The sequence below is a fragment of the Camellia sinensis genome, chromosome 1 (assembly GCF_055761805.1).
Source record: "Camellia sinensis isolate YWXY chromosome 1, ASM5576180v1, whole genome shotgun sequence".
Lineage (NCBI taxonomy): Eukaryota > Viridiplantae > Streptophyta > Magnoliopsida > Ericales > Theaceae > Camellia > Camellia sinensis.
This window is the reverse complement of record NC_138961.1, coordinates 160,775,963-160,848,051: the sequence shown is the minus strand read 5'-3', so window position 1 is coordinate 160,848,051 and position 72,089 is coordinate 160,775,963. Positions and strand designations below refer to the sequence as shown.

At 39.8% G+C, this 72,089-nt stretch overlaps 1 long non-coding RNA gene and 1 pseudogene across 1 annotated transcript; both read right to left on the bottom strand.

The window, feature by feature from the left end:
* Window positions 1–30,540: 30,540 nt before the first annotated feature.
* LOC145790172 (uncharacterized) lies at window positions 30,541–31,727 on the bottom strand. Its single transcript, XR_014328825.1, has 2 exons — window positions 31,573–31,727; window positions 30,541–30,882 (listed from the first exon to the last, which is right to left on the bottom strand). It is a non-coding gene; the product is annotated as an uncharacterized LOC145790172 (long non-coding RNA).
* Window positions 31,728–34,866: 3,139 nt separating this feature from the next.
* Window positions 34,867–48,565, bottom strand: LOC114280927 (putative mannitol dehydrogenase; annotated as a pseudogene).
* Window positions 48,566–72,089: the final 23,524 nt, after the last annotated feature.

Here is a 72,089-nt window from a genome sequence, read left to right as displayed (position 1 = left end):
AGTGTCGATAGACTTTGCAGGACCTGACGCGGAGATGACCTTTTTATCAATCAGATCTTGTATTTCATGGTGAAGACGAAGACACATGTCAGTGTCATAGCCAGCTTGTTGATGAAAGACACAATACTTCGCCGGGTTGTGGGAGAGAGGAAGCTTATTCGGTAATGGCCGTGGCTCTAGGGGCTTCAGATGTCCCTTTTTAGTTAGGATCCTCTGGGCCGTTGATAGAGACATGTCCAGTGGGGTGAACACCCTCTGGCCCCGAGGTGGGTATTTGGTAGGTTGTGAGTTGGTTGTGCTGGATGTACCGGCGAAAGGGTCGGTAGGTGCTCACTTTTGATGATCTCTTCCGAGTGTACGATTGGAGCTGAAAGAGGTGTTTCTGGTACAACATCTCTTGTTTCGGCTTGCCCCTTGATTCAGACTGCCCCCAACTCGAGTGGCAAAAGTATCATCCCCAGTTTTTGCAATCACTGCGAGCACTTGCTGTTTATTCAGTCCCTCAGCTTTCAAAGCCTCAACAGCCCACTGAAGGTGTTCATGGGGACCAATTCCTGCCCCTACCCTGTTCTTACCACTTGCCCCCACTTTGCTAAGAGATTTGCCTTCTTCCAATGCGGCCCGTCGCAAGATTGGGGAGCGTTTTGACATGAACTTCCTGGTAGGCGATATGGTTGATGATGGAGCCAAAACTCCAAAGGCTAAGTCTGCCACTGTTCCCTGAAGATCTTCAATCATGCTTCCCAGCTCAGAAGTAGTGGGTTCACGGGTTTGAGATGATTGGGATTCAAGTGCATCCATCGTGCTTAAGCCCATGCTTTTCGGGATAAACATCTCGGGCTTGAGTATATGGGTCAGGGTGTATATACTGGGGTTGTAGGTGGGTGGTAGTGTATGGCTGAGGTTGAGATGTGGATGAGGTACTTGGTCCTTGGGGTTTTGAGGTGAAACTATTGTCCGGTTGTCAATGAGATTCTGGATCTCATGACGAAGGCGGTAGCAACCATCAGTGCCATGGCCGCGCTGATGATAATATACACAATATTTGCTGGGGTTATGTCTGGCAGGGAGTGGGTTTGGCAAAAGTTGAGGATTAAGGGGTTTGAGATGCCCTCTTTCCATCAGGACTTTTAATGCGCTGGTTAGGCTCATATGGAGGGGGGTGAAAAATCTACCCTGAGCTCGGGCTGGGCTGGCTATTTGTAAGCTGGCCTTGGCAAAAGGGTCGGCTATGGCAACTGTGTTAACTTTAGCGGGTTTGGAAATAGTGCTATCGCCAGCATTGGTACTCCCGACTGGGAGCCTTATGGCAACCTCGGTGGACCCATCCTCAATGTCGTGAATGGAGTTAAGGCCTTGTGCCCTTTTGAATTGCTTCTCAAGGTTCGCAATTTTCACTGCAGTCGGATTGAATTCATTGACATCAGAGGGATGAAGCCTCTCAGTAGGCTGCACCAAGGGTGTGGAAACTCGAGCTTGAGTCAACCTTTCTCGGGGATCTGGACCCTGCAAATCTTCAGCTGGCAGAAGTGGGTCAAAGTTCGGCTGGGGTCCCGAAGCTGGATGTGAGGCAGATGCCCTAGATGGGCGTTGTGTTTCAGCACTGGTCTCGTCCTGCATTGCAGTTCCCTGATTTAACGTTGTTATCATAGCCACAAATTCTTCCGAACCTTGTGCCATCACGGGTCTGCTGATGATGTGACTGGTGACTGTCGGATCAGATGAACAAATGAACCTTGTCTGGCCCTCCTTTGCCTTACCACTGGCGAAGGAAAACTGGTTGCCCTCGAACTGAATATCTAACCTAGCAAAGTCTATCAGCACTAGTCCAATGTACCCGGGGGATATCGGAGCCTTCCGAAGCTATGGTTCTAGGACTACCTAGCAAAAGAGAAAATAGAGAGCATCTCAGCCTGGCTTCACTAGAACAGATATGAGCACAACTGAATGACTGCACTCTTTGCTAAATTCTGCCCCAAAATTCTGCCTGTGAACTGATATCCTTAAGTAAAACTGATTCCCAAAATACTGAACTGGTACCCGCAGACCTGATACCCAAATTTGCAAACTGATGCATGCATTCCTGTAGAGGCACACTCTAAGAGCACATAGCAAGCAAATGAGAGCCAAAACACCCCTATGGAGGGGTAGGGTTTCCCTGTCCTATTTTGTCAGGAGCTAGGGTTTCACTACGCACGCAGCGGTTTCAAACAACCCATGATCGGGTAAGCAACCTGTCATAGCTTGGAATGGTCACTATGGATTCCGAATATGCACTAGGTCGAATGGTCAAAAAGGGTGCCCCGGTAAAATCGGAGTTTGTGTTCTCGTCGTGGCAGAGCCCGCAACCGGTCAGCCTTATGGCACGCTTCTCGAAGCGAGCCTCCAGCAAACCGTTCAGGAATAGCATATGGCAAACACAGTGTCCTAGGCGCACCAATGCAAATGCAATGCAAAGAAACACATAAGTGTAGTCAAAACCAGATATCATGAGTTCGATTCAAGTTCTCTAAGTTCTCAGCAGAGTCGTCAGAAACTGTAGACGTCCCCGAATGTCCCAGGAGGAAATCTCTCGTTCTGTTCGTTTGGGCTCACTACAGTTCAGGCCTCAATGTCACGGTCCTGTATCTAATCTTGCAGAGTGCAATGCAAGACCGATGAAATCATCAAAGAGTCCAAATCTGGCAAATCGTTTTTGAAAACAGATTTTTTGAAAGAAGTGCCAAACATGGACTGCTTTGCCAGATACAGAGTCGCCACCTAAATATTTATTTTGGGAGAATTTAGGAAACCCTAACTCGTTGCCTAAGGTTACGTGTCCGTCATCAGCAAAGTTGCCTCGGCTTGGAAACTTGGGTACGATTGGGGAAGGTCACTTCGTGAGCACCCCCGCTCGCTCGATCAAAGATCAGCCTCTACTAACCATGATATCTAGTTTTGAAAACATTATGCGTTCTTATTCCGGTTATTAGCCTAGATTTACTATGTGATGCGCACAACAAACAAGTATAGACTGGATCGCCTGAATTGGAACAAAACATCTCATGTTTGTTTATTTGTAAATGGTTTGATGGTGCTACTCGTAAGTAGGCTAAGACGTGGATTTGCCACCCTCGGGTGGGCTTAGAAAAAATGATTTTGCCACTCTCAAGTGGGCTTAAAACTCGCATTTAATGAATTGTTTCAATCCAAATAACCCAACCTTCACCCACAGGCATTCAGGTAGTTATATCACATAAGCTATTAGCCTCATGGTAAGCATGCTATCATGGCAGTCACTCACACACATGCAAGGATGCTAAGTATAAACACTTACCGAGTACTCCAAGCCAAAACAGAAGCTATGTTAGAAATCCATGCATGATCCTAACTATACAGAAATGCCTAATGCAACACATGCAAAAGTGCAACTACAATAGGCTCGGCTATTCTAAACATGGAATATGATGATGCTACAGCTAACACGTATTAAATTTGGAATTGAAATACAAATGCAGTTAGTATGATGCGCCGAGCCTAGTGCATGCAATACAGATGAATGAATGCAAACATGCGAGCATAAGTATGCTAATTGAAACATGCCCTAATCTAACCATCATAAGCTGGTAAATAAAAGGAAGAAAGACATGAGGTTGGAAGACATACATCACACACACGGACACTTATTACAACATTGCCCTCGCTCGGAGGGTCCGAATGAATATTACACAACCAAAATAAATAACGAATTATTGCACAACACTAATTACTTAACAAATGAACTAGGTAAGCAAAGTAAACTAGCATGCTATGCTACGTGCAATGGACTGCCTCAGCTTTGCTCGGAATGATGGAGGGTGTATGCATGCTCAATTTGCCTTGTCGGTAAATTCCATCGCGATGCCTTGACTCGTCTTTCTGGGAAGCTACCGACCAGGTATTGGCTTGGAAAACCCTTGCCGACCACCCCTTATGGTGGAAACCAAAAAAGGTGGTCGGCCTACCAGGAAACCTGGTCGGCCGACCACTTTCTGCCCCTGGACTCTGGTTTTTCTGCAACAAAGGCAAGAAGGAGAGAAATCAAGGTATTTTCAACATATGTGTGCGCGACCACTCCTCCTCGTCCTTGCACAAGCTCTAGGGAGTGTGGCCCTCGGTCCTCGGGCCATCAACCACGCATCTCAATGCATGATGGCCGAGGAGTCGAATTGCACGTTTTAATGTGACATGAATGCACAAATACACACTTAAGGCCCAAACTCCATCATGGGAAATCCGAAATGTTGGCGATCGAGAATCGGGGCACGTTTCATCACTTGGAGTATGAAATGTCCCTCGTTTCCCGTGCTTGGACTAAACCCTACTCCAAGCACAATGCAACAAGCAATGCATGGCACGCGTAAATGCGACTAGCATGCAATCCTAAGTGTAATGCAACCAAGTGATGCAAGCATGCAAGGGGTAAAATGCAAACATGCCCCTAGCATATACAATGCTAACACAACATGGCATGTGCAATGCTCGTGAACTAAGGCATACTCAATGCGACTATCAACCTAGCATACACAATGCGAGGAATGACATATCATGGCATGCACAATGCTCCTAACAACCTAGCATACGCAATGCAAAGGCTAAACATGCAACAACATGAACTACATGGCATGCTCGATGCAAGATGGACTTATACCAATGTGAGTGGACCTCAGCCACACTCATATCAGTGGCCATGTGATGAAAATGAGAGAATCGAAATGCATGCACACATGCACGAATGCTAAGGACCGAACCTAAGGCATGAAATACCACTCTACCAAAGCATGGCAAGGGATGAAAGATGGCATACAAACATGCAATTTACAGCTCTGAAATATGATGCTCAATGGTCCCGAATCATGCAAACATGACACACAATGTAAGCTAGGGGGCCCGGGTACCGAAACTAGTGAAGTGCGTTACACTAGAGGTACCCAAAGCAATGCACCAAAGGCAAAAACAACCCCAAACAGACCCTAAGTAGGTCTGAAACAGTGGAAAATTGGCCTAAAATGATGGCTCAACAAGCATGAAAATGAAGCTCATTCAATGGTCGGTAAACAAGGCATTCAAGCCCGACTCTCAAGCACACTTAAAGAGATGAAAACATGGCAATATGGCACTCATATAGGCTCTGAAATGTGATATAAAATGGCCTCAAAACATGAACACACCTCAGCACATGCATGTAATGGACCTCAAATCTCAAAGTTAAGCATGGGTATTGAACTACAAGCATGCAAAAAAAACATCATTCAATCATAAGACCCAAAAACAAAGCTAGGGAAGTCCAAAATAAGCACAATATCAGTTTATAACATGGCCAAAAAGTGCTAAAATCAAGAGCCCACAAAGCATGCAAAGAAAGCTAGTGAACCATGAGTTGTTCTACAACTATATGAAGCATATGAAAGCTCATTAAACCAGCCAAAAAAAGATGTATGTCATGCCAAAATATGTCCAAATAACCACTGAAACTCAGTCAATGCATGCAAAAATGATGAGCTCCTTTGGAAGGCCATGCAAGGGGTTACTCTACACCTATATGATGGACACATAAAAGGTCAAAACTACCTCTGAAAATGAGTTATGACAACCTTAAAACTCACCAAATAGGCCCTAGAATTGGTCTAGGAAGCATGCAATGAAAGGTCCCTTTGAAAGGCCTTGAATAGGATTGCTCTACACATGCATCATAGACATAAAATATGGCAAAATGGGCTCCGGACAGAGCTAATGCAGACCATAAAACTCACAAAATAACTCCTGGAATGTGACTTCACAACATGCAAAATGGAGCTCCTTTCGAAGGCCAACAAAGCTAGTAAAGAGAATGAGGGGTGAGAGGGTCACCCCTCTATGATTTTGGAGCTCAAAGACACATCAAAGCCATTGAAAATCCACTGAATTTCAGTGGCTAAGAGGCCAAAACAAGGCTGGCCAATTCAAATGCTCTAATGCATGGCTCAAAGCATGAAGAAATGAAGCATGCAAGGAAGAAGATGACTCCAAACAGAAAAGTGACCAAATCAAAGTTAAAGAGGAGGTCAAAACAAGACTTTCTTCAGTTTAGGTCGAAGTCCAAAAATGCTCACAAATAGGGCTAAGATTTGAAGCAAAATAAGCCTTAAAAGAGAGATGGAGCAAACAAGGAGGTAGATGGCCTCAAACAGAAAATTGTCCTTAAACACAGTTCAAGAGGGCTCAAAATAAGACACTTTTTAGTTCATGCCAAAGCTCGAAAATGCTTGCAAATGGAGCTAAAGTATAGAGCAAAATAGTGCAAAAAAGGGGTAAATGAAGACTTACCCTTGTAGCACAGCAATGCAGCAACTTCTGGACCAAGAATGTGAGCTCTCAACCTCTGCAAATGACCTCCAAGGTGTTGGAATGGATGGTGGAGGTGGTAGGCTATGAGGTGTAGTGTAAAATGGACAAGAATATTAGGGTTTGGAGGCTTGAAGTATAAAAATAGAGGGAGTTGTATGTATGCTCCAGCCAAAACTTTCTAACCTTGCAAAATGGAGTTGAGAGCTTGTCTTATTGAAGACAAAGGGCCATGGCTTCTCTAAGAAGCCTCAAGTAAAGGGTGCAAGCTTCTAAAGGAAGCTAACCAAAAGGGTCAAGCTTCCTCAAGAAGCTTTGCCAAAGGGTCAAGCTTCTCTTACAAGCTAAGCAAAGGGACCAAAGCTTGCTTAAGATAAGAAACAAAGGGCTCAAATCTCGGATAGTGGGTCAGTTGCTTCACAGCTGGCACAGCTGGGACACATTCAGAGAGACAAAACAGAGGGTAGCTGGCCGACCAGTTCAAGTGGTCGGCCGACCAGGGTTCAAAAGGTTCAAGGCCTAAAGATGGTCAGTCATGAAGCCCTTGAAGTTAGATTTCCAATGCCGCAAACCTTGCAATAAAATTCCTCATATGCAAAAAGTTATGCCTGTTTTGGTGAAGCCGCGCAGATTCAGTCCAACCGGACTTCAACCAACCATATCTCCCCCACCCGGACTTGGCTTTAGGATATTTTTGAGTGAAAAATGAATCCCCAGAAGTCTCCTTTCCAATGGAAATGGCCTCACATCTAAATTCCTCCTGTACAAAGAGTTATGCCCGTTTCGGTGAAGCCGCGCAGTTTTGGTCCTCTCGGATTCATGTCGAACCACTTTTGACCACCTGATTTTTCTGGTCTTCCGTCAGATTTTCTGGTCGGCCATGTGGCTACATTGAAGCCCCAGAAGTTAGCTTTCCAATGGCACCAACCTTGCATCAAAATTCCCCCTGTGCAAAGAGTTATGCCCATTTCGGTGGAGGCGCGCAGTTTCGGTCCTACCTGGATTCATGCCGAACTTCTCCCAAACTAGTTTTCCTCTCTCTTCTCCTCTTTTCTTCAACTCCAAACCCCTAGACAAGGTTTTTTGAAAGTTTTTTCAAAGATTTCATCTCTCTTTCATTAATTTCCACTTTGTCCTTGCTCGGTTTACCGAAAAACGCTACATTTGACACAATGTGAGCCTCGAAATATCGTAAAAACTTTATTTTAGAAACGTTTTGAAAGAGAGGGTTTTAAGGTCTAAAATCTTTTGATCAAGAGTGTTTTGGTCCAAAAAGGGGTATGAAGTTGAGATTTGACTCTCTCATTGCCGAAGAAATTGAACCTTTCCCCTGCACAACTTCCAAAACCACGTAAACCATCAGTCGCGTCCAAGTCTTAAGGGTGGTCAAAAATGGGGTGTCTACAGCTTGTCAAAATCAGGCAAACTATTGACAAAGTGGGAGTCAAAAGAATGAATACAGAGGTAGTAAGTACTATGGTCTTTGTTATGGGAGAAAGTATAGCAGCCTAAGATGTCCCAAACATTCAGGTTCAGGCTTAGCCATCTGTTTAGGGCGGAAATGCCACAAACAATGCAGAATAGATTCATGATAACTTAAATTGGGAAAGGTTGAACTTGGTGCTGAAAACGACGGACCAATGGGTCCAAAGGGAACTGAACCCTTTTTCAACGATGGCAGTGACCGAAAATGCAACAGTATTTCTCGTACCCATACGCTTGGTATCAACCCTAGCCAATGTAAGAGTAACGTCATCCAGAATACCATAGTCCCAATAAAACAGGGCCATCGCCTCAGGGGCATCAACTAAAGCACGAAACTTACCCATGGCCTAGACCAAGAAAGGAAAAGAAAAAACCACACCAGGAGAAGGGCAGAAAAATAGCATGAGTCGCCGGAAACAGTGGTGCAAGGGCCAACAATGGCTACAAAGACTGAAATCGAAAGAAAAGAGGAGGTTCAAAAAAACTTAAAGTGATTTGATGAAAAAAATGATGAGGAAAGAAGGTCATAGAGACTAAAATTGAAGGGAGACGGTGACGTTTGGAACCAACAGCAATGGCGGCAAGTTTCAGTGTGAAACATCGTCGGAACAAAAGAAAGAGAACGAAAAGGTTTTTTGAATTTCAAAACTTTGAAGCAGATGAAGATGGTGAGAAGACAGCCTTAGGGTATATATGACCCTTGATCGACATGATGGTACAAATCACGTCTTTATGCAAGGAAGTGGCGCACTACCTTTGCACACCAACACCACAATGCAACGTGTTACTATGAAATGATACATGTAGAGAGTGTGTGTTAGGACTTGAACCACCACCAAGGCCGAACTAGAGCGGAACCGAAATGACATGAAGGTTTATATTGAGTAGTAGCTCCACCCAAAAGAAACCTTAGCACAAGCTAGGGGGGCAAATGAAAGTGTATAATATAAATGGGTTGGAGCTAAGTCTTGAGCTGGTTTAATCCACTAAGACCAAATCAAAGTGGGCCAGACGAATATGTGGGCCAGCCAACTAAGCCCATCTGCATGAAGAATGATCTTCCCAAGTCCGCAAGCACTTGGGCCTGATACGTAAGTGAAAAGGCCAGTCCAATTGCGATGTTAGGCTGGGTTGGGCCGAGCTGCTGGACCTAATTCATGGACCGAACTAATGGGCTAAACTTATCATTAGAACTAAAGTAGGCTGAGCCCACATATATATATATCCAAATGGACCAGCCCATCTCTACAAGTAATCTAACGAAAGGTCGAACCGAGGCATATCAGTACCGAGTTTAAGGAACCTCTCAGAGAAACGTAAAAGCTATCACTATAACAAAAAGCACATTTGGCGACCAAAAAATTGGTCGCCAAAAGAACGAATTTCGTTGCCAAAAGATTTGGCAACAAGTACTCAATTGGTCGACAAAAGCTTGTCACTAAAAGTATTAGCGACCAAACATAAATTGTCACCGTATGTAGACATTTAGCGACAAGTAAAATTGGTCGCCAAAAATCATATATTTTGTCATTGTAAAATTATAATTTATCGGTAAAAGATTAAGATTTGGATAGGTTATGTAATTTTAGTGACAAATAAATTGGTCGCCAAAAGTAGTATTTAGCAACAAAATTAATTTGGTCGCTAAAAATTAACTTTTTAGCGACGGCTAAGTTTTGGTTGCTAAAAGTTCTTGGAATAGCCACTAACTTTTAGCAACAAAAACAATATCTTGTCACCAAATATATTAAAAGCGACCAAAATATCACATGTCACTAAAAATTCATTGCATAAATTTTGATTTAATTATTTTCCTGTTCAAAATAATCCAAAACACCTGTTTTTGTCTACACAATATATACGCAAATGCAATGTAAATAATAATACACCTGTGAAACATCCCAATAAACATAATTTCAATTCTCTAACAATTCGAAACATTCATACCAAAGTACTCACAAACTATTAACATCAAACTCACAAATCCATTGCCAAATCCTATGTCAAAATATTTTCAAAAACACAAAACCAAATATTGTGATGCTAAACATCTAACCAACAAGTCATTTACCAAAATTCTATGTCAAAATGTTTGCAAAAACACAAAACCAAATATTTTGATGCTAAACATCTAACCTATAAGTCATTTACGAAAATCCTATATCCAAATATTTTAAAAAACACAAAATCAAATCTTCAGATGCAGCTCGAACTATTTTCCACCATTGCCAATCTGTCACATGAAAAAGAAAAAACAATATTAGATTGATCAAAAAAAAAAAAAAACTCGGTATGAATTTCATAATTTTGATTTTAATTTTGTAATGGGAAGTCCAATCGGGGTACTGTTTACTCATATATGTTTATTTAGTCTTGAGCAAGTTGCCCGTGCTAAGTTTTGTCGGTTTCGATGGTCATTTTGCAATTTTGCTCTCGGAACGGGCCTTTTAAATCTTGTGTTTTACAATATTCCTTCTAATTTTCTAACCAAAAATCCAATCGAGCTCCCGTTTGTTCCTACAAGGCTATTTAGGCTTGAGCAAGCTGCCCATGCCAAGTTTCGGCGGTTTCGGTGGTCATTTCGAAATTTCACCCCGTGAATGGGCTATTTAAGTCTTGTGTTTTACATTTTTCCTTCTAATTTTCTAATTGGAAATCCAATCGAGGTCTTGTTTATTCTTACAAGTCTATTTAGCCTTGAGCAAGCTGCCCGTGCCAAGTTTCGGTAGTTTCGGTGGTCATTTCGCAATTTCGCCCACCGAATGAGCCTTTTAAGTCTTTTATTTTACAATTTTCCTTCTAATTTTTAAACTGAAAATCCAATCGAAGTCCCGTTTGTTTCTATAAGTCTATTTAGGCATGAGCAAGCTGCCCGTGCCAAGTTTCGGTAGTTTCGGTGGTCATTTCGCAATTTCGGCCCCTGAACGGTCCTTTTCAGTCTTGTGTTTTATAATTTTCCTTCCAATTTTCTAACCAGAAATCCAATCGAGGTCCCATTTATTTCTACAAGTCTATTTAAGCTTGAGTAAGCTGCCCGTGCCAAGTTTTGGCGGTTTCAGTGGTCATTTTGCAATTTCCCCCCTCCAAATGGGCCTTTTAAGTCTTGTGTTTTACAATTTTCCTTCTAATTTTCTAACCGAAAATCTAATTGAGCTCCCATTTTTCCCTACAAGTCTATTTAGGATTGAGCAAGCTGCCTGTGTGTCACGACCCAAACTCGGCCCTATGGGTTTAGCACCGTAACCGGCCAGTAATCCGAGATTACCGAAGGCCTGCCTAACAGTAATCCAGTAAAACAGAGTACAGGGCCTGGCGGAAGCCAATACAGTAAATAAACAATGTCCAATGAGCTGTGACAGTCTACACATACATGTACAATCATTGAGAACAGGGATCTAATCCCTATTAAACAGTACAGTAACAGTCTATACAGTAAACAAAACAGTTACAGAGATAGACGGGGAATATTAAAACACCCCAAAGCCGAAGCTTGAACGGCTTGGAACCTCACAGTGAGGCACGGTGGTTGGCTGACAAAACAAAAGCTTGCCTGACGCTCCTAGCAGCGGTCCGATACCCGAACACCTACATATATATATGAGCAGTGAGCTAAAGCCCAGTGAATAACATAATACGTAAAGAGGTTTAGGATGAATGTCTTTTCAATATTTAAAACAGGTCATTGATTCAGTATATCGGTCAGTCAGTTTGTGGCTCATATTTGATGCCGTAACAGTCATTTAGAAATCATAGTAATCGTACGTGGCACATCCGTTAGCAGTACCAGTAGCAGTGTCAGTACAGTAGCAGTAACGGTAACAATAAAGTAGCAGTAACAGTAGCAATAACAGTACAGTAGCAGTACAGTAACAGTACAGTAACAGTAACAGTACAGTTCTTATGGATTCAAGAGGTCTCGCATAGATTCTAGAGGTGGCTCACTTTGTAGCACTTAGTTCCGTGCAGCACTTTGCTCCAAGTTTCACAGATTATAACAGTCATATGTGGTACATTCAGTAGCTAAACAGTACAGTAGGTCTTAATAGACCGGGTCTTAATAGACCAAACAGTGAATGATGGCCATCATATCAGTAAACAGTAGTGGTTCCAACATGGGAACCGACAGAGATCTCTGTAACAGTAACAGTAAGCAGTAGTTGCTAAGGATGCCACAATACAGTTCAGAATATAGGTCATACATTCATTCATTCAGTTAACAATAATAGTTCAGAAACAGTTCAGTTTAATTGTTCAGAAGATAATCATTTGAACATATCTTTACACAAATGTTACTCACAGAGTTCTGGGCTATAGTAAGCTAGAGCGTCTCCTCGGAAGTCAACCCTACACAGTTAACAGATTGAACACACGCTAAGCTACACAGTTGGGAAAGATTAACAACTTAATCCCTAATGCCTCGGTGTGTTCTACATCTATATCCTCATTAAGATGTCTTAAACTAGGCCTAAGAATGCCTAGAATGGGATGAGGATGCAAAGATGTACTCAGAAAACATTTTCAGAAAATCAGAGGTCCCGCTCTAGCGTGGGTTTCTCCGCTCGAGCGGACATGCTGACAAAGGTCTCCGCTCGAGCGTACATTACTCCGCTCGAGCGGACTGTAAAACAGTGCAAGATGCTGGGAGCTCGAATTCCCCACTCGAGCGCCACTTTCCCCGCTCGAGCGGGAGACCAAAATCTGGAAAATCCAGATTTGAACTCCAATGCTCAAATCAAGTTCCAATGCATCAAATTCGATCCTTTTGGGCTAATTTTCTGGAAAACACTTCAAAACTCATAATACAACATGTTTCAAAGATCAATTTGAGAAATCAAAGCCCAAGGTAGTTCAATTAAACATGGTTTCAAACCAAGGTTCAAGAACAACAACTCAAATGTGACATGCATGGCTTTAATCAACTTCAAAGCTCCAAAGTAAGTTCAAATGAGTCTAAACTTCCAAAAACATGATGAATTCATGATCTACTCTCAAGACATGAACATGCATGTGAGGAATTATGAACTACAACCTCTAAACTTCAAAATACATACATGCATGCAAGCCCTAAGCTTCAATTCAACATTAAGAGGCCAATTCTTGACTCAACTCTTCAATTAACATGGAGCATGCAAGAACTAGCTTGAATACAAGAATGAAAAGATGAAATTCTTACCTAAGTCTTGTACATCAAGTGTAGAAGCTTAAATATGAAATCTATACTTCAATCCCCTTAATTTCCAAGCAAGACCAAGCAAAATGAGATGAGATCCAACTCTCTCCCTTATCTCTCTCTCTCTCGGCAAGAGCAAGGAATGAGCTGAGCAAAATGTTTGGATTATAATAAAAGGCCCACTAACAATGGCAATAAGGTAAATAAGGCAACTATTGCAATTTAACTCATTTTAATCTAATTTAATCATACCTAATCAGTTTTCAGATAATTACACTATAAAATCACATAAATTATGATGATCATGAAACACTAATCGGTTTCTGGTTCGGCCGCCGATAAGGCCTTCAATTCGCACTTTAAACATTAAAACATGAACAGATAGTTCAACAGTCCAACAGATAGACATGCATTTAAACAGATACCGTCGATCGATCAGTTTCAGAATTCAGTCAGTCTCAGTTTAGCAGTAATCAGTGACAGTATCAGTAATCAATGGTCAATCAGTGATCAGTGATGAGAGTTGTTACACTGTGCCAAGTTTTGGCAGTTTCGGTGGTCATTTCGCAATTTTGGCCCCTGAATGAGCCTTTTAAGTCTTGTGTTTTACTTCCAACTCTTGTCCATATTTAGTCACCTACAAAGCCAAAGTTATGTGAAATTATGTTTTTATTATGTACATTAATATTCAATAGGTAAGTGTAGACACCCCATTTTTGACCGACCTTAAGACTCAGATGTCACCGATTGAGCGCTCGGTGATGTTGCATATTGTGCTCGTTCAGAGGTCGCGGAGTCTCGGTTGCGAGCCTTGCCTCCGGACTTCCAGACTCTTTCATGCTTTGCCTCGGTTTGCGAACCAGGCTCTATTTTCTCTGTTTTCTCTTCCTGATGGGAGAGAGAGGTCTCATAGATCATCTCTCAGTGGCCGTAGGCTACGTTTCGTGGTCGTAGGCCATTTTGCCCGTTTGGAGTCCGGTTTCCGATTTTTCGGAGCCGTTGGCTGTGTGCCTTGGTTCGGGACTGCTTAACCACCTTCGTTTGCTCCGGTTTTTGGCATGCATCTTATTTGCTCCTTTTTGAGGGACACTGTGGCTCGAGAGACCAACTTCATGGTCGAACACCACTTCCGGTGCCTAACAGTCAGTTTTTGGGGCCTCGGGCTGCGCGTTTCGGCCCCCGAACGTCCATTTTGCATCGATTTGAGTTCATTTTTGGCAGGGACCTCTGTTTCATTGTTAGAAAGGTCATAGAAGGGTGGGAGGCCAGTAATTGTTCTGACAACCAGTTTTATTCCACCATCGCCCTCCGTCGCCCGTTTTTCCCACTCGAAGGCCAATGTTGACCATCCTAAAGCCACTTTTTCTTGCCCCAAACCACATATTTGTGTTGTACACACCTGGGAGGCCACCAATATCACATGGCCGGCCAGTAATTCTGTGTGACCCTTTTGAACCCCTCCTAAAAGTGGCCTTTTCTCTCTCCTGGTTCATTCTCTCCAGTTTTTGACCACATGGTTGTGTTGTGCACACATGGGAGACCACCAATCTGGGGTGGCTGGCCACTAATATTGCTTGAACCTTTTGACCCTTGGCCGGCCGGCCATGGGGAGAGCCGGCCGACCACCTGCAACTTCAATAACCAGCCGACCTTGCTCCTCTCTCCTGGTACATCACAAATATGTATTCTGTTTCCCCCCAGATTGTGTATCCGGGGGGCTGCACTTTTGGGGGGAAACTTGAATTCCTTTCCCCCCCCCCATTTTCCCTCCCTTTTTCTCCACTCTTTTGCCTATATAACAGCAGCTCCAACTCCCATCTTGAGGGTTAGAAGGTTTGGTTTAAGCCTCTTGCATTCAATCTCTCTCTCTCTCTATATTCCAACCATCAAAACCCCTCAAGTCCTACACCATTTCTACACCATCTCCAAGCCAACCAATCCACACTCCATTCCAGCAGCTTCAAGGCCATTTCCAGAGGTCAAGGGCTCCCAAACTTGGTCCAAGAGTTGTTGAAGACATAGGCTACAAGGGTAAGTCTCCTTCTCCCTCTTTCTTGCCTATTTTTGCTCAATATATTAGCTCCTCTTGCTTGCATATTTGGGCTCCGACCCTAACTGAAAATAGCATTATTTTGAGCTCCTTTTCATGTTTGTTTAAGGGCCTCTCCCTGTTTGAGGCTTCCTTTTTACACTTGCTTCTTTACCTCTCTTGTATGTCTCTTTCTTGCATAGTATTTTAGGCTCATTTTTAAATTGTTTCGAGTATGGTTATAAACTGTAAAGTGGCTTATTTTAAGCCCTTCTTCAACATTGTTGAAGGGCTCTTCACTGTTTGAGGCTTTCTTTTGTCACTTGCCTCTTTATCCCTTTTTGGCCTTATTTTTGCATGTTTTGTTAGCCCCTTGTGCTTGTATTTTTGGGTTCTGGTCCGAACTGTAAATAGCCTTATTTTGACCCCCTCTTCATGTTTGATCAAGGGACCTTTGCTGTTTGAAGCTCCCTTTTTGCTCTTTGTGTTTAAACCTCTTTTTAGGCCTTATTTTGCATAGTATTTTAGGCCTGCATGTGCACCGTTTTGGGTTTGGTCAGTAACTGTAAAATATCATGTTTTGGGCCTCTCTTCAACTTTTTTTGAAGGGCCCTCCTCTGTTTGAGGCCAGCAACCATCACTTGCTTCTTTGTCTCCCTTTTGGCCCATTTCTTGCACAATGTTTTAGGCCTGTTTGTGTTTAGATCCGTAGCTTGTTGAAAACTGTAAAGTGCTTCATTTTGAGCCCCTCTTCAACTTTGTTGAAGGGCTCTTGGCCATTTAGGGCCACCAGCTGCTACTTGCTTCATTACCTCTCTTACGGGGCCATTTTTGCATGCTAGTTTAGTCCTATTTGTGTCCATTGTTTGGCCTTACTTAAAACTGTAAATATGCTTTTTTGGGACTGTCTTGATTCTTTCTTCACACTTCATGTTCAAATAACGCATGTTTTGTATAGCTATAGGCCAATGCATATGCCTAGTTTTGTATTTCGGGTTCATTCCATGCATCGGGTGCCATGTTTCCATGTTTCGGGGCTGTTTTGCATCATATTTCAGCACTGAAATTTGCATGTTTGCATACCATGTTTCATGCCTTGCCATGCCTTGTTAGAGTGGCATTTGTGCCTTAGGTTCGGTCCTCGGTTTGCGTGCATGTGTGCACGCATTTCGAGTATCTCATTTTCATCTTTTGGCTACCGATGTGAGTGTGGCTGAGGTTCACTCATGTTGGTGTAAGCCCATATTGCATTGTGTATGCCATTTCATTTCATAGCATTGTGTATGCTAGGTTGTATGTTAGCGCATTATGTATGCCATGTTACCTCGTGCATCGTGTATGCCATGTCATAGCATTGTGTATGCTAAGTTGCATGTTAGGATTGCATTCATGCATGTCATGCATATTGCATTGTGCTTGGGATAGGAGTTAGCCCGAGCACGAGAAACGAGGGACGTTTCGTACTTCGAGTGACGGAATGTGTCTCAATTCCCAGTCACCGACACTCCGGATTATCCATTATGGAGTTTAGGTTTTGTTGTGTTTATATGTGCATTCATTTCATATTGAGTTGTGCAATTCGACTCCTCGGCCATCATGCATTGAGATGCGTGATTGGTGGCACGAGGATCGAAGCATGCATACATTTGTGAAAATACATTGCCATGCCCTTTTCCTGCTCTCTGTTGCAGCAAATCAAGAATCAGCAGTCTTCCGGGGCTTGGCGCGCTTTCCAAAAAATTATTGCAAAACAGAGGCTAATTGGGGCATCACAGTGGATTTCCGTGCAAAGGCAACCCGGATATGCATTATTCATCATTCGAAGAAGAGTCAAGGCAGTCCCTAACTTGCATGCCAGTTTATTGTTTTCTTAGTTAATTTGGTAATTAATTAGGATTTTTGTACATATTTGGACTGTATTATTTATTTGGACTGTAATTATTTGGGACTGTATATTATTTATTCGGACCCTTTGCGCGAGGGCAATGTTGTAATAAGTGTGCGTGTGTGTGATGTATGTCTTCCAACCCCACGTCTTTCTCCCTTTTATTTACCCTCTTATGATGGTTAGATTAGGGCATGTTTCAATTAGCATACAGTATGATAGCATGTTTGCATTCATTCATCTGTTTTGCATGCACCGGGCTCGGCGCATCATACTAACTGCATTGAATTTTCAATTCCAAGTTGAATACATGTTAGTTGTAGCATTTCATATGCCATGTCTAGAATAGCCGAGCCTGCTATAGTTGCACTTTTGCATGTGTTGCATTAGGCATTTCTGTATAATTAGGATCATGCATGGATTTCTAATTAGTTTCTGTTTTGGCTTGGAGTACTCGGTAAGTTTTACGCTTTAGCATCTTTGCATGCGTGTGAGTGAATGCCATGATAGCATGCTTACCATGAGGCTATGTGCTTATGTGATATAAACTGCCTGAATGCCTGTGGGTGAAGGTTGGGTTATTTGAATTGGAACAATTCATTAATTGTGAGTTTTAAGCCCACTAGATAGTGGCAAAATCATGTTTTCTAAAGCCCACCTGAGGGTGGCAAATCCACGTCTTAGCCTACTTGCGGGTAGCACCATCAAACCATTTTCAAACAAACAAACATGAAATGTTTTGTTCCAATTTAGGCGATCCAGTCTATACTTGTATGCTGTGCGCATCACATAGTAAATCTAGGTTAATAACCGGAATAAGAACGCATAAAGTTTTCAAAAATAGATATCATGGTTAGTAGAGGCCGATCTTTGATCGGGCGAGCGGGGATGCTCACGAAGTGACCTTCCCCAATCGTACCCAAGTTCCCGAGCCGAGGCAACTTTGGTGATGACGGACACGTGGCCTTAGGCAAACGAGTCAGGGTTTCCTAAATTTCCCTAAAATAAAGTATTTAGGTGGCGACTCTGTATCTGGCAAAGTAGTCCATGTTTGACACTTCTTTTCTAAAAATCTATTTTCTCAAAACGATTTGCCGGATTTGGACTCTTTGGTTCAGATTTAGAACCGTGACAATTTGAGAGTCCGAACTGTAGTGAGCCCAATATCGAACAGAACGAGGGACTCGTTCCTCCCGGGGCGTTCGGGGTCGTCTACAGTAAGTAGTTCTATCCCATTTATGAATGCACAATGAAAAATGTACTAAAATATACCTTTAACTTAATTAGGCATATGTAATTTATTTGTAAGACGAAATTAATTATTTACTTGTTAGAATGACCCACGTGATACGGCAATATATTAATTATAGATTTTACAAGATTATGCTTCCATATCTTTTGCTCCACAGTTTTATCTAATAGTGATTTCCAAGTATCCTACTTTAATAGTTCTAAATCTTGAATTATAAAAGTTGTTTTATGCATTACACCATAAAATAATTTATATTATTAATAAAGTTGTATTAACAATAGTAAATGATAAACAAGAATTAATATTCAAGTAAAATATGCATTCTACAGTAAAGGGTGAAAAAGAATCACATAGGAAGTGATGAAATGGATATATAAATTAGGATTGCTATATAAATTATTGTGTTGAAATTGTTATATTAGTTTAGTTATTCTTTTAAAAACATATTCATCTAAGTTAGCTATTTGACTTATTTATTTGTTGAGTTAGAGTGGAAATTAAGATTTTTGAAACCAAACACAGCAGTCACCCCTAATTCGTGCATTTGGTCTTCTCTTATTTATATGTTAAATAGTTCTTTCGGTCATCTAAGTGTTTGTCATATCATTAATGCTCAAGACATTAGGAAAAAAAATGTGAATTCTCTAACAACTACAAATTTAGTAAAAAAAAGTGCCAAAATTCTATATGTAAATTAAAAATGTCCTAACAAATAGTCAAAGCTTACTCGATGTAGTAATTGCCCCCAACGAATGATTGCAGCTTTTTTTATTTTTATTATCTTTTTGCATTAGCCAATAACCTATAACATTTACAAAGGGAATAAATAAACACTAAAGAGTAGTGATGAGACAACAATGGCTGCTAGAAACAATAGATTAATACTTTTCCATTGCAACGGAAGACTAAGACAGAACATATTTTATCACTAGAGAATTAAAAAAACATAGAAAAACAAACAGTAACACTACATTCTACATTATAACCTTATCAATCGATTGAAAATTTGAACAAACGAAAAAGAATGGATAGCACAAGCTATTGATCAAACGGTCCATGTTTCTGGCTAACACCAACATCTAACTACTTCAAGAATGGGCAAATTTGATTTGGTGAAACTAGGAACCATTCCCGCAAAATACAAGTAAGGCTTTTTTATTTTTTGTTGTTGAAAACACAAGTAATTGAGGCTATCAACTTGACCATGTGGAATAATCAAACTGTTTCTATTAACACAAGCTATTGATCAAACAGTACATGCTTCTAGCCAATGCAACATGTAATTGCTACAAGAATGGGCAAATTTGATTTGGTGAAACTAGGAATGATTCCTGAAAATACAAGTAAACTTTTTTTTGTTTTGTTTTGAAAATACAAGTAGTTGAGGCTATCAACTTGATCACATAATGGGATGATTATAGTAGTAATAAATAGTTAATTCCAAGCATGAGATTCATAAAGAAAATATAATTGATAATAAACGGTGAAAGCACTGGAAAGAGGGTACTCAGTCAGAACTAAATTTCATAGTGTTTCCCAGTTCCATTTAGAAAATATATTTGATAATAAAGTGTTTTTTAATATCCAATAGGTAAGTAGTCCTCTTTGATCTCTCTTTCACATGTGTGCACACACACAAACAGTAACTAAGCATACCAAAATAATGGCAAAAATTACTTTTAACTATGTGAGTGTAGTGCATCTTTATAACACTAGTGATATCTATATATTCTCTGATCCCATGAATAAAATGTCACATCATATCACCAATGAATATTCACATTCTTTTATATATGCTGAGTACAAATCCCTGCAAGTAATTGTACCCTCAAGTAGTGTATCCATGGAAGTTCAATCAGCTGGCACCCAAATCATAAGAAAAGGATAGAAAAACCACACCTAACCCAAAAAAGTAAAAAACAAAATAGTAAAAGCATTATTTAATTTAAACTGAGTTGTCTGTGATTTAAAACATTGATTATGAAACCTGCCCATCGAAAAAACTATTACAAACACATACCAAAGTCCAAAGTATCAATATAGTGATTTCAAAACAAACCAAATAGATCTCTTGGACACAATTATTTCACTCAACACCATCTTTAGAAAATTAAAGTGTATATATATATATATTCTCATTGGCATTTTGTCAAGCAAGTAAAGGTCATTCATCAACCATAAGATGCCCCAAGCCCAAGCATCAAATAAACCCAAACCCTAAGACACAAACATTATAGTAGTCCAGACATACAAAAAATGCTATTCATTCAGAAAACATTATACAGAGTTTGATGTCCACAAAACAACCACCATTCTTCAACCAAAAAACCAATCTAAAGTTTTCCCTAATCTGATAGCAAATAGATTTTGAATATGGAACAGAGGTTCAAATCATAATGAATCTAAAGAAATCATGCAAATAAAATATGGTTATTAAGGTTTAATAATTTGGGAAAAAGCAAAGATTGAATGAGAGGAGAGAGGGAGAAGAGCTCTTACACTCCACCGATAAAGAGAGAGAACGAGAGAGAGAGAGAGAGAGAGAGAGAGAGAGACGAAAAACAATAAAAAAGTGAGACAACGAGTGAGAGAAGAGAAAAGGAATACTTGGTGTTGGTGTGGATGGCTGCCGGAGAAAACTGGCGTGCGACAAAGTGACAGTGAACGATGGTGTACGGCCGAGATGAGCGACGATGAGCCATAGAGCTGAGAGAGAAGGGAAGAAAAGAAGCCTTTAGGTCTGATTTTCTCACAGTCGAACGAAAAGGGTTGGTGAACAAATTTCTTTAGCTTCTATTCAAAAAAAAAAAAAAATTCCTTTAGCCTAAAAAAGGACAGTGTTTTTAGGTAAAAAAAATATTTGGCAACCAATTTTGGCTTGTTGCCCAAGATAAATTTATAGTGACAAATATATTGGTTGCCAAAGATAAAAAATAGTCACCCTAAATTTTTCCTCTTCCCGTGCTTATTTTCGCCCTGCGCAAAAAAGTTTTTGCAACCAAATATTACAATTGGTCGCCAATTCTTCATCCTTTGGCGACAAGTTGGAATTTGGTCACCAAATGGCTGTCATTGGTGACTAAAACCAATTGGGTCGCTCAAAATGGTCGCAAAATGTGTTTTTTGTTGTAGTGTATGAACACATGCATGTGCAAGCTGCCACCTCAACTGGTCCCTCTCTCTACGAATCACGGAAACAGTTACCAAAAGGAATGTGAACTGTCATATGCATGGTTACAATGAGCACATGTATCCATGGTCAACTATCTTGTGATCCTCTACCTTGAGTAATGTTAAAGGAAGCCTTGAGGCACCAAAATTTCATGAAACCATCTTGGGTAGCAAGTAAAGTACTCTATCTGGGGCTCACTTTCTTCACATTGAAGGTAATCCAACTTAAACTAACTTAGTGGAACTCAAACACTCTTTCCTTCCATCTCTATACACCTAGAGAGAGCTCTTCATCTTCTCAAATCACTCATTTCCACGTCGGAGGGGTTTTTCGGCCAACCTTGGCTGGGCCGCTCTAACGGTGTTCTGTGTTGCTGGTCCCTAGTTCTTGGACAGTCCATTTCAAGCTACAGACCTCTGATCCACTTTCATCTAGTGCAAGATTCAGTACGCACAACTATTTATCTCAGGCTTAACATGTTGGGTTAACAATCAAATATACAACAATATTTTATAGATATATTCATGCAATGTATTAAGCAGAGCTCGCCTAACCCTTTTCGAGGTGTGTGACCAATTTTAATTTGAGCCTTTTTGTTTTTTATAAATATTATTAAACTTTTATCTTTTATTTTTGAGATGCAAAATTGCTAATTAAACTTTTTTGATAAAAAAATTATAATATATTTTTTCAATTGATAATATGACTAATACAATTATTATTTTTGTGAGATAGTCGATATAAGAATTGATTTGATTTTATCAATTTTAGTTTTGAAATAACAAACTTGTAGAAGCAACTCTTACAATTATTATTAATAATATTATTTTTTACTTTTTTTTAATACAAATTATACTTACGTTATATTCTCATTTTATTTGTCATTTTTTTAGACTGTATTCAATTGGAGGATTTGATGAGAGATATAAAAAAGAAAAAGGAAATAGAAAGAAACGGAGAAAGAATTGATATGATTCAAATTTCAATCTACGTTTTGTTGCGTTAGGAAATGGAAAACGAAAAGAACCTAAGGGAATTTAAAAGACAAAAAGTGGAATTGCATTTCCCTCTCACTTTCTTTTCCTCCTGCGTTGAGAGTGCATTTCATTTTCCCTTTCAATTTCTCTCATCAAATATTCCAACCAAACACAATATTAGGAAAAATCATAAACAATGTAAATTCATATATATATTTTTTAAATATTTTTTGAAAAATAAAATATGATCATGAATTGATTTGTAGTAACATCACCATGCATGTCTTTTGAGAAAGACGTTGCTTGACCAGGAAAGACAAATTAATTAGAAATGTGCAGTATTTAAAAACCACACCAAAAACCTATATATGCTTATATTTAATGTTATTAGTGCTTGTAGAATTACAGTATCTCTAAAACATCGCTCAATAGTTATATACTGCTATTAAGAAAATAACAAAAATCAATTTTTTATGCTATTCATAAGAAGGGGCTTTTTGATTGAAAATTGCCTGCATTTATTGGTGTAAAACTCAGAAAGTAATCATTATTTGAAGGTAATATATATTAAAGATATTACAATATATATATATATATATATATCTTAAAAATATATTATATGTGGGGATATATTTTCTGAGTACTAACACGTGGCAAGGTGACGCCGACGTGTCAGCCGAGGTGCCACGTGTCTTGGTCGTTGTGCCGAGGTCATCTCGACTAGGCCGAGGTTGCCTCCGAAGATATCGGAATCCGAGATAAGCGGATAAGGGACAAGAGTCCTAGAATGAAGAGGGAACTCAACTTGGATATGGACAAGAGTCCTAGATTGAGAGAAGACTTCAGTTTGGGTAAAGATAAGACTCTTAGAGAGTTTATCCTAATCCCACTGGGAGTCCTAGATTAGCAGTAATCCTAAGTCCATTAGGGCCAGGCTTCTTTTGGGACTAGGATTGTGTTGGCTATAAAAGAGAGGCACCCCCATGGGTCTAAGGTATGCTTTTGATACTCAAGCTTGTGAGTTTAGTACTTGATTATCTTTGAGAGATATACTGACTTGATCGTCGGAGTGCCCCCAGGTGGTCGAAACCACCGCGGGATTCTTATATTTCTGTTACAGGTCAGTCAGATGCCATCTATTCTGCCAATGCTCTCCAGCTGGTTACTAAGCGGGCAGTGTGGTCGGAAAATCACCCACACAATTTGGCGCCGTCTGTGGGAAAGAAAGAAGAATAGATGGCCAATGACGGATAGAAGGATCAGATTAGAGACAATGCTCCTACTGGGAGTGGGAGACATATCGATCTCGACATTGAAGGGGACGATCGCAACACAGAAACTCGTGACCAGAGTCACGGAGTGAAAGACGCCGGCCAGGAAGGTGACGGACCAAAGACAACAGATCGAAGCGGATACTACAACGAAGATGACCTCCGGGTATGGAAGGATAGATACCTGCGGAGGAACGAAGACCCTTCCAGAAGGGATGCAAAGACATGGGGCATGAGCGCTCCCAAGGAGATAACATTCAAGTATAGAAGAGCTCAACCTGAGTGAGCAAATCCCGGATCCCAGATCCCAGAAGACATGATCTCGGCCTAGATGAGTAGGTCCGAGAAAAGAAGAGCTCAACCTGAGTGAGCAGATCCAAGATTCCAAAAGATAAGATCTCGGCACCTGAGTCCGAGAAAAGAAAAGCATAATGAGAAGATCTCAGATCCAGAAGATAAAAAGGAAACACACAAGATCAGACTAAAGTTGGCCAGAATTGAGAAGTATGCTAGGGCCGAGGAGGACATGCTGGGAACAAAGGCGTCGGAACAAGAAAAGAGAAACGGCTCGCCGATGCGAGGCCGAAAATCAAACTCAGATTGGAGCCAAGTAAGATCAATAGAGAAACCAAGGCCGACAACCTCGGCTTGAATTAAACCTCGGCGACAAGGTCGAAGCTACATGTATGATGAGAGCCCAAGTGGATTTTAAGTTCACACTGGGGGGCAGAGAGAAGAAGAATGCGTTTACCACTTGTTGAAATTTGTAGCAATTTACAAGTTGGTTAAACCAATATGATGCTTAACCGAAGTTAAGCCGAGGTGATGCTTAACCGAAGTTAAGCCCAGATAATGTTTAACCGAAGTTAAACCGAGACGATACTTAACCGAGACGATACTTAACCGAAGTTAAGCCGAGATGATGCTTAACCGAAGTTAAGCCGAGATGATGCTTAACTGAAGTTAAGCTGATTCCTTCTCTTCACTTGTTGAAATTTGTAGCCATTTACAAGTTGAAGTTAGGCCGAGATTATTCCTTAATTCACTTGTTAAAATTTGTAGCAATTTACAAGTTGGAGTTAAGCTGATTCCTTATCTTCACTTGTTGAAATTTGTAACAATTTACAAGTTGAAGTTAAGTTGAGATGGTTCTTTATCTTCACTTGTTGAAATTTATAGCAATTTACAAGTTGAAGTTAAGCTGAGATTATTTCTTACCTTCACTTGTTGAAATTTGTAGCAATTTACAAGTTGAAGTTAAGCTGAGATGGTTCCTTATCTTCATTTGTTGAAATTTGTAGCAATTTACAAGTTGAAGTTAAGCTGAGATGGTTCCTTACCTTCACTTGTTGAAATTTGTAGCAATTTACAAGTTGAAGTTAAGCTAAGATTATTGTTTCTCTTCGCTTGTTTAAATTCATAGCAATTTACGAGTTGAAGCAAAGCCGAGGTTATTGCTAAACACTTGTAGCAATCTATAGGTTGGTTAAACCAAAGAGGATGCTTAACACTTGTTGAAATTTGTAGCAATTTACAAGATAACGTTAAGCCGACATATGATCATCTGTTGAAATTTGCAGCAATTTACAGGTTAAGGAAAAAGCTAAGTATGTTGTTTAAATACTTGTTGAAATTCGTAGCAATTTACAAATAGATTATTGTTTAACACTTTTTATGTTAATCCTTGTTGATCCCTGTTACAGTATATGTTAATCCTTGTTAAAATTTGTAACAATTTACAAGTAGGCTAGATCGAGATCACCGTTTAAACACTTGTTGAAACTTGAGAAAAAGTTTGCAAAATTAACATTGAGTAGTATATGTTTCACACTTGTTAGAATTTATGAAAAGTTTGCAGGTCAGTATCTTGCCGAAGTAAAAGTTTTGTAGCTATTATACCCGAGGTATGTAACCCCGAGAAGATTGCACAAAGGAGGCAAAGTATGAAAGGCATACAAAATATTTTAAGTATAGAATCATGCAAGAGCAGTTAGGAGAAGATTAAGACAAAATTCATGGTGATCGACACGCCTTCACCTTACAACATCATCTTGGGAAGGCCATAGTTGCATGCAATGGGAGCAGTTCCCTCAACGTTGCATCAACTATTGCGGTTCCCCACAGAACATGGGATTGAAGAAGTTAGAGGAGACCAACTGCAGGCAAAGAATTGCTCCATGGCAGCAATGAAAACTACCTGTAAACATTCGGGAACCAGGGAAGGCAGAGATTGAAGACGAGGACATGGAGGTCCTAGATGATGTCGGCAAGGAGTTAGCCGAAAAGAATGAAGAGACACTGAAGAAAATCCTCGTCCAGGAGGGTGACGAAGAGCGCTTCTTTCTTCTCGGCTCAAGCTTAGCCGAAGAAGAAGAAAGAGAATTGAAAACAAAACTACTCGGCATCAATGGTAGGATATAGAAGACAGTTGGGAAGACTTCTCAGCAGCCTTCTCGGCCTCAAGCTCAGCCTCGATCTCCTGAAGAGTTTGATCAAGGCTCTTCTCGGCGATTGGCACCTCGGAGTTTGAAAGCAAAGATTGAAAGCAAGAATCTGGAAATACAACAAGAAAAACAAGAAAAGAAAAATCAGAGTCAAGAGGATGACAAAGTTGAAGAATAAAGCCAAGTGCACAGGCACTAAGCATTCAAACAATTCAAGACTTGAAGACAGATGAAAATAGAAGGCAACAGATGGCAAATAAACAGATTTAAAGTAAATCAAAAGAGTTATGAAAGATTGAAGCTTAATAGCAAGTAAAGAATTTACGAACCTACAAAGTGAAATGAACGCCGATATGAAAATCGCCGAAGTCAAATAGATGACTGGAAATCGGGAACTCACCAGAGAGTATGAGTGAAACAGTTGCAAAAGCTCTTGGAGTTTACGAATTAATAGAACCAGAACCTCGGCTAGGAGGTGCGATTTCAAGCAGCTTGGAAAGCATGAAACTTGATTCTTGACACCAGTGGATGGTAAAGTCCCGGGAACTTTGAGGTCGGCGAGTTTGATCTCAGACAGAGGGGCACAGATGAACGAACAGTGTAGGTTCTATCACCTCAGAATGCTGAGGTAATAGAACCTAGGGGGCAGTTGTGGGGATATATTTTCTGAGTACCAACACGTGGCAAGGTGACGCCGACGTGTCAGCCGATGTGCCACGTGTCTTGGTCGTTGTGCCGAGGTCATCTCGACTAGGCCGAGGTTGCCTCCGAAGATATCGAAATCCGAGATAAGCGGATAAGGGACAAGAGTCCTAGAATGAAGAGGGAACTCAACTTGGATATGGACAAGAGTCCTAGATTGGGAGAAGACTTTAGTTTGGGTAAAGATAAGACTCTTAGAGAGTTTATCCTAATCCCACTGGGAGTCCCAGATTAGCAGTAATCCTAAGTCCATTAGGGCCAGGCTCCTTTTGGGACTAAGATTGTGTTGGCTATAAAAGAGAGGTACCCCCATGGGTCTAAGGTATGCTTTTGATACTCAAGCTTGTGAGTTTAGTACTTGATTATCTTTGAGAGATATACTGACTTGATCGCCGGAGTGCCCCCGGGTGGTCGAAACCACCGCGGGATTCTTATATTTCTGTTGCAGGTCAGTCAGATGCCATCTATTCTGCCAGTGCTCTCCAGCTGGTTACTAAGCAGGCAGTGTGGTCGGAAAATCACCCACACATTATATATGCAAAGGTTGAAGATCAATGCAATATTTTGAAAATGTTTATCGTTGATCAACGCCATATTATCACCAAAATTTTCACTGTATTATATCATTGCATTTAAATTTTTTTATTGGCACAAAAGAAAAAATATTATTGAAAATAGAAGAAGTATAAAGAGAATTAAATCAATACAATCAAGCCAAGTATTGAAGCTGCATCATTGAGTACGTGCCAAGATATTATTCTTTTTCATTAATTTCTTAATGACTATTTTAAAATAAGGAACCAATCTAACAAAATTTTTTTTTTTGTTTTTGGGGGCAAAGATACTTATATATTTAGTGCTCGTTTGGCAATGATTTTTTTAGTTGATTTTTTAATTTTTTTAGCCTGTGACTTTTTTGATTGTTTGGTATTCTTGTTTGACTTTTTTAGCTTTTGAGCTTTGTTTTGGCAAATTTTTTTTATCCTTTTGTGATATTTAGCTTTTTGACTTTTTTGATTTTTTTTGTCATTTTGTAATTTTTTAGCCCAACTCAAAAACCAAACGACCATTAAGCAAGTTGTAGTAATACAGAAGGGTGAAAAACAAAACCGGATAGCAATTATGTTTCTCTTTTCATTGAATTAGAGAAATTTGATAGGTAATCGAAATGTAATATCTCCTAAATAAGATTGGGTTTTTCCTCAAAAAACATCTAAAAGGAGAATTATATTTCGAAGGAACCATAATGAACCATAATGTGCAGCATGGATTACTAAATTCTCTGCCTGATTTTTATTTTAAACCAAAGAACCCAAATTGTAGGGATACAAGTTTGATCAAGCCATAGGTATTGGCCAGGATCTTGGTTTATAAGGGGTACTATTAAATTAAAATCTTAACAAAATTTACAATTCAATTCAACTTAATTAATTTTTATTTGACGATCAGATTAAAAAATTAGTGTGATTTAAAAATTATATTTAAATATAAGTTTAAGTTAACCGATCAAATTATTTCAAGATGCATACACTAAAGAGATATAAAGATGTATAAAGAAAGAAATAAGAGAAAGGTGAATAAATAATATATAGCGATTGTTATATATCACTTGTTTTTTTCACCATTTTGAATCACTGAATTACATAACAGTACATTATTAGTTGTCATTAATTGCGTAATAATTATTTGTAGAGCATTGCTATTCAAATTTAAAAATTAGATCCACTTTTTAATCCCAATGATGTGGTAATCAATTAGGATATTTAAGACAATATTCTATCACATATTTTCTCTAATTATCAACCAATCACATTACTTGCATATCACTAGGTCTAGAAAATGAGCTTGTATATCATCTTCCTTATTGGTAAACAAATGAAATAATTGTGAGTATTCATATAACGTGATATAAAATAGTGACAAAAAATTAGTGACAAATAACATTTCTCTAATATAAAATTTAATTTTTTTTAAAACATAATTAAACATTTAAAATGATAAATTAATATATATATATATATATTTAAAAAAAATATACAGAAAACAATAATATAAAAATTTCAAAATATTATGATAATAGAAATTAAATACTCGTGTAATGTGTTAGGCCAAGTTTGGCTATCCTAAATAAGTACACACTTTTTATCTTTTTATCTTTTTTCCGTCACATCATCTCTCTATTTTTCTGCACATCTTTTTGTAAAAAGACAAAAAATACACTTATTTAGATCATCCCAAACAACTCCTTAATGTGTGAGACAGTGTCCGCTCAATTTTATTTATGATTTTTTATTGACTAGTCATGACATAATATACAATAATGTCGTCATTATACTAAATATTTATTCGTTATTGAGTCCTCTTAGTTCCAGGTTCTAGCCCCGACAACCCTTCTGGCCCCTCCACTGTCTACCTTGCTATGAAAAAAAACAGAAAAAGAAATCGAAAAAAAATAGACTCAGTCCAGTGGAGAATATGTTAGCCTAGGTTCAACTGAGCTCAAACTTGGGCCTAACAAATTCATTTGAAGCCCAACTACAAAATGACAATATTAAAGGGGTGTTTGGGAAGCCAATTTTAGGCTTTTTTTTTTTTTTGGACTAAAATTCACAAAATGATAAAATAGACTAAAATATTCAATAAGACAAAATATCACATCAAATCCATATTTATTTTATTTTTTCTCTCACAAATATTACATCCAACTATAAAAAATCCAACTGTCTTCCTAAATACAAATATTTCAACTTATTGAAATAGTCAAAAATTAAAATAACCTACTAAAATAGTCAACTTTCCAAACGAGGCCTAGGTTTGAATTGTATTTTATTAGTTAAGAATATAATTGGAATTTCTAATTTTATTTTATTTGCAGTTATACATCTCATTTTATTTCTTTAGCTTGCAGAAAAGAAAAAACACAAAATCAAGTGAATGAATCTTGTCAACAATTTTATTTTTAAAATTTTATGTCAGTGAAGATATGTATTGGTGACATTTACGTGGCCCTTTTCAAAAAAAAAAAAAAAGAAAAAAAAAAAGAAAGAAAGGGAAACATTTGCAAGTGTCACACACTGCTGGAAATTGGACTTTTAGTGGCGTTTAAAAAACGCCGCTATATCTATCAAAAACGCCGCTAATTCCTTTAGTGGCGTTTAGTACCAAACGTCGAAGCTGCGGCCGTCGCTGTATCTTTGCGACGTTTTAAAAACGCCGTGATATTAGTATAGGAGGCGTTTTAATAAACGCCGCCAAACGTCCCACTATACACTTGTTGACGTCACCAACAATATTTAGCGACGTTGTTGAAACGCCGTGGTATCTGTTTTCAAAAAATATTGACAGTTTAGAAGGCGTTTGTAGAAACGCCGTCATATCCCCTCTTTTTTTTTTTTGAAAATTGTACTAATTTTTATTTGATTGAATTAAAAAAATACCTGTAGTAATACTGACATATAAAATATTAACTCTCATTCAAATAACAAAAATGAAACATTAATTCAGTTTTTTATTCAATTAATATCCAACTTCCATTCAAATACCTGTAATAAATATAAAATAACTAACATATAAAATAATAACTCCCATTGAAATAATAAATGAAGCATAAAATAATCACTTGACAAAAAATAAAAAGCTCAAAAACAGTTTTAGCGTTATAAACCAAACAATGAGTTTGGTCCATTTACATCCAAACTTCCAATACAATGTGCCAACATATGCTTAAAAATAAATAATTAAATTAAATTAAATTAAATGAAAAAAAAAAAGAAGAAAGAAGAAAGCACAGTCTCAATGAACTCAATATGACTGAACTGTATGTATATGATAGCCACGCAAACATAAATTAAAAAATATAATAAACGAAAGTCAACTAGTATTATCCTTCACTCCCTAATAGAAAAGAAAATCACAGACAAAATAATTTGGAACAGCAAAATTTTAAGACTTCTATGCTGATAAGGTTCCAAGAATATAAGAGAGTCCAAGACCAAGGGGGCTATCATGGATACAATAGTAGGTAACCCTTTTCAGCTATGGAGAAAGTACTGGCTAGCCTGTATTCAATTCTGTTATACAGAGATTTCCCATCTAAATTGTCGATCAATGGTTTTGCAAGTAATCAAAACTCAGGCTGACAGTAGTAAGGGGCCTGCATGACAGTCAAATTAATTGGAATTCATTAGATTTAGATACAGAAGTTGCACGAGGAAACAACGAGGAAACAGGTGGAATAGAATTTAACTTCCATATACAAGATATGAAATTACTGATATACCTTTGAACAATGCAGTCAAAGATTAAAATGGAATTATATCATTCTAAAGTACAAAATTGAGTATATCTATTAACAACATAACCTAACATCACAATATTAGACCGTTTTCTAAACCAACTACCCAAATTTCCAAGATGTGCTCCTGTCAAAAAACCTGAGTTTAAGGTAGAAACAAAATGTAGCACTATTACAGCATTAACACATCATATAATAAGAGAAGACATAAAAATAGATGGTGATGGTCTTCATATCAAATACCAATTGAGGCCATGCTCTCACAATTTGTCAACAAGTTCATTTTGGTCCAGAGTCAGTCAGCCAAACCAGACCCACTGATCCTATGTTCAAAGTATGTTTCGGAAATGACTTCAAAAAAATGCGTCTTTGATGGCTGGAATAGAGCTCAAAATTACCATAAACCTAGAAATCTAACAGAAAATTAAGAAATGATGAAGCAAAAGGTTTAAATTGAGCTCTATACATGAACATACACCTAGAACAGTGAATAAACATACATAAATACAAGATTTGAAGGTGGAGAAAAGTGAGATTGGAGATCTGTACCTCAGGCTACAAAATCTGGAGGTATATGTATGTGGGTCTGTGTAAATTTCAGAGGAAAATCGAGTGATCTGAGACTTTTTAGGACAAAGAGAGAGAAGATGAACAGATCACAAAAAGTGCGGGCTCAGACATGTATGACCCTCTCTCTCTCTCTCTCTCTCTCTCGTGGTCTACTTTCTCTCTCTAGTTTCTCATCTGGACTCGAAGCAAACGTTAAACTAAGATGAACTACAGGAACTTTGGGAAGAAAACTTGAGTATGTTTCTCAACTAATTGTACCCACATAATTTATCTAGTTCTTTATAGCATTGAGTATGTTTTCCACCTAGGAAAATTTAGTATATAATTATCTAGCAAATTGAGGACTACATAGATAAACTAAGATGCAATAAGTACCATGTTTGCTAATGTGTGTTGGACATTGTCACAACACTGTTTCTTTTTCTTAGACACTTTCCAAACACAATGTAGGAGAAGAAGAATAAACCATACTTGTGAAAACCACTTGATACTTAAAAACAATGTATATGATTTATGAATAACATCATTCTCAACTCAAAAAAACATTTGCCTAACATGTCTTTAACACTATTGATTTATGAATATTATTATCAGCTTAAACTAGTGATGTTAGTGCTTTTACCTTGTTAGTTTTTCTTCTTCTTCTTCTTCTTCTTCTTCTTCTCTTTCTTTGAAAGGTGAACCTATATTTAATCAGAACAAGTATTTTAATTAATAAGATATTGTATTGTCAAAAAAAACTTTGATTAAATGATTGCTCACCTCTTGGGATGAAAATGCATGAGATTGTTGTTGATGTGACATTGCCCGTACAATGGGATGACTACTAAGTGAATCAACAACCTATCATTCAATAAGAGGCTTAAGTTGTATAGTAGCTCTGGACAATTTAAACTAATAACTAGTAAAAATAATGAAAATACCTGCTGCCTATGCAAGAGCTTCATCAAAGATGACTAGGTATCTCTAATGAAGATTTTTGGACGGGTCTAAGGCTATTTATGCATGCATGCACCATTAATGATTGCATCCCGGTGGTGCAATCTAAATTAGTACTATCAAGCATACTAGAAGCATATCTAGTATGAAGCATATTAATGAAGAAACCAAAAGTTTCTACAATGCTCTTGATAGATTATGATAGATTCAAGAAATACATTGCTCTCTCAAATCCATCAATAATAGAATAGTTTTGGCAGGAACTCATGGATGTGGGAAGTTCAAACCCACTACCCAAACCAATAAGTGTACCAAAGCTCGAATACTTCTGATGATGATGATGATGATGATGATTCAAAAAACACCAAAGAGCAGCCACCATATGAGGAATCACATTCACAATCACAATCATATTAGTTGAGGAATCACAATCACAATCACAATCACAATCATAGTTATCCACGTTAATAACTAGAATCACAAAAATATAAGACTCATGTGAGAAGATTGTCTAGCTCTCTGATTAATTTATCTGTTCCTAACTTTTAAAGTCAGCCAGGTACACTCATGTGAGCTATTTTACCTTTGGATACATGCACATATTAGCTATATGGTTGTTAACTTTTGAACAACCTTTGGATATATTATTTTCTGCATCACTTTTTATTTTTAAAACTTATTTAGGATGCTTTACTTTCCAGCCTACCTCGCCTAACAGATCTGAAATTGAAGTTAAGCTTGGGGGTACTCAGTGCAACATCATAATGAGCAGACTAAAGCCATGGATGCACCTGCAGTCCTCAAAAAAGAAGAAAATGGTGCTTCAAGATGGAAATTCTAACCCTGAAAGGCTGCGGTCAACCGAATCCAAAGCCATCATGTGGACTTGTACAGTTTCAGCGCCAGAGATGACTATTGTGCTTTATAGTCTTAGCGGTTCGCCCCTATATCATGTAAGTGATCTCTTCAATAATATATATATATATATATTACTGTTGTTTGGTATTAGGAAATTGTACGTTCATTCGGAGTATTGTATCATGCTGTCTATACTATCCCATGAGTAGATAAAAAACCTTTAACTAGTATGTATGTGGAAGGCTCTATTTCAGATCCCATATCTCAGAGATTGAAAATAAGTAATTAATAGTTCTCTAGCTAATGGTAGCTCAATTTTTCACTGCCAAAATGTAAACTTCCGTGCAGGCAGCAGTAGCTCCAGCCTCCAATATTCCAATGTACTGATTTTTTGTTGCATGCTGATGGATTCAGACTTGCTGCTATCAGAAAATGAAAATTCTGATTGATTATCGCTTATAATGAATACTCTGAGATTTCTTATTATAAATTTTCTTATAAATTCTGATTGATTATCCCTTTCCAGAAGTTTTATATCATCATTTCCCCGACTCTGCTTATTACAAAATTGTCATTGCTACTGGTATTATTTAACATTGCTATTCATATATTTGGTAGTATTATATCATCATAATAGAATTGACTAAAAAAAGTAATGAAATAACTAGTGCCTGATGCCAATACAGTAATTCTTCATTTTTCCCAAAGATCACAAATAGAGCGAGAGAGAGAGAGAGAGAGAGAGAGAGAGAGAGAGAGAGAGAGAGAGTACCGATTGCAGTTCAGAAACAAAGTAGACTATTCAATGGAGGTTGAAATGCGAGTAATCGAGGGGACGACAGAGTTTAGATCTGAATCTTCGAAATCGCAGGCATGGAGCTTCGAAATCGCGTCGATGGAGTTTCGATCCAAATCTTCGATGGAGCTTCGAAATCGCTTCGATGGAGCTTCGCTCTGAATCTTCTCTCTGAATCTTTGATGGAGCTTAGAGAGGGTTGAGAGAGAGAGAGAAAGGCTCTGATTCAAAATAAGGGTTGAGAGGCCCGTGTTCTTGTTCAACAAAAAAAGAAAAAAGAAAAAAAAGAGGCGCGTGTGGCTACCTCATTCGGAGGCGTTTTTAAACGCCTCCCATTATAAAACGGTGTCGTTTTGTGTAATAGAATACGTGGCGTTTTATAAAACGCCGTTAAATAATAAAAACAGTGACGTTCACAAAACCGTCGTTAAAAAAACGCCACCAAATCCACTTTTTCCTGTAGTGACAAATGGTGTTGGAAAAGTGACTGCAAAAACATGTTATGATTTCCTTTCAAGTGCCACTAATATCTAGCGTGGCACGTACATCATTTGAATTTGTAGAAGCACCATCTGATTGAAAAATGTCACCCGAGACATTTTTTTGTGACACTTTTGACTACCACTAAATGGAGATTTTATTCTATGATCTTATTCATATAATGTATATCACCAGAAAAATAATGGAATTGAAATATATGGATAATTTAAGTTAAAAAACATGTATATAGTCTTTGATGATAGAATATCTCATAATGCTTACCTGTAAGCAACGGAAAAACTGGAAGTTCTAGTGGCTTGTCTGGTGCTCCAACCACAACAAGCTTTCCCTGAGTCTTCAATAAACCAATTAATGGCATGACAGGATGAATGGCAGAGACTGTGTCAATAATACCATCCATTGTGCCCATGGCAGCCTTCACAAACAGCCCATCTATCAAATGAGAAATTTTATGATTTTTCTGTATGTGGCAAATCTATGAAAATAGTCCGCTCCAAATAATAAAAACTTGAGCTATGTATGCTAAAAAAATCAACTGATTTTCCTACAAAATGTCAAGAACAACCTAAGCAAAAGTTCACATAATACTAGTGTCACGACCCGCCAACTTGACCGGACCAAATTGTCCAACAGGAGGAAATCTCAAGGAAAAGAGACTAGTGAAATGGCTTGGAAGCTCCTGGAAGACGTGAGAAAGGATGAAGATCATAAAGGATGCTAGAGGGTTCTGGAACTCTCTAGAATGGCTACAAGAATAAAGGCTACAAGAGAATTGCCTAGAAGACTCTAGAATAATATAGAGCATTGTACATAATACTTGAAGGTTGTATGTATGTTCTAGAATAGGCTCTTTGAGAGGATGAGAGAAGGATCTAGAATCCCCTCCATCCATGTAGATCTAGAATAGTCTATTAGATGTAATAGGAGGAAGTGTCTAGAACACTTTCCACTATAGTAGTTCCAGAATATTCTATGTAAGGCTATATAAAGGGGAGGCCCTCATTTGGCCAAACCAACCAAGTAAAAAACCAAGAACCCAAGTAGTAATACAAAGCTAGCATTTTCCAAGTGTTCTCTCTAAGTTCTCCAAGTCTCTCTTGTGTGTGCATTCCCCTAGCTCCCTTCCACAAAAGGCTTTCTTAGGTGCAAGCAAGGTGTGCTATAAGCATCTAAGGCCGCACGGTTGGCTTGGAAAGACTGAGGGTTGGTTCAGCAAATCCAAAGCCGTGACAGTTGGTATCAGAGCCAAAGGTTACGAAGGCGTCGTGACTTGAGGACGGAAGGGCACAATGTCGGGAGTAACTCACACGGAGGAGCACCGCGGAAGGGAGACTGCTACAAACTTAGGCAAAGATTGGAGGACAGATATGAAGCCCAGGCATGGCTGTTTCTTTTGTGATGAGCTACATTGGGCAAGGGATTGTCCTAAGAGGATGAGTCTCATTGCAATGCTGGAAGAACTGGAAAAGGAAGAGAAGGCATGCATGGGATCTCTATAGCAACTTGGTGCCACCGAGTCAAAGCCTACTACATTAACCTAAGGGGATGAGGGTTTAATGTACAAGGATGACAAGGTCGATGGGGAGGCAACCCAAGTCATGGTCGACACCGGAGCGTCGCACAACTTCATCAATGCGGAAGAGGCCAAGAGGGTTGGTCTGAACCTTGATGGGGGTCAATGATTGATGAAGGTGGAAAACACCAAGGTAAAGCCTATGGATGGCATGGCTCAAGGGGTTGAGTTGCACCTTGGTGAGTGGCGCGAAAAAGTCAATGACTATGGCATGGTGCTGGAAATGGAGTTACCGCGAGAGTTTAACGTGGCACAGTTACCTCGCGATAAAAAAATGTGCATTGTGGACGGGGGTCCTTACATGGTGCCAACGGTGAAAATCTAAGAAGGCGTGAGACAGGGAGAAAACCTACGACTTCGAGGAAGAAGACGCGACGAAGGCGTCGCGAGCATAGGTGGGGGAGAATGTCACGACCCGCCAACTTGACCGGACTAAATTGTTCAACATGAGGAAATCTCAAGGAAAAGAGACTAGTGAAATGGCTTGGAAGCTCCTGGAAGACTTGAGAAAGGATGAAGATCATAAAGGATGCTAGAGGGTTCTGGAACTCTCTAGAATGGCTACAAGAATAAAGGCTACAGGAGAATTGCCTAGAAGACTCTAGAATAATATAGAGCATTGTACATAATACTTGAAGGTTGTATGTATGTTCTAGAATAGGCTCTTTGAGAGGATGAGGGAAGGATCTAGAATCCCCTCCATCCATGTAGATCTAGAATAGTCTATTAGATGTAATAGGAGGAAGTGTCCAGAACACTCTCCACCATAGTAGTTCCAGAATATTCTATGTAAGGCTATATAAAGGGGAGGCCCTCATTTGGCCAAACCAACCAAGTAAAGAACCAAGAACCCAAGTAGTAATACAAAGCTAGCATTCTCCAAGTGTTCTCTCTAAGTTCTCCAAGTCTCTCTTGTGTGTGCATTCCCCTATCTCCCTTCCACAAAAGGCTTACTTAGGTGCAAGCAAGGCGTGCTATAAGCATCTAAGGCCGCACGGTTGGCTTGGAAAGACTGAGGGTTGGTTCAGCAAATCCAAGGCCGTGACACTAGGGATGGCAATGGATAACCTACCCTGTGGATATTCATGGAGACCCAACCCAAATACATGGGTTTTCCCTTCTTTTTCTTATCTATTGGGTAGGGTAAGTGATATTCTTTAAATATCCACAGGGGATGGGTTGGGGATGGGTACCCACTAATTTCCCCATATTTTTTTTTTTTTTTTTTTTTTAAGATTCACAACCAAAACTAAATATACATTCAATCTTTTTTCTTTTATTTATTTATTTATTTTTTCAGGTTTACAACCATTTTTTATTTTTTTTTATTTTTTTTTTATTTTAAGATCCACAACCAAAGCTAAATATACCTCCAATTTTTTTATTTTTTTTTATTTTTAAGGTTCACAACCATTTTTTTTTTTAATTTTTAAGAGTTACAACCAAAACTAAATATACATTCAATCTTTTTTCTTTTGTTTTTTTTTTTAATTTTTTTTAAGGTTCACAACCAATTTTTTTTTTTTTTTTTAACCAAAGCTAAATATACATTCAATCTTATTTTATTTTATTTGACTCAACAATAAAATCAAATAAAAATTAATTAACATTGTCACATTATTCTTGCCAAATTTTATGCATATCTAGAATTTTTTAATTTATTTAAAAAAATAAAGGACACTGTCTAGTGTAGGTTTCAGTTTGTTTTTCTATGTTATTTTATTTTGTCATGTATTGTAATTTTCAGAATGGTTTGCTTGTTCTGAAATTTCAATTAACGAGTATGAATTTATTTGTTTTATGTTATCACACAATTTATACAATATATATATATATATATATATGAGTGTATTTGAAAATAAGGAAATTGTAGAGAATCAAAACAAGCATGAGTCGTGATTGGTTAGAAATGATGGGTACAAAGATTTATTTGCTAGAAAAACAAAAAGGGGATACAGAGTCTTACTAAATAATTTTTTTTAAATTAAAAGAATTTTTCTTAGTTATGAACAGATTTAACTGAAATCAGCTTGTTTCCCAATGTTATGCTTCATTTATTTAGATAGAATATATTTTTTAATGAAAAATATTTTTTATAAAAGAAATTAAAAAAATATTTTTTTATATTTGGTGGTGGTGGTGATGGAACGAAGGTGAAAGTAGAGATTGTTACATAGTGGTGGGGTGATGGCGGCAGTGATGATGGTAGTGGCTATGGCGATGGTAGTGTGACAGTGAAAGTGAGAATAGGGGTGATGGTGTTGTGAAATTAGTAAAAATTTAATTGAAAAAATATTTTTTATTTTTTAAAAGTAACAAACAACAAAATTCGTGGGGGATTAAAGGAAGAAGATGGAGGATGGATTGGGTGTGGTAATGCATATATATCTTAAAATGAGTGGTTCAGATTTGTTAAAGGTATAATTAGATTTTGGATAAATTAAAATGAATGGTTCAAATTTGCTAAGAGAAATATGGTTTAATGTCTAAAATGTCCGTGGCTAAGAGATCAATAAACAATTCCTTGTTTATGCCCTGATGCAATTTAATATGAGCCTTATAACACTTTCTTCAAACAGGTTCTTTCACATTTTATTTATTCAAACAGGCTCTTATAACATTGTAATCAGGTTTTTATAACATGTAGGAGTGAGAGTGAGAGTGAGAGTGAGAGTGAGAGAGATGGTTGTAATTTTTTTTTAATCTTTCACGTTCTTCCACATTTTTTTTTTCAATTACTAAAACTTATTTGATTGTCTCAAAATTATATATTTGATTAATTAATTAATGTGTATTTGATTTTGTTGTTGAACCAAATAAAATAAAATAAGATTGAATGTATATTTAGCTTTTGTTGTGAACCTTAAAAAAATAAAAAATAAATAAAAAAATAAGTTGTTAACATTAAATATATTAAAAAAGCAAGAAAAAAGATTGAAGGTATATTTAGTTAAAACCTTTATAAAAAGAAAAAAGAAAAAAAAAAGAGGGTTGTTAACATTAAATATATTAAAAAAGAAAGAAAAAAGATTGAAGGTATATTTAACTTTTGTTGTTTAACTTTTGTTGTGAGCCTTAAAAAAAAAATAAAAAAAATAAAAAAAAAATTGTTAACATTAAATATATTAAAAAAGAAAGAAAAAAGATTGAAGGTATATTTAACTTTTGTTGTGAGCCTTAAAAAAAAAATAAAAAAAAAATTATTAACATTAAATATATTAAAAAAGAAAGAAAAAAGATTGAAAGTATATTTAGTTTTTGTTGTGAATTAAAAAAAAAAAAAAAAAAAAGTGGTTGTTAACATTAAATATAAAAAATAAAAATGGAGATTAAAGTGGGTTGAGGAAAATCCATACCCATTAAAAAATGGGGAGGGTGGTACCCATAGGAAATGAGGAATGGGGAAAATTTATTATAGGAGAATGGGGATAGGGAATTAATATCCACCCCATTGCCCCCCATTGCCATTCCTACATAATACATACCAATTTGAACATAAATTACCTGCATTTGGTCTGCATCTTTGCTAACTAAGAACGAGTCAGCACCGAGATGCTTCATAGCTTCCTCCTTCCCAGGGGAGGTACTGATCACCGTCACTTTCACCCCAAAAGCCTTGGCAAATTTTACAGCAACATGACCAAGCCCACCGAGTCCTACGACTCCCAAGTGTGTGCCAGGCTTGTTTAGTCCATAGTATTTGAGGGGACTATACACTGTGATTCCAGCACAGAGTAGCGGTGCACCACCATCAAGTGGCAGATTCTCAGGAAAGCGAACCACAAAGTGCTCATTGGCAACCATGTGATTTGAGTAGCCTCCATGTGTGAGGGTTCCATCATGGTATTTGCTCATATAGGTCAGTATAATTTTTGAGCAGTAATTCTCAAGGTCATTGGAACAGTTCTCACATGACTGGCCAGACCCAACCATGCACCCCACCCCTACATTGTCTCCAACTTTGAATTTTGTTACCTTGCTCCCCACCTCGGTCACCACTCCTACAATCTCGTGCCTGTTCAACCCAAGTATCAAATGTTAGCTCAATGGTTCTCTGTCCTTAAATTCTTATGTTTTGTTATCATAATTAATAAATCATGTAAAAATCTAGATGAATTTTAAGACATAATTCAACAATTCTGAATATTTTAGGACAAAGAACAAAATTTAGAATCGGAGAAGCTCGTGCCCAGTGTTATGGCCAGTGCCCATGATTCTAAACTATATAAATGTGCTAGTTGCATTGGCATTGGCAAAGTAAGGTCCAGGGTTTCAATTTTTAAATGGGCATAAGAGTGAAATTGAATAATTATTGCGTCAAAGTATCTGTTTCCATGCTTAGTTGATTAAAAACACATCAAATGGAAAAAAAAAAAAAAATGTATTGTAAATAAAATCATCATTTACCGTTATAAAAGAAAAATAATTTCACTGATAAACATAAGAGCATTGCTATCTAAGTCCGAAAATTAGGCCTATTTTCTAGACTTAATAATGTGGCACTCTGTTGAAAAATTTAAATAAACTCTCTCTTATTTATTCACTAATCATCAACTAATTATTTTGTTGACAAATCACTTAGTCTAAAAATTAGGTCTATAAAATAGACTTATATACTTATCATTTTTTCAAAATGTATATAATGACTCCGATTCCCTTTGATTTCAATATAGCAAACCAAATAAAACATTACAGCTGATAAATAATGATGTATTATTTATTGATGTATTACAAGATTATTGTGTGTTTTGTATATTACAAGCTATTATATAGGAGAGGATTTGGGAGTAGGTGAGGTAAGTGAGTGGTGGTAGTGGATGGTAGTGGAGTTGGTGGTGTGGTAATTTACACACTTTACAATTTACATTAACAGCCCCCCTCAAACTCAAGGAGGATAAGAACTAACCAACTTGAGTTTGAAGAGAGTAACAAAACAGAAAAATAAACTGATAAATAAAATAAGATAGGAGACACGGTATGGTCGTGTCAGACCGATGTAGCAGACAGTTTATGGGGTCATGTCGGACCGTTGTAGCAGACAGTTTACGGGGTCATGTCAGACCGTTGTAGCAGACACTGTGTGGTCGTGTCAGACCGATGTAGAAGACAGTTTATGGGGTCATGTCGGACCGTTGTAGCAGGACAGTTTACGGGGTCATGTCAGACCGTTGTAGCAGACACTGTGTGGTCGTGTCAGACCGATGTAGAAGACAGTTTATGGGGTCATGTCGGACCGTTGTAGCAGGACAGTTTACGGGGTCATGTCGGACCGTTGGAGAAGACAGTTTATGGAGTCATGTCGGACCGATGTAGCAGGACAGTTTACGGGGTCATGTCGGACCGTTGTAGAAGACAGTTTACGGGGTCATGTCGGACCGATGTAGAAGACAGTTTATGGGGTCATGTCGGACCGATGTAGCAGGACAGTTTACGAGGTCATGTCGGACCGATGTAGCAAGACAGTGTGTGGTCGTGTCAGACCGTTGTTGAAGACAGTTTATGGGGTCATGTCGGACCGTTGTAGAAGACAGTTTATGGGGTCATGTCGGACCGATGTAGAAGACAGTTTACGGGGTCATGTCGGACCGATGTAGAAGACAGTTTACGGGGTCATGTCAGACCGATGTAGCAGACACTGTGTGGTCGTGTCAGACCGATGTAGAATACAGTTTATGGGGTCATGTCAGACCGTTGTAGAAGACAGTTTACGGGGTCATGTCGGACCGTTGTAGCAGGTTGTGATGATGTACCAAGGGGGCGACTTAGGGAGTGCGCCATGAGTGACTTATACATGATACTGTGTATAACCCCCCCTCAAACTCAAATAGGTTGGAAGAGAGAAACCTATTTGAGGTTGAAACAAAGGGATTGAGAAAGCTGCCCAAAAGAGATACATGGATATATACATCAAACTCTCAAAAGTCGTGCCTCAAAAAGGCGTGCCCGCACCCTCAAAAGGCGTGCCATCAAAAGGCGTGCCATATGCATCAAAAGGCGTGCCATGAAAAGGCGTGCCAGGTTGTCGGCGTCAAAAGGCGCGCGATGCGCGTGGCTGTCTCTGTGTCATGGTCTTTATAAACCGAAGCGGAGGAGGCAGAAACTGAGACAGAAAAAACTGAGAGAAACCTCTGAAAAATTCTTCATTTTGCTGAGAAAGAGAGGTCGTTTTGCTGAGAGAGATAGTCTGTAACACTCTGTTGCTGTTGCCCAGAAAATGGCTTCGTCGTCCCGCGGGCTGCTCACCCTCTTTCCCGACCTCAACGAGTCCACAGGAGAGAGAACTGGTGCGGTGGCCAGTGAACCGCAACCAAACACTGCTGGGTTTGCTCCGCTGAACTTTCCGATGCGGTCTGTGGAGCAAAAAATGGCGGTGCAGTCGGATGTGGAGGCCAATCAGTATACGTTGAAGGCATGTGTGGAGTCCATGACGGCGGTCACAAACTTGTCGCACCGGCTGCAGAGTAGGACAAATGAGGTGCAGCAATTAAACTCCCAGCTGGCTCTGCTCCAACGCATGTATAAGGATGCGCGAGCAGAGATAAGCGTGCTAAGGGCAGAAAACAAGGAGCTGACGCGGAAGGCCACCGTGATGTTCCGATTTGGAGGGCCGCCATATGCTGCAGTGGAGGAGCAGGGAGTAGTGATCGTGCCCAGTGGAGTGGGAAACACGGAGGCAACACCGGCAAGGGCTGCTCAGGACGGAGGCAAGAAGAAAAGACCGGCGACAGAGTAGAGAAGAGATGTCGGTGTGTGGTCGTCTGCAGAAAAGAAAACAAAGCTGTTGTTTTGTGTTTTTTTTTTTTTTTTTTTTTTTTTTTTTTTGTTTTGGATGTAAAATGGTGAGTGGGGTGAGCCCCGACATGAATAAAAGATGGGCTGTTGTGCAAATTTGGAAATTGTGTTTTTTTTTTTTTTTTTTTTTTTTTGTGTTTTGGAAAGAAGAATAATAATAAAAATGTATTAATGGGGAAGAGGCAAATCCCGTCGGTGTGAGCAAAAGGAGATAATAATAATAAAAAAAAAAAAAAAAAATAAAATAAATAAAGAAATAAAGTGGAAGGAGATAAGAACATCATGATGGCTTTGGTGGGTGGAGTCTGTGGGTGAAGTGCAGAAGTGGACGTGGGTGCTGTAGTTAATATAGTATAATAAGCATATATTAAAATAAAAGAAGGTGGCTGCAGAAGAAAAAGAAGAGAGAGAGAGAGTTTGGTGGTGTTTTGTTGTGTTACTCTCAAATCTGCCGAGAGAGAGAGAACATGCAGCTTTGACCATTTTTCATGGCCCCTAGCGTGAGGGCTCCGAGAGTGTAAAGAAGCCAACTCACCGGAATTGAACACACAGAGAGAGAGAGAGACCAGGTGCAGAGAGAGAGGCCAGAGATTGACGCCCAGGAAGAGAGAGAGTGGTCGTTGCATATGTGTGTGGATGCCGAGAGGGAGAGACTGGACCAGTGATGGCCACAACGGGGACGCTGTCGAGCAAGGCGTCGGCGAGGCCGCTGACTTGTGGGTGGCGCCGGGGCCGGAGAAGTGTGACCTTCTTGGCGATGAAGTCTCAGTGGTTCGAGAGAGAGAGACCACGGTTTGGTGTGGTGGATGGAACATGAAGCAACCGAGGTGAGTGAGGCTGTAGGTGAAGATGGCTCGGTCGTGGAGTTGAAGGTGTCTCACAGTTGACGAGCATGTCGTCGAGAGAGATCGGAAGGGTGGTGTCGTGGCCGTGGACAACGGCGAGATCGATGGCTGATGAATCAGACAAGAACAGCCGATATTGAGAAGGCTGTGATGAACGGCCAGGGTTCGTTGGGGGAACAAGGAGGTCCAGCGAAGAGGACCGTGGTTGACGGAAACGGCCGGATTGGTGGTGTCGTGCACGTGGAAACCCAAGTGGAATCGGCTACCAGCGACGGAGAGAGCGAGGCTGAAGGCAACAGGTTTCAGTGTTTCAAATTGTGGTGGGAGATGTGGTTTTCTTGAAGATCGGAGACCGAGTTCCTGCTGATGGGTTGTTCATAGATGGGCAGTCGTTTGAAGTCGATGAATCAAGCACGACAGGTGGGCATATGGGGACGATGGTGACCACGGATCAGCTTCATCTTCATGAGCCACATGTTGGACATTGACTGGAGGCTCGGATGATGAATAATAACCAGGCTGTTGTGGAGGATAACCATGATGAGAGTAATTGGGTGGTGGTGGTGGCTGAGAAGATAAAGCAGAGCCGTGGTCAGTGAAAAGGGAAATAGAGCTGTTTGCAGAGCGAGAAATTAGAAAATTTGGATTTGTCCGGCGGGCGGCCAAGGCGAGATTGCCGCCCGCCGGTGGAACGAAAAATATTAGGTTCCTAACCTAGCTCTGATAACCTAGCTCTGATACCATGATAAATAATGATGTATTATTTATTGATGTATTACAAGATTATTGTGTGTTTTGTATATTACAAGCTATTATATAGGAGAGGATTTGGGAGTAGGTGAGGTAAGTGAGTGGTGGTAGTGGATGGTAGTGGAGTTGGTGGTGTGGTAATTTACACACTTTACAATTTACATTAACAACAGCGAACCAAATTGGAAAGCTATTGGCCGTCCTTCTAGTTCCTAATGTCGTTCTTTTGTAATAGTTAGGAGGGATTGATTGAGAGATTTGAAAAGAGAAAAAGAAAAAGGTAAGTGAAATGTGAATAAAATAGACCTACATTTCACCGAATTCCACATAATTTTTATTTTACCTTTCTAAATCTATTCTCAAATCTCTCAACCAATTACAGTATAAAAAGTCCATGTTTCCATGTCTCGTGCATTTACAGCTGTTGGATCTGATTTTTATAAAATTATAAATTAACATGCAAGATTATGAATGCATCGGATACAGAAACTCCATTCATTATATATATATATATATATAATTCATACAAAAAAATACAATAAAAATCATATTTCAATATCACTTTGGTAATAAAACTTATCTATATATATTAGAAATTAAGGAAGGTGTTACCCAGGTACATGAGGATAGGTTGAGAAGCCCCATTCATTCTTGATTGATGCTGTGAAGGTCACAGTGACAAATCCCACAATAAAGCACCTTAAATCTTACATCCCCTTCTCCGGTTTCTCTACAAACATTTCACAACATACCCACTCATCATACTCAGCATTCTATTTAGTTAAAAGTGTTAGGTTTTTATTCTTGGCAACCTCATTTGACAAAACTCCTTTAAGTTGTATTTGTTTTCGCATTTTTTATTTCAGTGAGGCTATGAGTTTATTAGATGCAAATCCAGTCTGAATTGAGCCTTGCAGAGAAGTTTGTGATGTTAATGCTTTCAATATTGCCACTTCGCTGATTATGACGGGGGTTGAGCTGCTCGGTCAGCTCGTGCCCGAAGCAAAATGCAAAATTACATTCAAAGTTGCATGTCCGCCCTTGCTCGCTCGAGCGAAGAAGTCTTCGCTCGAGCGAAGGACTGCGGCTGGCTTAAAACCTGAAAGAGCTGAATGTGCGCTCGAGCGAAGACTAGGTGGCTCGAGCGAAGGATTGCGTCTATACAAAAACCTGAAAGAGCTCATTGTTCGCTTGAGCGAAGGGTTCGTGGCTCGAGCGAAGGCACTAGTGGAAATCACGCGAGTTAAGGTTCTCGCTCGAGCGAGAGAAGTTTCGCTCGAGCGAGCTTCAAAATCCGGATTTCTATAAGGAATTGGTTTTCTTCCAAAACTAGGATTACTTTGGATTTTTATAAGTAGTTAGTTTTCTCCCAAAACTTAACTTATTTCTCCAGATCTTCTTCTTGGGTTCTAAGGTTTATATCTGGGGATATTTTGCTAGTTTTCTTTGATGTTTTGATTGAGTATTCAACTCATGGTTTAAAGAGTATACATCAAAGGATTATTTGTTTGTTCTACACAAAAGAGAGAGTTGTTCTTCAGTGGATTCTGAAGAATTTGAGCTTGAAGCTTTGGTAGATTCCGGAGTGGCTCATCGTCAAGACAATTCCGAGGTGAAAACGGGGTTGGAAGAGGCACATAGAGGCTGGTTTAATTCGGGCGTGGATTCGCTAGGTAATTAAGAGTATACCTGTGTAATTCCTTTATATCTTCTTTGTGGATTGTTTTGTGGCTGTTGCCTGTGATTTTTTTATCACAATTGGAGGTGCTCCAATTGTGATTTTTCCACGTTAAAATCGTTATGTCGATTTGTCTTGATTGTTTGATTGGGATTGTTTTATTGCTTAAAATTGATACATAATCATAAATCAACATCTAGGAGATTTCTAGATTTTTCAAAAAGTATCTAATGAGATATAACTCTTCCTCAAAGTATATACTAGTAATGAAAGCGTAAGACCCGTTTTTACTTAAATATCTTTTCATTCTAACCAAAACCAAAAAAAAAAAAATAAATAAAATATGATCCATGAGAATTTTAATTGGTAATAACAAGGTCTACAGTCATTTATTGTAGAGAGGATGAACACTTGATGGGATAGGTTTGGCTTCCCTCCAGTAATCTGAAGGGTGCTGTCTGGCCCGTCAAGGCCCACAAGATGTCTCGTTTTGATAATTTGAACCGTTCAATGTATAGAACTCGTCGAGTATTATATGCCTGTAAAAAATCACGTTAATCGGATATCGATAGCTATTTCATCGAATAAGATTTTTGTCAACCATTTATTTTTTCACCGTCCTTTTTTTGTTATACAAAATTGATTTGATCACGTAGTTATCACTATCCGATCAACGTGATTTTTTATAAATATATAGTATTCGACAAGTTCTATGCATTGACGGTTTGGATTATCGAAACAGGATCTATGGTGAGCCCTCACGGGCCCAACAACACCCCGAGTTTGATCATGGATTGGGGGAAGCCAATCTCATCATTTAAAGGCTTAAATATATTTCAAAGGGTCCAACTTGTCGCATGTTGAGATCAAGACAGACTTGTCCAGTCCGGCCCATGGGTTCATTTTTGGCCCCGTTTCGATAATCCGAATTGTTCAATGTGTAGAACTCGTTGAATACTATATTTTTGTAAAAAATCACGTTGATCAGACATCGATAGCTATTTGATCGGATCAGAATTCTGTCAACCGTTTATTTTTTTATTGTTCATTTTTTAATACAAATCTAATCCGATCAAATAGCTATCGATATCCGATCAATGTGATTGTTTGTAAAGGACATAATACTCTTATTCTACACATTGACGGTTCAAATTATTAAAACGGGACCCAAACATGAACCCATAGGCTAGACTTGACAGATCCAATCTTAATCTCAACATGAGACAAGCTGGACCCATTTCAAAGTGATTTGGTCTGTTCAGGGTAGAGAGCCTTAACATTAGACCATCTCTAACTTTTTCTTAATTTTTTTAGTTTGATTTTATATTTGAGTAAAAAATTTAATTCGATATAAACTATTTTAATATTTTCGTTAAAAGCCTTCGAAAAGTTCTCTCCTTATTTTAAATTTGTCTTTTCATCAAATTTGATTAAAAAATTTATCTCTAATGGTTCTTCTTTTTAATTTTTATCAAATTTAAATTTGATAAAGGATGTAGTGACTTATCTATTTGATAAAATAAAAAAAAATCTTCCTTGATTTGACGATCATTTGATAAAAGGATTGAGTTGATTTTTTATTATTGTTTTATCAAATTTAAATGATGAAAGAAAAAATGAAGAATTGAAAATACTCTTAAAGCTAAAAATCCTTCCAAATTTGAACCCAAAATTAGATTGAAAATACTCAATCATCTCACTTACATATTATTAAATCTAAAAAATTAATTTAAAAAATAAATTTGTATATTATTTTTTCTTTATGTTTTTACAGTACAGTGCATTGTTTTGTGGCATTCCCAAGTCCATGTCTAAGCCTAGAGGCGTGTATGTGTCTATTTTCTATAATGATAAATTACTTTATAAAATAGGACAAATTGTACTTTGCCCCTTCAACTATGAATCTCTATTACTTTACCCCTTAATTAAAATTATTACAATTTATCCTAATCTTTTAAATTTGTTTCAAATTCAACTTTCTATTAAAATTTTGTTATCAAAATAGGGGCAAAACAGCATGTGAGCTGTAAAATGCCAAATTTATGAGCAAAATGCTCAGTCAAAAGATGATTTATATACATAGAATTCAAGTTGATAAACCATAGAGATGAGAAAAGAGTGTAAATAAAACACACAAACCTTCTTGAGAATTTGAACCGGGAAAGAACACCAGATGGGTCTCTAGCCGCCCATCCAAATGCCTTCACTGGGTGCTCCTCTTCTGGTGAATTCACAGCCATGTCGCAGAGAGAGAGAGGGAGAGATATGAGATGCTTAAGAGTGGAAAAAAAGTGTGGTGTGACTTAAAAGTAGATTTTAGAGGATCAATCAATTATCCACAGACAAGATTATGCGAAAATTAATTATTAGACTTCATTAAAAGAAAATATCGTTAGTGGTCAGCTTAACGATATTATGTGGGAAAAGACAAGCTCCAATAGCGAGGATCTCTTTTAGGAATAATACAGCGTTGGTTTGCCAAAAGATTCGAAATCTAATCATTTCACTTTAATTTCATGGAAAAATTGTAAATAAGTGGCCTTTTTATAAAATATTTATAAATTTATAAAAAGATTATAATTTTAATTATTGAAATGGATAAAATTTATCATTGACTTACAATTTTTTTTTGAAAACATGCACAATTTTTCCTAATTTCATTTCCTTTAGCAAGTTTCAAGGTAATTATTGTTGGAATACATTTTTTTCTTTCAAAAATATTGTATAAGTAGATTTAAAAAATATAATTACAAATTAATGAGAAATTTTATAAATATAAAAAATTAAAATTATAAACTTTTGTATTAACATATAATTTTTTTTAAAAAAAATTCCACTGAGTGTAATTATTATTTTTTTCTTTTCAAAACAATAGAGATATTATTAACGACAAAATTCACATTATCCTCTTATACTTTGAGCCATGTGCAGTTTATTCCTTAACATTTGAAAATGACCACATAACCTCCTATGTGATTTGTGAACTAAAATACACCATTACATTTTCCATCCAATTTAACTAGAGGTGCAACTCACACGCTATTGCTGAGAGTAGGTGTGAATAAAATAATTTTTAAACCAAAAATGCCTTTATATATTTTTAAATTTACAAATATGTCAATTTCTTTTTTTCTTCCTATCCCGTCTGTACAAACCCAAATCATCGACCCATCCAACCGTGCTTCAAATTCCGTGTCTTTAATGTGTTCTAATGGGATTGCATAGACTGCTAAGCTATAGTGATTCTGGTTTAGACCAGACCCATATTGCATTCTTGACTCACGTTTCATGATTCTGGATTGTTGTTCTTGTCTTTTCCTCTTATGTTTCATTGAGTTTGAGTATTGGAGTGTCTCGGTTGTGCGTGGAATAGGTTGGTTGCCAGTTGGTTCAAATTGTTATTGCCTAGAATTTGGCCTCTTCACTTGAGTGAAGCTTCTTGCACTCGAGCGAGCTTTGTGAGCTCCCAATACTTTTGCAGGCTTGCAGAGATATTAGGGAGGTAGTGTTTTTCACTCAAGCGAGACTTTTTACGCTCAAGCAACGGTCTTCTGTCTGTAAAACTTCTGGGAGTGTGCATTCTGTTCTCTAGCAGAACAACTTATTGTGTCTGGTCGCTCGAGCGACAACTCTTGCTCTCGAGCGAGATGTGCGTATATTTGTTCATAATAGCATCGTTTTACATCACCTTTTCATATCTTTTTCCCTTAAACCCTAGATCGACCATCTCTCTCTCTAAAACCCAGCTTCTCACTACAAATACACTTAGATCTAAGGATCTTTCTACTCTACTCTCTTTGATAAAAAAAAAAATAGAGCACTCCGAGGCTCTTATTTGATCAAAATAAAGCTAGGTTTCGGTATCTTTGAAGTTCCTCCATTTCTTCTTTAGTCTTCTAAGCTTGAGGTAGGGACTTTCTATACTCTTTTATAGTTCTTGACTTAGTTATTTGTTGATGTATGAGAATATTAGAACTTTGGGATGATTATGAACAAACCTAGGGTTTTGGTTTAAAATCAAAATAAAGATTTTCAAATGTATGTATTAAAAGTGGTTATGGGAGTAGATGTGAAGCTGTGTTGTGATAAATTTGTTGATTTTGATATCCTGGATGGATTTTAGAAGGAAATGGAGTTTTGTCCTAAAATGTCTCAAATAGTTATTTTGTATAAATGAATGAAATTGGTATTGGGAATGTGAAATTGGATGAATGTTTATATAAATGGTGGAGTTGAATATGTATTACCTTTCATTTATGAAAATTTGGATAATTTATCTGTCTTTGAGATTGTATATCTGTTTAGAAATATCTGCTTGGGCTATCAGTGGAGGACAGCTATAATTGTTGTAGAAATTGCATGAGGCTTAGGTGAATTGAAACTAATCTCTTTTGTTGTCATAGAATATGACTATGTCTTTGATACATTATAAATGTATGATGTTTGGGAGAAGAAAGGGGATGTATTCCATGTTTGGGAGAAGAAAGGAGATGGATTAGCTTGTGTGTCCAGGGTGAAAGTCTTGAAAACTGCGCGTATACATGGGTGCCAATTCCTGCGGATGTAATATCTGTAAAATGGAAAAATAGAAGTATTTGTATAATGGCTGTATTGGTTAGAGACCCACTGGGTTGTACTCTCAGTTTGGTTGTCTGAATGAAATAGTGAATAGCTTATGAATTGAGATATAAAGCTCGACATGGCATGGTTTTGTGAAAAGGTTATAAATGATTTTATCATGGGCATTGGATATGCATATCATACTTATATCTTTGTTAAGATTCATACATTGTGTTAGATTGTTTCTACTGGGCTTTGACTCTCCCTATTTGGAAAAAATTATTTTTAGGTATCGGTGCTATGCCTCCGCTAAGACAGTAGCTTGGAGAGATTTGGAGCAAGAGCTTCTCTTTTTGCATTTATTTTGTATAGGCAAGGGCTTTAATTGTGTTGAGTTAGACTCATTTTTGTTGTAACCAAGCAGTGACTTGGAAATATGTAAGCCTTTTAAGGCATATGAATATCTGTTTAGCCTTTGTTCTTTTTTATTACCTGTAACACATGCTGTAGATTCAATATGAGTTATTTATTTATGAATGTATATCGCATGTGTCACATTTTGTACTATTAACTCTCATGAAATGAAAGAACATTATACTCTGATTCATATTGTTATTTATATATGGTCTTGAATAGATTTATGGCATTTATTTCGGGGCATGACATAAGCTATTATTGAGAAATTTGCATATCATCATGTTAAAAAAGTTGTGATGCACCATTTAGTCTAACTCCAGATTGCTGTTCGCAGTGTAATTATATTTGCTCTAACTGCAAAAGCCATGGTTATGGAGTTCTCTTTTAATATTATGACAAGGATGTACCTTCCCTCACCAAAGACCACTGCCCCACACCTCACATCCCAATCCGCATACTCATTTTAGCTAGAGGTGCAACTCAAGCGGGTTAGCTTGGGTTGGAGGGTTGCCCAGACTGGGCCCGAATTGTGTTTGGAAGTGCCCAAGCTCGATCATCAACCTGAGTTTGGCTGGCCAAGCCTAGACCAAGCTACATAATCTGAACTCGGGTTAGTCGAATTGCCCGAATTTCCCAATTGAATAGATAAATAACAAAAAAAAAAAAAGAAAAAAAGATCGGGAGTGATTCAATAACAATCATGTACTAAATAAAAAAGGAAAATAATTCATCTTCATCACACCCAAATAGAATTAAATCATAAAGCGCAAATTACACTAACAATCTTTATAGTTTGAGACTCATGTCACTTTAGTTCCTAACTTTTCAATTGTGACACATTTGATCTTAAATTTTAAATCTTATTCCAAATAAGGACAATTGAAGATACCATTGCTTAATTTCAAAGGCAAAATCATCAATTTGATAAAATATACACTAATTTGACAAAATAAATGTCTAAAAAATATTTTTAAATTTTTAAAAATTAATTTTACCCACCAAAAAGATAAAATTATGTAAAATTGATAAATCTTTTAGACACTTATTTATTTATTTTTTTTACCAAATTAATTTTTATTATGTGTTTAAATGATGATCATGTAATGAGTGATTGTTAGGATTTTAATGTGTAATCGATATATTTAATATATAAAACGTTTTTAGTTTGGATTTTTTGATTTAATGGATTTGTTTAATAATAATATCAAAGCTGTTGCCATATTTGATATTTGAAAACATAGAAACTAATTTAATGAAAATAAAAACAACCATCCATTACATGATCATTATCTAAACACATAATAAAAATTAATTTGGTAAAAAAAAAAATTAAAAAATATATATCAATTTTACATAATTTTATCTTTTGTGGATAGAAATAATTTTTGAACATCCAAAAATATTTTTTTGACATTTTTTTTTTGTCAAATTAGTTTACATTTTATCAAATTGACAAATTTTCCATTGAAATTAAGTAATGGTGTCGTCAATTGTCCTTATTTGGAACAAGATTCAAAATCCAGGGTCAAACATATCACAATTGAAAAGTCAGAGACTTAAGTGATACAAGTCGCAAACTGTAGAGTCCATTAATATAATTCGCCTAATCATAAAAGAAGGAAATTTCTAAACAATCCATTAAAAAATTAAATCATACCTACGTTAAAATTGGCCAAACTATATGCAAGTAAACCATTAGTTCTATAAAAAATGATTTTTTTTTTTTTACCTGCAAATCCAACAAAAGAAGCATAGAAGACAATTTTACCAAGAGTTTCAGAGAGAGAAGCTGAGAGATATAGTATAGAACTCAATTCAACACTCTCTTTTGGGATAAAAAAAGAAAAAAAAAATGCAAATTAAATCACAAAAGGATACATCAAATTCCTTATGATCTTGTTCGTAAATCTCAAGAGGAATAAGGGATCATGTAGGTGAAGCTCGAAGCTTGAACTTTGATAGTGGTCAGAGAGAGAGAGAAAGGGAAATGACAACAATGAGGAAGAGGGGGTGGTCTCTCTTCCCAAGGGAAGACAAAGTGATAGAAAAATAGGGGCAGCCCTTTGTGGTTGCCTACTCCAGAAAGCAAAATTCCATTAATAATCTCTGAAGCAAATGAGGTTGAAAGCCAAAATGAAGGAGACATGCCCACACTTATACATATATTATATAATTTTTATAATATATAAAATGCAACTCGGTTTTAGGTTGCTCGGGTTACACACAACATCTATCCAGGCCAGCCCAAATTGTAATTCGAGCATAAAAAATTTGCTTAGGCCTGTCTAGATTACAAAATATTATTGCCCAAGCCCTAAAAAAACTCCGGCTGAGTACGGGTTACTTGGGTTGAGTCCATCCGAGTTGTGCTCCTAATTTTCGCAACCCCATATATATATATATATATATATACATATATATATACAGCAAACTTATAATTCACCTTTATGATAAAAAAAATAAAAAAATAGAAAGAGAACCCATAAATTAACCCAACCCAATCACGTAGCACCACCTTTATCATGTATTTCCTTGTTGACAACTCACAAGAGATTAATTATTTGATGAATCATAGGATTATGAAGGTGAATGGCAGCCAAATCGAGCTCTTTCTTTTCTTTCATTTTCTCACACGCTCATTCACTCACCCATTAATTCACTTTTACATACACAAATATATACATACATACATTTGTAAGCTTATGGTTGGTGGTGGCTAGGAAACCTTACCATTGGTGGCCTGTCGAGAGGTGGCTAGTAGTATAGAGTCAGGGCTAGAGGAGAAAATGAAGAAATATGATGTATATATTTGGGGGTATTGTGGACTTTTTATTATTGCTGTTAACGGAGTTACGTGTGCAGTTAAATCAACAAACCACATGGAGGTTATGTGACCATTTCCAAATATTACGGGACAAACTGCACATGACCTAAATCATAAGGGGATAAAGTAAACTTTGCCTTATTATTAAAAAATAGCAAACCTTACATCAAAGCCCAAAACCTTCAGGCCTGCAATGAGCCCATCAAATGTTTCTTTAGCTGCTCCACACTACCAGCCCCATTACAAAAAAAAATGGTTTATAAACCGTAGTTTCGGTTAATTTTGAGCCTAATTTTAGTTGGGACCCACATGTCTATAGTAGTGGGTCCGGGTGGCAACTTGATCATTTTTATGTGAAGATTACAATTATGTATTTGTTGGAAAATTATAGAATATTCTTGGAGTATTATATGTTCATACTCTCTAATCTCAAATTTCTCAATCACCAAGCATAATACCCCACTTATCCATTTTCTCCATCAATCATAATATTATAAAATATCACGTATCCGCACTCTTAGACAAAATTGAACTATTTGAACATGAAAGATGTTAGTCGATTTTGTTCATGTTGGCACAATTCTTTTGTCCACATAAAAAAGAAAGAATAACTTATACGTGTATATAAAATCGAGATTCAACATTTGAGTTTTGGCTTTAAAGACATCCAAATTTCGTAAAGAAGTGAGTTATGAATATGAGTGTAAAAATGGCCCATGACTCGAAGCCCACCCGTGGCTCGGGGTAGGCCTAACCCGGTTAGGCCTAGACTTGAGCCCAACCCGAGACCCTAGGCCCGGGCCGTCATTTTGAAGCTCAGCCTGACCCGCCTAGGACGACATATGGCCCGACCCATCGGCCCGCTTAAGGTCCATTCAAAGTCTGTCCCAAGATCCAGCCTGCTCGAGGCCCAGTGTTATTTTTAGTGAAAAATAATAAAATTTTGGTGAAAAAAATAAAAATAAAAATAAAAAAAAAAATGTTCAGGCCAACCCAAGCCCAGCCCAAGCTTGAGCCTAGGCCTAGGCCCAGGCCCAAGGCCTAGCTCGTTGGCTCACCCAAGGCCCGAATACCCCCTAGGCCTAATTTTTTAGCTCGTGGCCTGGCCCGACTCGGTCCAGTCCAAACTTAGGTGGGAGCCCATGAGGCTCGACATGGGCTGGCCTGAGCCCGGGTTAGGCCGAGCCAAATTTACACCCCTAGTTATGAGTAAAGTGGGCTTGAACTAAAAATTTAGTAGGTGTTTGGCATAGCTTAAAAAAGCTAAAAAGTAACTGAAAAGCAAAAAAGTTAACACTATTCATGTTTTTGGGCGAGAAAAAAAAAGGAATCTGAGACAGAAGGGAAAAAGACATAAAGGTCATTCGTTTTGTCCCTTTCTCTGAGAAAACACAAATTGACAGCTAGGGCCCTCAACAACTCCTCTCCATCTTTACACACACACGTTAACATTCCTCTTTCAAGGTGCCGATACTCCATTACGGTCATACCGCCGACTGTCGGAGCTTCGTCATAACCTCTCTTTACAGCATCACGTAAGTCGTCCCACCACGCGAGCGTGTCAGACCAGTAGTGGACAGGAAAGGGCTATCGGCATCCAGATCTGCACCACCGTTGACCAGATCTTCACCATTTCGGCCTGTACCCCCCACAGTAGACAGTAACATATCTTGCACTCCAATAATTTTACCCATGTCTACAAATCGTACGTTTCCCCAATTTGCAGAATTGTTTACCTTTGTTTTCAATTCCACACTTCGAATATTGCCATTGGCAGGTGTAACAAAATTGTTTGCATTGTTATGGCTTGTACATCTTTTTTGCTGTTCCTCACTGTTTCTATTTTGTTATGTCTTCGCTTACCCCCTGCTTTGTTGGTTTGATTGATGATTTTTACAGCTACGTAAATTGTGTAGGTTTACAGTTTCACATGAGTCTGGAAATACGAAGAGCAAATCATAGTTTATTTTGCAGTTGAGGATTTTGTGAGGGAGTTGGATTTTGTTTACATACCACAAAAAATTTGAGCAGTTTGTTTTAATTTTTTTAGCTATTTTACATTTCTTGCATGATTGCAGTGATTTGTGTTGGTAAAACAAATCTGTTAATTGTGGTTTACGATACGAACAATTACAAACTAAAATATGCAAGAAAATAAAGAGTTCCATTTTGTTTGTGCATCTTCCCATACAAGTGTGTGCTTAACATTACCAATAGAAATGTTTTTACTATCTTCAATTAGGGTCTTCCTTGCAAAAAACCAATGTACTGATACGGTCTTTATTTCTTAATTTAAGAACACAATTTTATTGCTTTTGTTTTTGACTGCTACTGTCTTACTTCTTCCTGGTCTTCAGTTAGGGTATCCTACAATGTGCCTGCAAAATTAGTAGCTTAAAAGACCTGGTCTGTCCCATTTTGGTGCATGAATTGTGCAGGAAATGTAGTCGATTAGATTAATGGCATCATTAATTTATACAACATATCACAAATGAGGATTTGAATTGTGAGTTTCATATGAAATGCATGGGAATTGGACACGTAATGCATTCCAATTTTTAACGAAGTAGTGGTCCAAGAATGTCAGTTTGCTTGTCAAACCATTTTCAGTTTCTTACCTCTTGCTGCTTGGTTAATTCTGTTTATTACAAAAATGGTTGCGCTCTACTTAAACCACATGATAACATGCTTGTTAATGGTTAGTAATTACCATTTACCTACAAAATTTATTGGAACATTGAAGTGTAACTTCTCCACACACTAGGTCCATACAGTAGGACCACACAATGCCATAATTTTGTAACGATAACTTGAAACCATGTCCGTGGTATGCCATTTCATTGTTTACATGTATGGTTATTCCCAACACAGACCATGGCTTCGTTTTCGTCGCCTGCCACGTCAGCACGTACAACGCCCTTCTGTGCGTGTGGCTTTGGGATATGTGTTGTGAAGATTTCAAGATCTTTAAGAAATTCGGGTCGTGCCTACTACCAATGCCCTCGTGCAGTGGTGTTGGCTTTTTTGGCTTTCGAAGGTTATTATTATAATTTTAAGCGTGCCAGTAAGGATCAATCAGTCCTTACAGAAGATTAATTGCCAACCAATTATCAGACGATTATGCTTTAGTTCTTTCAGCCTCAATGAAGAGGACTTTTACTGGTGGCTTTTTTTAGGAGAATTGAGCAAACAATGATTAAATGAAAAATAATTGTAGCATTTCATTAAGTAAAAATGAAAGACTTACAATGATCCAATTCAGCCTCGTAGAGGTTTACAGCAACAAGCTACTTGAAACTACTCCTATGAATGAAGTGCAGTGCAGGAATTTGAAGTACATAAATGTAAAGAACAAAAAATGTAAAAACTGGAAGGAAAATAAAATAGATAAAACTGGTTCTTTGGATCTGAGTCTGGGGGTTTTTTCTGGGGCCTTCTCTGCTATTTATACTTCTCAATGATAATTGTCGAAATAAGTTTCTAACTGTCGAATCATCCCTCCATGATCATTGATCAAGTTTCCTCACAGTTAGCTCCACTACGCCATGTTTGCAGTTAGGCTTCCCTCCTGATTTTGAATTTAAATATACAAGTAACTATTAAAGCCACGTCATCTTGCATTTCTTTGTTGATCTAGTGCTATGGAAATTCACAATAATCAATACTAACTACCACGAGTGTGATTACGATTGAATATTTGAATTGTCTTCCCGTATTGCCCTCATCCTGCCACGTGTTGAACTGTGATTGGCCTGTACAAAATACGTAGCCAACATTATCCCCCGCACTAATATACCAAATACTTGGTGTTATTAGTGGATCAAGGTATTTTATCCACGTCTTAGAACGTGCATGGCTTTGCATTTTTTCAGAAATGCAACTGTCATTCATTAATAAAACATTTGCATTAATTTATCTTCTATCCTTTAAACATTCCCACTATCTCAGTATTCGAAAAGACTGGCACGGCTTTCATGGCCAAGCGAACCTTTTCTTACTTCGATCAAGCATATGAAGAGTTGTTTGATAATGTTGTTCGTCCTCGAAAGAAACTTTATGCATTGATTAGCCACCTTTACCCATCTTTACCCACCTTCACCCACCTTCCTATATTCAAGTCATGGAAGCTTTTGCAAACTATCAACCTTTGGATTACGAACCTATTGTCTATAATTCTTTAACCCAAAATTTTGCAAACATGGATATTGGAAGCTCTTCTTCTGACCCAAAACCTTCTACGTAGGATGAGACTGCAACTTCTTCTTCTTCTGGGGCTTCTGGTTGGAGAAACTGGCCAGAACCTGAGGAGTCCAAGTTAAGAGAGCGAATCAATCATCATTTTGTCGAATTTGTTGATCCTCTAACTTTCCTTCCCTTTGCTTAGAGTTCGGTGGTTTACCTATATGTACCCATCAACTGCCGACGCCGTTTGGAAGACAACTTATTTGTAGCATGGTACACATCTTCCAAGCCTACGAAGATAGTACAAGTCACTCATCGTTTAGAAGAGGCTCAGGGGTATAGCCCATCATTCTTAGCCCAGAAGGCAAAACTTTGCACTTCTGATTGGCTTGATATTGTCAGCAACCCCTAATTCCCTCATTCTTTCGAGATGGAAACTCCTACACCTCCTCTTCTGCAAAACCCTCACTAGGTGGAGGAACTGAGACTTATTCTCTTTGAGGACCAATTTCTCCCCTCTTATAGCCTTCTGTCTCCCCCTACTAAATTTTAGCAATATCAAGCCCAACTTCGGCTTGCGGCCTATTCTCACTTGCCCTTTAATGTCTCGAGGACGATGTTCCTCTTAAAAACTTTCGATGAGCTTGTGATGTTATGTCCCGGGATCATGTCCTCAACCCCATCGCCCAAGCAGAACTCCAGATGTTTTTAGACCAACTCCCATTGCTTCTTGTGGAGAAGTGGTTTGGAAATACTCTTCAGATCCTGGGGGACGCTCGTGATCCTCAGCTAGCCACCTGAAAAAGAATTAACACTCCGGTCAGGGGTGCCAGAATTAGCACTCCAACGGACAAGTTAGTCTCTACTCTCTCTGGATTACTTGTATTTTAAGTTAAGCATACTAGTTCTTACATACCTTCCTCTGACTGATGATCCTGTATTTATATTACTCTCTTTCTTGGGCCTTGGGACTGGGCCCACTTTCGATTTGCCGTATAACTATTTATTTGGCTTCGTTTGTAGCAAAGCGCTTCTCACTCGGCCCCTTACTCAATCGGCTATTTGGCCGAATAGGGCGGGATTTAAATTGCGGGACGGGGTCGAATGAAATATATATGTTTCGACCCAAGTCCAACCATTCGGCCTCTTTATGACTCCCAATATTCGGCTGCCACAATTGCCCCCCAAGCATTTCACTTACGATAGTTGGCTGGAGTGTTTGGTTTTGAACTTTGAAAAGTCAAAGCCGAAATTCAGCGGCAAATCTCATTTCAGTGCGGATGTCAGAGCACACGCCTCTCAGTTATCATTTCAACTTCCCGCCCCTTCGTACGCCTCCATTTATTATGATTTAAAATCTTGTCGTCTTCTTGAACACGCTCATTTTGGACGCTTAAAGTTTTTGAACTGCCTTCCGACTCGTCTCTGCAACTTCTATTCATCCTCCATTGTCTTCTCTGTCTCTTGTAAGTCTGTTTCCTCTCTGCTTTGAGTCCTTTTTCCTGGTTTCCCCTTAGTTTAGCACACTCCTATAAGCTGATCGAAATGGCAAAGCATCTGAAAGACCTTCTCTCTGCGGATCAAATTTCTGGCTTCCGACGCCATTTTTCTATCCCTGAAGATGTCCGCCTGTCGCTTGTGACAGACGACACTCTTGATATGGAGAGGGACGATGAAAGCACAATCGTTTTCCCTCTCTTATCGATTGCGGAGGGTGGAGTCCGTTTTTCGCTTCATCCATTCCTTAGGGTTGTCCTTCGCCATTGGAGTCTAATCCCCTCTCAACCTAATGCCAATTTTTTTAGAATCGTAATGGAGATTATAGAGCTAAACCGTTGCCTTAGGATTAACCTCGGCATACCTACTATTCGGCATTGTCATGCCTTGGCGAAGTCTTCTGGTCCGCATGGACATATTTCCTTAGGGCTAAGGACACCGACCATCAACTAGTGACTATGCTCTCCAGCTCTGCAAAGCGAGTTGATGACGTTATGGTTGTTGTCTGAGGCAATTGGGAATTCGGCGAAGGTGAGGATCGCCTCGATCCTATTCCTAGACGGAGGGGTGAACCAGGTGGCTGTATAGCTTCTCGTGTTTATTATTATTTTTTTGTTATATTTATAAAGCTTCATTTCTGAGACCTCATGGTTTTGCTTGTGCAGGAAACGATTTGAAGAAAGTCCTGACTTCAACTGACGACGTCGCCCTTTTGGAAATCAAAGTCGCGCTCAAATATTTCGGTCGTCCAAGTCTCCAGAAACAAGGGAGGGCGGCCCACGTTCTGCTTCGCTACGAGCCGACCTATACGACCTTCTCAGCGGCAGAAAACATCCCAATTCCGAAGGGTGAAGAGTCTCTTACCACTCTTATTTTGACCGACTTTAAAAACTTGCAGCAAGTTGGTTTCGAGGGATCCGATTTAGAACGGGTGGTGTAGACACCCCATTTTTGACCGACCTTGAGACTCAGACGTCACCAGTTGAGCGCTTGGTGATATTGCATAATGTGCTCGTTCCGAAGTTTCAGAGTCTTGGCCGTGAACCCTGCCTCCGGATTTCCGAACCCTCTTCTGTGCCTTGCCTCGGTTTGCGAACCAGGCTCGATTTTCTCTGTTTCTTTTCCTGAGGGGAGGGAGAGGTCCCGTAGACCATCTCTCAGTGGCCGTGGGCTACATTTTGTGGCTGTAGGCCATTTTTTTCATTTCGGAGCCCGGTTCCCGATTTTCGGAGCTGTCAGGTCGTGTGCCTCGGTTCGGGACCGCTTAACCACCTCCTATTGCTCTGGTTTTTGGCGTACATCTTATTTGCCCCCTTTTGAGGGACACTGAGGTCGGAGAGACCCACTTCGTGGTCGAGTGCCACTTTCGGTGCTTAACAGGCAGTTTTCGGGGCCCCGAACGGCGCGTTTTGGCCCCCGAACATTCGTTTTGCATCGGTTTTCGTTCATTTTTGGCAGGTACCTCTGTTTCATCACCAGGAAGGCCGTAGAAGGGTGGGAGGCCCGCAATTGTTTCAGCAACCAGTTATATATCCTCCGGCGCCCTCCGACACCCGTTTTTCTCACTTCCGAGCCAATGTTGAACACCCTTGGGCCATTTTCTTGAACTTTTAACCACATATTTATGATGTACACACATGGGAGGACACCAAAAGTTGATGGCCGGCTAGTAATTCCACCTGACCCTTTTGAACCCTTCCTAAAAATGGCCTATTCTCTCTCCTGTTTTACAATTAATAATTTTGAACCACAGGGTTGTATTGAGGGCACCTGGGAGGACAGCAATTTGTGGTGGCCAGCCATTAAATCTTCTTGACCCTTGGCCGGCCGGCCACCTGAAGCTCCAAAAACTAGCCGGCCATAATCCTTGCAATGTGTACATTACAGCTGTACACTTTTTCCCCCCTAAAAACCTGTTTCCGGGGGGACAACTTTTGAGGGGAAACTTGGCTTGTTTTCCCCCCACTTTTTCCCTCCATTTCTCCCCCTCTTTGGTCCATATACTTGGCTGGCCAGCTCTGTCAAAAGGGTTAGAAAATTTCCCTTCAAGCCTTTTTGCATTATATCTCTCTCCCTTTCTATCTCCAAGCTTCCATTCTTCAAACCCTACACCATTTTACACTACACCACCAAGCCCTACCCTTCCATCCTCCACGCCAGCAGTTTGAGGGTGTTCTCCAGAGCTTAGTGGTGCTGGAAACTCAAGCCAAGAGTTGCTAAAGACTTGTCTTCAAGGTTAAGTTCTATTTCCCCTATTTTGAGCTTATTTTTATCATTTCTTAGCCATACATGCTTGCTGTTTTGAGCTCCGGCCCTAACTGAAAGTGGCATTTTTTTGAGCTCCTTTTCACTTTTGCTTAAGGGCCTCTCACTGTTTGAGGCCCCCTTGATACACTTGCTTCATTATCCTTCTTATATACCGTTATCTTGCATAGTATTTTTAGCCTATGTGTAATCTGTTTTGGAGCATGATGTAAACTGTAGATAGGCTTATTTTGAGCCTTTCTTCAACATTGAATAAGGGCTCATCACTGTTTGGGACCTCCATGTGCCACTTCCCATTATACCCCTCTTTGGTCCCCATTTTTGCATGATTTGGCAGCCCATTGTGCTTCTGTTTTTGGGTTCTTTTCAGAACTGAAAATAGTCTTATTTTGGCCCATTCTTCATGTTTCATTAAGGGCATTTCATGGTTTGAGACATCTTTTATACACTTCATGTTATATCTCTCTTTTGGGCCTCATTTTGCATAGCATTTTGGACATGTTTGAATACTGTTTTGGGTCCGGCCATCAACTGTAAAATGATTTATTTTTGGCCCCTATTCAACATTGTTGAAGGGCCCCTTTGTGTTTAAGCCCAGAAACCACCACTTGCTGCTTTGGCCATCTTTTGGCCCATTTCTTGCATGAGAATTTGGCCATACCTTTGCTGGTTTTTGTGGTTTTCCATAAACTGTAAAAGATCATATTTTTGGTCCCTCTTCAACTTTGTTGAAGGGCCTTAATCTGTTTGGGGTCAGAAGCTGTGAGTTGTTTCATTATCTCACATTTAGGGCCATTTTTGCATGCTATTTTTTCCCTATTTGTGTTTGCTGTTTGGCCATGCTTTGAACTGTAAAAATGCTTATCCAGGGGCTTCCTTGCTTCTGTCTTTTCATCTCATGTTCAAATTATGCATGCATTGCATAGCTATAGGCCATTTCATGAGCCAAAATTCATGTTTCGGGACTTGTTCCATGCATCGGGTATCATTTCGCCTTGTTTCGGGGCTGTTTTCCCCCTCGTTTTGCTACTGATTTTTGCATTATAATGTGCCATATTCCATGTCTTTGCCATGTCTCATTAGAGTGGCATTTCGGTGCCTGAGAGTTGGTCCTCGGTTTGCGTGCACGCATGCACGCATTTCGAGTTGTCTTGTTTTCATCTGATGGCCTCCTATGTGAGTGTGGCTGAGGCTCTCTCATGTTAGTGTAAGCCCATTATTGCATTGCGTATGCCATTTCATCCATAGCATTGTGTATGCTCGGTTGTGTATTACCTTATTGCATTGTGTATGCCATTCCATAACATTGTGTATGTTAGGATTGTATCTTAGTTGCATTTCATGCACGTCATGCATATTGCATCGTGTTCGGGATAGGAGTTAGCCCGGGCACAGGAAACGAGGTACGTTTCGTACTCCGAGTGACGGAACGTGTCTCAATTCCCAGTCACCGACACTCCGGATTATTCATGATGGAGTTAGGTTCTTGTTGTGTTTACACGTGCATTCATTCAATATTGAATTGCGCAATTCGACCCCTCGGCCATCATGCATCGATATACGTGATTGGTGGCACGAGGATCGAGGCATGCATATATCTGTGAAAACACATTGCCATGCCCCTTTCCTGCTCTCTGTTGCAGCAAAATGAAGAATCAGTAACTTTTTGGAGCTTGGCACGCATTTCAAGAATAGGTGCAAACAGAGGCTAATTGGGGCATCATCATGGATTTCTGCGCAGAGGCAACCCGGGCATGCATCATTCATCATTCGGAATGGAATCAAGGCAGTCCCTGGCTTGCATGCCAGTTTATTTATTTTCTTAGTTAATTTGTTAATTAATTAGGAATTTGTACATTATTTGGACTGTAATATTCTTTTATTCGGGACTGTATATTTATTCGGACCCTCTGTGCGAGGGCGTAATTGTAATAAGTGTGCGTGAGTGTGATGTATGTCTTCCAACCCCACGTCTTTCTTCCCTTTTATTTACCTGCTTATGATGGTTAGATTAGGACATATTTCAATTAGCATACAGTATGACAGCATGTTTGCATCATTCATCTGTTTTGCATGCACCGGGCTCGACGCATCATACTAACTGCATTTGTATTTCAATTCCAACTTGAATACATGTTAGCTGTAGCATTCCATATGCCATGCTTAGAATAGCCGAGCCTGCTATAGTTTGCATTCTTGCATGTGTTGCATTAGGCATTTCTGTATACTTAGGATTCATGCATAATTTCTAATGAGTTTTTGTTTTGGCTTGGAGTACTCGGTGAGTTTTATGCTTTAGCATCCTTGCATGCGTGTGAGTGACTGCCATGAATAGCATGCTTATCATGAGGCTATATGCTTATGTGATATAACTGCCTGAATGCCTGTGGGTGAAGGTTGGGTTACTTGGATTGGAATAAATCATCAACTGTTTGTTTTAAGCCCACTAGATAGTGGCAAAACCATCTTTTCTAAGCCCACCTGCGGGTGGCAAAGTCTGCATTTTAAGCCTACTTGCGAGTAGCAAACCATCTTTCAAATAAACAAGCATGAAATGTTTTGTTCCAATTCGGGCGACCCAGTCTATACTTATATGCTGTGTGCATCACATAGTAACCTAGGCTAATAACCGGAATAAGAACGCACAATGTTTTCAAAACTAGATATCATGGTTAGTAGAGGTCGATCTTTGATCGGGCGAGCGGGGGTGCTCACGAAGTGACCTTCCCCAATCGTACCCAAGTTCCCGAGCCGAGGCAACTTTGGTGATGACAGATACGTGGCCTTAGGGAAACGAGTCAGGGTTTCCTAAATTTCCCAAAAATAAAACATTTAGGTGGCGACTCTGTATCTGGCAAAGCAGTCCATGTTTGGCACTTCTTTCAAAAATCTATTTTCTCAAAACGATTTTCCGGATTTGGACTCTTTGGTTCAGATTTAGAACCGTGACAAATTTGAGAGTCCTGAGCTGTAGTGACCCCAAAAGAACAGAACGGGAGCTCGTTCCTCCCGGGGCGTTCGGGGACATCTACAGTTTCTGGCGACTCCGCTGGGGATTTAGAGAACTTGACTCGAATTCATGATATCTGTTTTTGACTACACTTGTGTGTTTCTTTGCATTGCATTTGCATTGGTGCGCCTAGGACACCGTGTTTGCCATCTGCTATTCCTGAACGGTTTGCCGGAGGCTTGTCTTGTCAAGGCATGACCATAAGGCTGACCGGTTGTGGGCTCTGCCAGTATGGGAACACAAACCCCGGTTTTACCGGGGCACCCTTTTTGACCATTCGACCTAGTGCATATTCGGATCCATAGTGACCATTCCAAACTAGGACAGGTTGCTTACCCGTTTATAGGTTGTTTGAAATCGCTGTGTGCGTAGTAAAACCCTAGCTCCTGACAAAATAGGACAGGGAAACCATACCCTAACATAGGGGCGTTTTGGCTCTCACTTACTTGTTATGTGCTTTTTGGGGTGCGTCTCCATACGAATGCATGTATCAGTTTACAGGGTTTGGGCATCAGGCCTGCGGGCGTCAGTTCAGTATTGTGGGTATCAGGCCTGCGGGCATCAGTCAGTATTTGAGAATCAGTTATCTGCGGGTATCAGATTCAGATTTGGGGACAGTGATTCAGGGATAATAATCAGTGTTGGAGGACAGTGTGTATTCAACTTATCGACTGTGTGTTGTTATGCCAGGCTGTGTGTCATGCATTTATTTTAAGTTGTTATGCTGTCCGTTTATCTGTTTATTTATTTCCTTTTCGCTTTATTTATCTTTTGCTAGGGCAGTTCCAGCACAATTGCTTCCAACCCAGCAGACATTCCCTAAGCACTTTGGACACGAGGTCGTCGACTCAATCGATCCGAAGATCTAATTGACGGACAGCCAGTGTTCCATTCTCTACCCCCGGTTATCAGGCAGAGACCGAGGAAGCGCAGTGTATCCGAGCAGAGGACTACCCCGTCAGTGGATAGTCAGATTGGGATCCTAATTACTGCTATAGAAATAGACTTGCCAATAGTTCAGACGAACCAAGGCAGTATGGCAACACCGACAGGAGTCGAGGAAATGATGCGTCAGATGCAAGAAACCATGAGAGCCATGCAACAGGACGCCATTCGCCGGGATGAGTTTGCCAAACAGCAGGCCGAGATCATGGCCCAGCAGGCCGAACTGATTACCAGGCTGCAACAGCAGAATGCGGCATCTGCTTCACACCAAGTCCCTTCTCCGCCAGGGGCTCCATTACCCGAGCAGGCACCCACTGTTTAGAACGCTCTGCCTAACACCCAGAACACTGTGCCAAATATCCAGAACCTACAAGAGGACACGAATCTTCCAACGGGGCCAGCTCCGCCCCCGCTTTTGCCACAACTGTCCAAGACCCATACACCTAATCACCCGGACTCTCCTTTCGAGTTCGAGATTGATCATACAGCTCTGAAATTGAGCAAGCTTGAGAAGCTCTTCAAGAAATCCCAAGGGGTAAGGGCTATTCCGGATATCGAGGACGGATATACCGACGTGGCCGTAACATTGCCCGATAGGTTCAAGATGCCTCAAATCGACCGTTTTGACGGGTCCGGCGACCCCATGGTCTATCTTCGGCTATTCTCAAACATCCTGCGGCCAATGGGCCTAACCCGACCACAGAATCTTTCACTGTTCGGCCGAACCCTGTCGGGTGTGGCGGCCCACTGGTACGCGAAGTTAGAGGATGAAGTGAAGAAGAGTTGGGATGAAATGGCAGAGGCCTTTGTCGCGTAATACTCGTACAACACTCAGATTGAGATCACAACTCGTGATCTCGAAACGACAAGGCAAGAACCCAAGGAAGCTTTCTCAGACTTTGTAACCCGGTGGAGGGCGAAGGCGTCAATGATGACTTTAAGGCCCACGGATAAGGACCAAATCCGGATGATTGTGCGCAATCTCCAACCAAAGTTGATGCAGGGAATGATTGTAATCCCCTTTCCCACTTTCTCAGATTTACACGAGATGGGGGTACAAATCGAAGATGCAATGAGGCAAGGTCTGTTTGACCAGGATAGGGAGCAACCGAGGAGGACTTTCAACCGTAACAACAATGCAGGCCTGAGTGGCGCTGCAAACGCAAGAGCCTCGGAAGTCAGTATGGTCCCCACCATTCCCCCTCCTCTTCCAAGGCCCATGGCTGCCATACCCTTCTCCGGTGCATCCGGAAGCAATGCTCAAAACTCCAAATACCCCCCCAGAGGCCAAAGAACCTTTACCCCATTATACATGCCTTTGTCTAAGGCTCTGGGGGTCTTGATCAGAAAGGGACATCTCAAGCCCTTAGAACCGAGGCCATTGCCGAATCCACTCCCTCCCTCTCACAACCCGGCCAAGTACTGCGCATATCACCAGCAGCATGGCCATGATACCGACCGATGTTATAGGCTGCGTCACGAGATTCAAGACCTCGTTGACAAAAATGTGATTTTGTCGCCAGAAAAACCCAACGTCACAACCAACCCCCTCCCTACACACAACCAAAATCCACCTCCCAAAAGAGTCAACTTTATCCAGACTAGGGTCGTGTCTTACGATCCTAGCATCTATATTACTCCCACCCACCTACCTAAGCCGGAGGTGTTCCTCCCCGACTGCACTGACTTCTTGTGCATGTTGGACATCTCTACAACCCAACCCGAACCAGCGGTGGTGACCGTGGAAGATAGTGCAGTAGAGGTTGCAGAGGGGGATAGAATGGTCAAGGCTGGGTTTGAACAGTCTGGAATTTTTGCTGAGGAAGCCTATGACCCAAGTGAATACATCCTATCGGTGGGCCAATCCGAGCTGAGTGTGGGGTTGCCAGAAAGTGCAGAACTGTGTATGATCCGAGGGGGGGGATTTGAGCAGAGATCAGATGATCTGACAGCTGTAGAGGAGGACTTCGCCAACCTGCAATTTTTCGATGATCAAGAATCAGGGGATGCAGCAATCAACTGGTTCGACTATGAGGAATCGACAGAGGCCACTGGATGGCTCGATGATCAACCAGATGTAGTGGGAGGATCACAACCAGAACAGGGCCCGGCAGGGGCGGGAGTATCAGTTGTGGCCAGAAGGGCCGGAAGTCAAAGTACATTGCCGGAGAGCGCCGGTACAAAGAATTTCGCTCTGGACGGAAGCATTGTGGATGTAAGAAAGACTGAACAACAAGCTGCGCTGACACAGATAAAACAACAAGGTTCTGAGAGAACCAGGAAAGCTAAGATCCATGAAGGGATCGAAAGTGCTGTGAGCACAAGGATAGAGGATACTGTGGGCATACAGACTGAAAGTGCTGTGAGCACGAACATGCCCGAACCAGACGGGTGCCTTCTGAACGCCAGTGGAATGTGGTGGGAAGACGATGATTTATGTCTTGCCCACACGGATGAAGATTGGGGAAACAATCAACCGGATGACACTTGGTACCTCGATGAGGTGGATCACATGACGAGAAGCGGGCGGTACTTCAAGCCCCCGCACCTAGACCAACCCGAGGCATCCGGGAAGGATAGAGAAGCAGAGAAACAGAAGAAGAAGCAGATTGTAGAGGAAGCTGTGCTGAAACAGCTAAAGAAGATACAAGCAGACATCTCCATCTGGGGACTGCTTATGGCATCGCGAGTACATAGGCAAGCTGTCCTATCTGCTATGGAGAAGTCCAAACTCTCCATAGATACTACACCAGAGCAACTGGTTGGGCTGGTTTTTCCGGGAGGAGGTTCCCCGGCACTAACCTTTTCAGACAAGGAGCTACCGCCTGAGGGCACAAATCATAACAAACCCCTCTACATTTCCGTGGAATGTAGAGATAAGTGGATACCGGTGGTACTTGTGGATACCGGGTCTGCTATTAATGTCTGCCCAACCAGGACAGCGTATACAATCGGGTTGAAGCCTGTGGACTTCGTCCCGACTACTCAAGTAATCAGAGCATACGATAATAAAGGCAGGGAAGTGATGGGGACTATCAAAATTCAAACCAAGGTTGGTCCAGGACAACACAACATTGAATTTCATGTCTTGGACGTTCCCGCAACCTTTAACCTACTTTTGGGGCGACTGTGGTTGCACCAGGTCAAGGCAGTCTCTTCCACTCTACATCAGATGTTGAAGTACCCTCACGGGAAGGGGGTAGCAATTGTTTTTGGGAATTCATCAATCCATCCGCCGCCGGAAGTGTCTACGCCTGTCTTAGAAATTGAGCATGGCACCGAGGATGTGTTCTTATCGGGGTTCACTTTGGCTGAGGCTGGAGTGGTACAGAATGTCATGACTGTGAATGAGGGGGTGTACGTCAGTGCTCAATCCGTTTACCTCATGAACAAGCTACAACACATCCCCGGAATGGGATTGGGAAGAAGCGGCTAGAAAGGCGTCGCAGCATTGGCCGAAGTGCCACACAACCCTCACACCTTTGGATTGGGTTATCTGCCCACCAAAGAGGACTGGGTGAGGAAGGGGAAAGAGATGGCCGGAAGAGCCAGAGCAAATAAGGCTGGGAAGCCTTTTGAGTTAATGCATAGGCCCATCTGGGGTACCCTAAACGGACGCTTCGTCCGGGAGGGGGAAGACTTTCCATTTTGCGGCTTCCCAGAACCATGGCTGAATGCGGAGAGGAAGCGCGTGCCTGGTTTTGAGATCTTCTTCGACTTGCAATTACCTGGGGATGACGTTGCCGAAGCGCAGACAGACCCACCAACTGAGGTTGAGCAGTGTAAAGCAGTGGATTCTGAGAGCACCGAATTTAAGATGGGGGTAGCACTGGCGTGTCTACTTTCAGATCCTTCAATCGACCAAAAGTGCTTGGGGGATAACTCCTCGGTTTCCATGATTGGAGATGAAACAGCTGCGGGCTTTCCAGCGACTATCTTGGATGCATCTATCGCACCCTCTCTCACTTGGCAGTACGAGGAGGGATTTTTGTCCAGCAATACCGGGTCAGGTGGTAAGCCGGAATCTGATTCCACCGAGTCCTGTGAGTCAGAATCAGGTTCCAGCTCGACTGAGTCTGAGTCTGGTAATCCTGGGGATGATAACCCGGATGCCACAGTTATGTCCAGGTCGTCTTTTTCTTTCTCATTTGAGTCTGTTGTAACCCAGAATTCAGACGATTTGGATGAACTTAATGAGAATCAAGTGACTGTGGTTTCTGAGTACTTTTCTGTGCCCTTAATTTATTGCATAAATTCAGACTTTCAAAATTTTGATGAAAACGACGAGGACGAAATTCCTCCGGTTTTGCAACGTCTAATTAAGCAGGAGCAGGAGAGATTTGTCAAACCCTTAACAGATGAAATCATTACCGTGAACATCGGTACTGAGGAGGACCCGCGGCTGGTCCCGATTAGGTCCACCTTGTCTTCGGAGGAACGTGAGCGCTTAGTCACTTTATTAAAAGATTTCAAAGATGTTTTCGCGTGGTCCTACAAAGACATGCCTGGGATCGATCTTGAGATTGTACAGCACCGGATCCCCCTTGACCCCGAAGCCTGACCTGTTAAGCAGAAACTCCGAAGGATCCGCCCCGACTGGGCTCTCAAGATCAAAGAAGAGGTCACCAAGCAAATCGATGCAGGCTTCCTGCTGGTATCCGAATACCCGACTTGGTTGGCCAACATCGTTCTAGTGCCGAAGAAGGATGGCAGGATCCGGGTGTGCGTGGATTTCAGGGATTTGAACAGAGCTAGTCCGAAGGACGACTTTCCCTTACCGCATATCGATGAGTTGGTGGATTTTACAGCAGGGCATGCTTTACTTTCATTCATGGATGGCTTCTCAGGGTACAATCAGATAGTAATGGCGCCAGAAGACAGAGAAAAGATTGCATTCACCACCCCGTGGGGGACTTACTGCTACAGGGTAATGCCGTTTGGGTTGAAGAATGCTGGAGCTACTTATCAACGGGCCGCGACCACGATATTACACGACATGATCCACAAAGAGGTTGAGGTGTATGTGGACGACATGATTGTCAAGTCCAAGGAAAGAGAGGGCCACTACACTGCCTTGCAAAAGTTCTTTCAAAGGATCAGGGAATTCCGGTTGCGGCTAAATCCTCAGAAATGCACATTCGGTGTTACAGCGGGAAAAATGCTTGGGTTTCTGATTACACAAAGGGGCATCGAGGTTGACCCTTCAAAAATCAAGGCCATCTTAGAAATGCCACCACCAAGGACTGAAAAGGAGGTGCGAGGCTTTCTGGGTAAAGTGCAATTCATAAGACGGTTTATCTCAAAATTAACCTTGACTTGTGAACCACTTTTTGGTCTCCTGAAGAAAGGCAAGAAGTTCCAATGGGACGGCCGATGCCAAGCAGCTTTTGAACAGATCAAAGAATATCTACAGAACCCACCCGTGTTGTCGCCACCAGAGCCGGGGAAACCGTTGATTTTGTACCTTTCGGTGACTGAGACTACAATGGGCTGCATGCTCGCACAAGAATCGGAGGATAAAGTGGAGAGGGCCATCTACTATCTGAGCAAGAAGATGTTGGACTACGAGACCCGCTACACTCCGCTTGAGAAGGCTTGCTTGGCTGTGGTATGGGCTACCAGGAAGCTGCGGCAATACTTGTTAGCTCACTCCGTAATGCTGGTTTCACGATTGGATCCCATCAAGTACCTTTTCGAGAAACCAGCACTTACGGGTAGGCTAGCTCGTTGGCTGCTGTTGCTCTCCGAATTCGATCTGAAGTATGTGACACGCAAGTCAGTCAAAGGAAAAGCAGTGGCAGAGTTCTTGGCCGATCATCTAGTCGAAGAAGGTGAAGCAGTTGAGTATCTATTCCCAGATGAAGACATTTTGCACATCGACGACGAATATTGGACGATGTACTTTGACGGAGCGTCAAATCAATACGGGTATGGGATAGGAGTGTTGCTGATAGCACCCGACAATTCCCGTATCCCTCTAGCCTTCAAACTCCGATTCAAAGTCTCGAACAACGAAGCAGAGTATGAGGCGTGCATTGCCGGCCTAGAAGCGGCCTTGGAACTA